We start from the raw sequence: 72,089 nt of genomic DNA on the forward strand, positions 1-72,089 counted from the left end.
ATCCTTAGACCTATGCTTATTACAGAAAGAGAAATGATAAAAAATATTATATTTCCCTCCATAAAGACACCTCTGTGTCAAACTGAAAGTGTTACAGGGCCAGCCCATCATTTTTACACCATGGAAAAATCAAACACGAGTACAGCTCCAGCACAGTGTCTTAGAGCACCAGTTAGATTCCCTAGACAAGATTATTAGTTAGAGTTAACCTATAAATTTTAAATAGCATCTCACCTCACAACACAGAGGTAGGTTTTTCCCCCCCTCTCTAAGAGGGATAGCATCTACATGCTCAGATATCAGACCACAAACGTTAGAAACCAGGCTAACATACAAGCTGAATCATGGTCACTACCAGAAAGCAGAGTTTTAAGAGACCACTTTTCCATTTTCAGTACTTGACTTGCATCATTGCTGTCAAGGAGGTGAAGGAAATTACCTTCTCAGGCCTTTGCTGAAGAACTGGCAGGTTCTCCTGTTTGCTTAATGAAATCTAAGATGTACTCAATCACCATAGTAACAACAGCAACCAAATATGCTCAGAAAGGGATAGACAATCTATCACCACATTAATCAGATTCAGTTTATAATATATCTACATTGTAGACACATTTTAATGCATACTGCCATTTTCTCAAGTTTCCATCTTTCTTCTTAGAGCTTAACATCTGTTCAGGGGTTTTTCCACCAAACATTAAAACATCTCTGCATCTCAGCTACACATTTTCACCTGGCTTCCAAGTAGGCTACCTAATTCATGTCATAGTCAGACTTTAGTCATTCTCTGCCAGCTACCCTGCTTACTATGATGAGTATCAGTCAAAACAGTTTTCTTACCCAAGACAGCCTGCTGCCTTCCTAACACACAAACTCTTGATACTTTGCAAGTCCAAGGAGGTTCCCATTGGATCTCCTACCAGAAATTCCTAGAGGTTGCCAAGAAATCTTAATATCTTATCTGCCAGTACCAGCATGCTCTTTTTGTGGAAATATTTGCCTGCTGATACTGTGTTCACAGCAGGGAAGACTCCTGTCATCAGGTAGCAGACAGACACTAGATATGAGCTTGCAATCCTCATCAAGAGGCTTCTAATGCCATCCTAAATTGTTTCTAAGAATATCATCTTTCAAGTCACATCGCTCTATATCCAAAAGAAGGGTCATCCTAAGTTCTATAAGCTGGCTAGGGTAAGCCAGACAAGAAGCATTAGCCATTAAGTTATGGAAATTCCCCAACAGTTCTCTGAAAGACATTGAGAACAGGCCACTAAACCATTACCCAAACCAAAAGCTTGCAGCAATTATCATTCTGAAAAGCAGCAGGGTGCCAGAATAAGCGCTGAAGCTGCCAAACAGAAGTTGCACGTACAAGTTTAGAAGAGTCACTGCATACTACACTGATCCTGAAGATCAAATCTATTTGAAACTGGGGGGTGAAGAGACCTTCTCTGCTACTTCACAGGAGGACTTTACAACAGACTCTCTAAAGATATGTAAGCAGCAGCAGCCATATCATAAGCTTTGTTTATTAAAGATAAAGTTTTATACTCTAGCCAGTTTAACAAAAAACAAGGGCAGACAACCATTAAAATACTAGTACTGTTTTTATGGACAGTTATATCTTAATATATTTTACATATACCATGTCCCATATGACTGGTGAGACTAGATACTCAACAGGACTCTGCAGGACTATTTTAAGATATTAATTTAACTACATATAACAAGAAAAATATAGTAGCGTTTTCCTGTCTAGAGAAGGACATACCATCAACAAGATGACTACTGGCCGGTCTGTACATACTGTAAGTGATGCATAAGTAAGCAAAAGTATGCACCCATTGCTTCTGTCCCACATTCTCAGAGGATGCCATGTGCATCTCTTGTCTAATAAGTTTCACCTTAGAGTATAGATGAAATGGAGGCAAGAAGAGAAGTCTAAATTACACACTGCAGCCTTGACTGTAGAGGCCCAGGACCACCCAGTCAGGATACAAGCCACATGACCTCTTTTCATCAAATGCACATTTAGAGTATAATTTTAAGGAAACAAAAATACCTTAATCGTTTTTAGTCTGCAGTACTACTCCTCAAGTGGTAGCCTCTTACACCTGCTCAATTTCCCCTGTTGCCATTAAAACATGTTTTCATAAGTTCAAGATAAATAAAAAAGCCAAGTCACATACAGAAGAAAACACTTTTCAAAAACAAATAAACAAACAAAAAAACCCCACCCACGCTCACCTATGCTGACCTAAAAGCTAAGCTCTTTCCACAAACAAAGAAAACAAATCTAGAAGAGACCAGCTTTTAAAGACCATCAGGCTTTCTTCTAACCGCAGCTTTCAAGCATCATAACTACATCAGATACTCACATGCCTAAAAACCACTTCACAAAACACTGAACCAAAACCTAATGAAAACACAGTTTAAAAATACAGCTTAAACTAATTCCAAAACTCTCATCGGTCTGCTGTTTTTGTTTTGTTTCTAACTACTGTCTCAGAGTTTACATAGCTGTACTGATGACTAACATTATATTGAAACTTCAAATAAGCAGAAAAAAACAAGGCATCACCTGACCTCAGAATTAAGGGAAAGTAATTGGGGTCTGTTCATGGACTTCAAGGCCTGTAGATAAGCAAGAGTCTGAGTAATACTTACAGATTCTTTAATTAGCAGCAGTATGTTCTTCAGGTGAATTCACTTGAAAGTCATCATTTTCATAGTTAACACTTGTGCAGTGAGGGTTCCTAAATCCAACTGGTTGTCATTGATCCTTCATTAAGGTAAAACGTGTTGGAGTTAAAAGGGAGGTAGGGAAGACATGGGGTAAATAAAAACAAACAAAAACCAACAACAAAAAATGCTGGAACAGATTTTAGTTTTAACTTGAGTGTTTCTTCAGGAGAAAACAAACAAGCAAAAAAAAAAAAAGCAATCAGTGATAAGTCTGTCTTTTTCACTTGCAAACAGGTCATATCACAAGTTTATGTGCCCTGGGAAAATCCTGTTGTCTTCTTTCTTTGTGCTCCACTAATAAAATGCATATAATAGTACTGCCTTGACTCATTAGCTTATGGATAATTCTACTTCCAAATGTAGACAGGTTGTGAAGCTTTGTTCATAGGCTTTAAGACAAAATGCTACAGCTTTTGTTTGGAGCTGAGAGAATTAGAAGCAAGGTAGTAAAACAAAACAAAACAAAGACACCTCTGGCATCTTAAATAGCTAACAACAGGCCCTCTGACCAGATGATCTCCTCGGACTTGGTTACATAACGATGCAGAACCAAGTGAACAGAGGCAGATTATGACAGGCACACAATAAACGTGACTGAACTCCAGGCACTCAGTGATGTCAGTGTTAAACTGAATTTAGAAAGAAATATAAGTGGAAAAAAACCACAAACATGTAGACAGTGAAGCGTGGCTGCAACAGACCCATTCACCTCTTTGCCCATGCCTGCAGCATGGCACAGCAGGCAACCCTTGGTGAAAGCAAGGTGTGTTGCAGCCCCAGGGCACAGAATTCCAAACACAGAAATGATTAAAGTGAGGCTACCAGAGATGTTGGCATGGATAACTCTGCCAATCCAAGGTGATTTTATTCAAACTATGTATTACTTAGATTGATGCAATCAAATAATATTCAGTGATGGAAGTGTGTTAGAATTTTTTCAGAAGTACAAAATCTTCACTGGAAGCCTAGAACTTCATCATGAGCTGAAGGGGAAAATTGTTTGTAATCTGAGTTGCACATTGCATTTCCAAAGTGGGCAGCTTCTTTATCCCAGTTTTCTTGCATTTAAACTCATTTGCAGTCAGAACTGGTTTAGCATTACTGACAGGCCTGTCACTCGTGACCTTTGCTCCTTCCTTTATCCAAACAAGCATAGATTTGATGCATGAGCACTTGCGGTTTATTTATAGGAAACAAAGTGACAGATAGAGCTGATGGAGGACAGACCATTCATTCCCTTCAAGTTGTCCAGATAGGTGAAGCAAAAAAAAAAAAACTCATATAAAATTGCTGCGCCTGGGAAGAGGAAAAGATGGTGTGGAATTTTGTGTGTGGAATAGTGGCATTTTCTCAGGCCACTAGAGGATACCATGGCATTTCCAGAGCAGTGGCCAAACGCAAGTGTCCACATGTTCATCCTGCTTGACAAAAGTCATTAGAAAACACCAGGAGGGCAGAAACATGCTCCTCCTGGCACTACAGATACTGCATAGAGTTAGGCTGATCATCTGCTAGTGCAAATTGTCAAATCTTCAGAGGTAAGTGAGCTAGTTTATATTATCTGATGCCTGCTTCCCACTGAGTGGAAAGTAAAATTAAATAGTAATCTTTCATCCACTTGGGACTCATTTCAGAAGGAGCATTTAAAACATTCTGCCTCTGACTTGCATGTTAGGAATTGCTGATGCAAACCAGAGTGCTGGGGCTGAGCTTCACCCCCTACTGGATATATTCATTTTTTTGTCCTGCCCCTCATATGCTATGGAAGCCACATCCATAATGAAACAGCAATGAACAAAGCAGGATTCAAGAAGGGACTGTACACCAGCAGGGTTGTTGTTTGTTTTTTTTCAGTTCAACAATCCAGGTAACTGGAGAACGATTTTGAAGCAATTCCATTGTATCAGCCCAGTAAAGTCTTATGAGAAGTATTACAGCCCCCCACCAACTGTGCACAGACATTTCCATGTGCATCTGGCTGCCCAAGATTAAAGTATAAGTAAAGAAGCACAAAAGACTCTATGCCATTTCATAATCCAGAGACTGCCATCCTGTGAGGGCACCCTGGGAGCTGGATGCAGTCCAGAGCAGACAGCAAGTGCTGTGCATGTAAACCACACCAAGGAGCAGTGATACAGAGGGAATACAAACCAGAAAATCTGAGCTGCTGCAATGTTACTCTTGCATGCCCATCTATTTACTCACAACAAAATGCAGGTGAAAGACCAAAGAGGGGAATGTTTAAGAAAGCACATAATTTTTATGCTGAATATCACTCTTTTTACTGGCCTCTGAGACACTGTTTACTCATTGTCCCACATCTTTCTAATGAAAAAGGCAATAGACCCATATCAATTGTGACATGCCCCTCTACCTGTATCCACTCTGATACTATTTGAGCCAGAGAAGAGAAACCCACACCTCCAAAGCCAATCTGAGTGCTCAGCCACTGCCATTGCTGGTCCACATTTAGGAACACCCATTTAGGAACAGGACCATCACCAATAGCACCTGCCCCAGGTCCTGCTCCTGCAGCAGTTCATGCCACCTTCCTCTAGCTCACCCCATTCCCATCTCTGTCCCCTACCTCCAAAGCTCCACTATGGGTCCTCTGACACCACCATCGCTGCCCAGGCTGCAGCTTGTCCAACATGATGATGCCCCTGGCTGAGTAGGCAGGCATCCGTTGGGGCCACACATCTGTGACCACACAATGTCCCTAAGGCTGAAATCAACTCCTACATCAGGAGACGTGGGCAGTGGCATGCCTATAGCACTGCCCAGGCCAGGCTCATGGGCAGAAGAGGTGCCAGGTGAAGCTAGTCAGAGTTATCAAGGGCTTCATGGTGCCATAAGAGAAGCTGTACTCCTTTGCTTCCTCCCTGAGGGAGAACAACCCCAGATGGCCCTCTCACTGAAGCCATTTCATGGAGATATAGAGCCAAAAAGGGGATTGGCTGAAAAGCTCCACATGTGATGTAACTTAGGCCAGACCTGGGCGCCTAGGCCAGAGCCACAATGGAGCCTATCTCCCAGTGGGCATGGCCAGCAGAGGCCCCATTGAGGTGTCTCAGGGCAGAGACAGGATGCAACTGGCCTTGTGGTGTCCTCAGGGGCCCAGGGTGGGCACAAGTGCTCCTCAGGAAACCTAGATGAGAAGCAGAGGCACCATGCAAAAAGGGATGTGCAGTGGCAGGGAGACGGAATCAAACATTGAGGGAGAAGGCTGGGAAATGAACCACAGAGAGGTAACTGGCTTAACCAACCTCGTACAGGGCATCCATAACATAACTGGAAGCAAGACCTGAATGTCACAGCCTGATTCTAACAACACCCTACCTCATGGGACAGTCACCTTGAAAAGAGCGGGGACAGCCTTTGCTGTCTGCAGATGGTCAACTTATTTGGCTGGCAATCATCTCCACCAGAAGAGCTACTGTGTGTTAACACCTAGTGTATTGTACAATAAAATACACTCAGAGATCTTTTGGCACAAATCAAGCACCTTTTATATGGTTCATTCAGAATTTGAATATAATGAAAAGCAATCATCATATTATCACTTGGAACATTCAAGGTTCATAAAAGCTATATATATATATATACATGGATTTTTTTTGATGTTTCTCGAACATTTTACTATCAGTTTAGAAAACTTATAATTTACCTTCAGAACGGATAAATACGTTCCTCTGGTTCTTATTTAAAAAGAAAGTTGACAATGTACCTTTTAAATTGAATGGTTCTGGGCAAACGAATCAACACAACTATAGCCAAACAACTACAACAACCACCAGACTCCCAATTCTGAAGTCCTGTTTCCTATCTTATGTCTGATTCACTGGCAAATTACTTCAGAGAATGGGAACTTAATTTCTGCTCACATGAAGTCATACCTATTCCTGAAGGAATGCCTTTATTCCTGTCGCCCATTTGAAAAGTCAGAATGTACTGCACTGCATAAAAACGATCTATACTTGCAGCTTAAGAAAACAGTTTTTGAAATAGATCTAAATTAGGTTTAACCATCCTTCACACATCCCAGCCTGAAGGAGCACCCTAGCAACAACCTTAAGCATTTTGCAAACATTTGCTACTAATTATGGGTTCTTAGAACAATAATACATGGCTCCATGCTTTAAGGAAAGAGGCCAAAAGCAGCCTCAAAAGTAAGCCTTAGCTTTTAATTTAAACCAGTGCCATACAAATTCTCAAGTATACATTGCAGAATCTTCCCAAAACACTGCTCTGATTAATGGCTCTGAAAACTTGTAAAAGCTCAGCTGTCAAGCATTAAAATGTAGGCTGAGAAGAAGCTCATGTAGGGAAGCTAAATAAAAATCCTTTGAAACAGCTTTTCCTTGTACCTTAAAGAACAGCGGCACACAACAAAATTCACAAGAGCCATAGGGCTCACACGATACTAATACAAGGGCTCCCATACCTGTTTCTAGCAAATGACTCAGGCCACACAACAGGCCACTCTGCCTTTATCTCTGAAAAATTGTTAAGCCTTTCATAACCCATCTGTCCCCACACAATTACTCCCCTATTACTGCTTGAGCTTCTTTAACCTCTAAGTGCTCCTGCATTCCCTCTGACCCTAAGCAGGAGACACAATGAAGCAGGTGCAGAAGAATCACTATCCTTTCCTGATTCCTGTTGCTTTCCTTCTCAGATTTTCTTATCTTAACAAGCAGCCAAGCTATTCTGCAGCTCATCTGCCTTAGGTGATGCTGCTTGAGTAGGCAGATTGGATAAGATGACATCCAGAGGTCCCTTCCAACCTCAACCATTCTGTGATTGTGTGTCACATCAGCTGTGTACTTACAACAGAAATTTAGCACAGATTGCCCTTTTCTGAGAAGAAGGGCCAGGAGTCTTCATCTATAACCCCTGTGAAGATCAACTGGAACACTTCTAGCAACAGACTCTGCAAGATGCAACATCTGCCAAGAAAAACCATAAGCTAATAGGAAGGTCCCTAGCTGAAAAATGCTGAAAAGTGGTATTCTGTAGGGGTATTTTTTTTTCCCAGTTCCTGCTCCTATCATCCTGTAATATTCAACATTTCCTAGATTATTTTTAGTGACTCAAATCTATGCTGATAATCTCTGTGATACGTTTTCAGTCTTCTTGAGGAAGAAGTTAAGGCAGGCATTACAGAAGTGTTTTGTCTTCAATGCGAGAATTAGAAATAAGGCAAGGCTTAGAAAACTTCAAACCTAATAGCAAAGGAGAATGATGGAAAATGATGGAAATGAGTAAAGACACCAGGTTATGGGCACAGGCTCTTGAATATTTCAATGATTTCCATGATGGCAGATTTTTTTTTTACTCATAGAAAGTGAGAATATGAGAATTGTCAAGGAAGTAAAAAAGCTCTATTGTTTGCTGAGGCTGGAGCCTGCTTCCATGGGATTAACCATGGATTCCAGCATCACAGGCATTCTAGTTCTCTGTGTGTTAAAAGCAAAAAAAAAAGAAAAAAGAAATAGTGGACTTTTAACCATATAATGTGCTGGAAAAGGAATATTCCCTTTAGGGAACCAGCTCCTATGTCCTCTGCCATGAGAATGAAGCCTGTTCATACTACTGCAAAACTATTACTATAATAGACAAAACTAAACTACCACTGAGCTTCCCTGAGTCTGGTAGTCTGGTGGCTGTTTTACTGCTGGACATCCAGCATGTCTCAAGCAATTTCCATCAGTCAATGTTGACTTGTCAAACCACAGCACTTCTAATAGCCTATGGAATGGGGGGATTAAGTCCTTTATCTCCGAGTACAAAGTACCACGTGGGGCAGAATTTACCCCCTCTCCCCCTTCTCTCCCCCCCTTTAAAAAGTTTACTGAAAATCCATCAAGTGCATGAAGGGCAGATAGGTAGAGGAAAAGGAAGGAGGACTTAGAGACAGATCTTCTCCCAGGAGAAACAAAAACTTGGATTTGAGTCTTTTGGAGCTTTGGGAAAATCTGGACTTCAATCCAAGTGCTGCTGTTTTGGCTAGCTCTCACCTAAAGCTAACATTAACCTTCAATCCCCTGAGGTCTGTGCTATCATGAGATCACATGGATACTGAATTAAAAACTGATGGGTTTAAATAATGTCATAGTGATAGCAAAAAAATTATTTTTTCCTGTGCTTCAGAAAAAAAAAAAAAAAAAAAAAAAAAAAAGAGTTCTGAAGAATGCAGGCTTCTACCCTGCATCTAAAGATTACATTAAATTACAGGCTTTGTTTTATGAAACAAAAAGTGGTATACAACAGAATATTGCACAGATATTATACAACAGAAGTTTCTTGCTGTAGTGTTTGGAAATGATTGGTATGTCTAACCATTTGAAAAAATGATATTGATAAACTATTCAGTCATGATCTTTGTGGCAGACAGAGAACTGGCCTTTTTAACCAAGATTTTAATAAATGTCAGCAACAAATGTACTGTGTGCAATTATTGTATCATTAGGTGAAGATTAGTGCCTGATAGCACTAATTCGTGGATATGTGCTAGTATTTCTTTTAAATTTTGGCTTTATTGGTTTTTGTTTTTTTTTTTTTTTTTTTTTTTGCTAAAGCAAAAGCGGAGCTTCTGCTACACCGTCTACTCTGTTTATGCATTTGGCAACTTCCAATTTACAAAGAACTGTTTCCCCCTCTGACATTCGTCACCCTCTGTTTAAGAAAATATTACTTCCAAACAGTCCTGGTCAATATTCAAGCTGTGATGTTTCCTGTTATTTGCAGCTCTTTGTAAGTCTCTACCAGCATTTCCAGGGAAGGTTATGTTAATTAACCAAATCCCAAGCCTCAGTCAGCAATAAGAACCAGCATGTGTTTTCTAGGTATAATTCATGTGTGATCAGTTTTGCAGATGATAGAAACACTGGAAATACAGACATCCATAAGCTTGAAGGCAACTGCAAAGCAGGCAAGTGCCTTTAAAGTAGTGGGAGCACAGAGTCAATAGAGATGGGATACTAATGGCTGCAACATTCCCCCCAGGAGGGAAATAAAACAGCTCTGATACACAATAGATGGGAGAGCAAAAAAGTAAACAAACAAATAAAATGTACTAAATGCTTTAAAATGAATTGATTTCTAACATGTCTCCTTCTTACTTTCTTAGGTTTGGGATTACTTAATTATATTTTTTTCCTGTATTTTTTTCATCCCAGAGGTAATGGTGATCCTCTTACTGTAATGTAGATGATGAAGATTGAGAGGAGATATTCTTCTGCTTGAAGTAACTAACTGCTCTTTTCTCCTGCAGAAAGCAAGATGGGTTAGAATACAGATCAGGAGTAATACATGTTTTCTGGGACAAGCAACAGTTTAAATCTCATTCAATTTATAGAATAGGTTGAATTTCACCTCCTTGTACAAATCAAGTGGTATTGTGCTAACGAGTCATATTGTTATGAGCTTGAGAACCAGCATGAAACAACAGCATTCACTACCTATTGCTGGGTCTAATTACCACTCATTACCATGTTCTTTTTATTTTCTTTTGTAAAAGTTTATACCTTAAGAAGAAACAGCAGGGTCAGCAAATGACTCACGTAAATGCTCTGCAGTAAAGCGTATGGCATGTCTTGAAGCCTTTAAATGTCAAAAGCTCTAATGTTTTATTTATAAAGCAGTTTTAATAAGTATTATAGAACTCTGTGGAAGCACTGTATCAAAGCAAGGTCATCTTTCCTAGTTTTAGTATCCACACAGTAGGCACATTCTATATGCCCTAAAAAATTAAATGGGATCCACATCCTCATCAGTGTGACCCACTCAAGGCATTATAATGTTTTGTGGTTCAATGTGCATAGTTGGCTCTGCAAGTCAACTATTATGTATTTTGAAAATGAAATAATTTGAGGAAGTGGTTTTAAAAAAAAATAAATAAAAGCGAATCTCCCAGAAATTCAATACTAGCAGTCAACAATTAGGTAAGAATGAAAAACACTCAGATCTTCGTGAGAATATGCAGAGGAACATATTTTCTCCACTTTTTTGATGTTGTGCATTCTACTCCATATCTCAGACTGTTTTTACATTTCAGGTAATACCTACCTGTGGCTGAATAATGTTTAACCAGTAGATGAAGATTTGAAGATACTGTGAGCAAAGCCTCCCAGTGAGTATGAGAATAAATGCATCAAGCCTACACTGATTTTTTTTTTCTTCTGGGAGAATGTTAGCTGTAAATAAACATTATTTTGGTCAGAATTTTCCCTAGGGAAAATATATTTGCACACAATTATTCTCCCAGGGGCGGGGAGAGGAATATTTTTTTCAACATCTTTCTCATCTTTCAAGGGAAGCAAATGAGTCGGTTAAGAAATTTTCTTAAACAATTGTTATAGTTTTATTAGTTGGAATATCTTTGTGTATATATATATATGTATATATATATATGTATATATATAAACTTATTTTACATACCAACATTGAAAGGATATAAGGAAAGATCTCACTGTTATTAATTTCCCTGAGGTTATTGAAGAAACTTTGTTTCGGTTAAGTTTACATTAAAAAAAAAATTTTAAAAAAAATGTGTTTTTCTTTTTCTGTCTGTTGGAGAGCTTCAGATATCAATACTTTTAGGAGTTTATATAAATTGATCTTACCAAGGCATAGTGCTGCATTCCAAGTGAACTATGAGTTTCAAGCATTGTGATATTTCATTTCAGGCTATAGTAATCTACATGTTTAAAAAAAATAAATAATAATAATAGAAAAGACAGAAATATTTTAATTTCCAGAAATTGACCTCATTTCAAAGCTAGAATGAATTTAATGAAAACAGGATGAAGATTTGACTATAATTCCTATCTTAAAAAAAAATAAAATAAAATAAAAAATTCAAAGCTGCATATAGCAAAGTATAAACATTAATTCTTTGAAGACTTCCTCTAATAACATTTCAACTATGACACACTGTTAAGAGGTGGGTCAGCTTATCTCTGCTCCTTCAGTATTTCTGCATAGCCCATCTCCAGGAGAATCCATTGCCCCCCTTGACCTCCCAATGAACTTGAACCCAACGCAAGGTTTCCGAAGTGGAAACGAGTATCACTGTGGAGAGTCCAGGATCCAGAGGTAGTCTGGGACCTATGGACACAAAGGCAGCTATAATTTTACAACTGCTCAAAGCCCTTAGTCAAACCAGGGTTATATAACCCCAGAGATGCTCATTTTGATTTTCGGTTCCTCATCTGATTCCATCTTTTCCTGATGGTATTTAGTACACAATTCCCTATATGGAGTTCTACATCTTATTATTAACTTGCTTTTCTTCATATATCACAAATCATTTAAACAATTCACACTATCAGATTCCTTAATAAATAAACTATTAGCACTGCTTACAGATTTTAGAGATGAATTTCAAATAAATGATAATATAAAAGCTTACAGGTAAAATTAATCTTCTGTAGTTTTCCCTCCAGTTCCAACTGCAGCTATAAAGCTGCATTTGTTCTACTGAGAGGTACTGCATGAAACTGTAAATCTGAAACACTCTCAGGCTGCTCACTTGGGGAGTCAACTAATTTGTTGACATGAGTGGGAGGCTTCCATTAGCTTCAGCCCCATGACTCAAAGAATCCTCTGGAGTCTCTCTGACAACTTTTTCTAAGCAGGATATAAAGGAAAGCTGAATACAGAAGATAAAGTTTTTGCAATATAAATAAGGTGAATATGCTTGAGTACTTTTTCAAAATAGTGAGATAGGTGAAGAGAAGATATGTGGTTTTTGTTGTTGTTTTTGTTGTTTTTTTTTTCGGCATGTCCCCAGTGTCAGGGATGTTGGACTTTTCTTCTCTTTATTTTCTTTGGGACATTGTATTTAGACTTACAGAATAAGACAAGACAGATTATGTTATGTTAACACCAAGATCTCTTTGGTGTTAACTTCTCGTGCCTCTTTGTTTCAGTGACTGTCATGCAGAGCTCTGGCTTGATCCGTTGCAACAGTGGCCAGATGTTGTTTGTATCTGTATCCCCAGAACAGCGCATTAAACAAGTACAACAAAAATTCAGCTTTATTAAAAAAGGCCTGAAGAAACATCTTTACAGAATGGCTATCACTCACCCATTTGTATTTTCTTCAAGTCTCAATTAGCAAGCCTAAGCAAATGGAATGTTGTCGTGTAGAAGAATATTAAACAAAAAAAAACACAGAGGAAAGCTTCCTGCAGCACAGTCCTCCAAGGGTTCCTGCTTCCAGCATTTCTCAACCCACATGCTACATCTTACTTTCTTAATGAAGGATTGCCACTTTCCTGGGGCCACCAGAATCAAGAACTTATGGAGCTCAGACATCTCCAGCACGCAAGAGGAACCTAGAGGAAACAGAACATCAGAAGATAAGATAGCGATCAATCTGAGAAAATTTACCTAACATACAAAAAGATGACAAAACACAGAAGCTAACTTATACATTCCATGAATTTGCGAAGTGAGACAGCAAAAATGTCAATGCAGTTTCAGTGTTTGGTGCTTTGGCAATAAGGTATAGAGTGAGGAGGCCATTTTTCATGGTGGTTCCCTTTTTCCAGTAAGCTCCAGCCAAGTGGGCTGCTCTTTGGGGCAGGACTACAGGCACATGCAAGGATATGCCTCCATAGACTTAGTTGTAAATTTTTTTTGAAACATTTGTTTTATTTTGTTTTATCGTTTTGTTTTGTGGTTTGTGTTGGTTTTTTTTTTGGTTTTTTTTTTGGGGGGGAGGGGAACATAGCCAGTCTTGGTGCAAACTGTTCAGTTCCAAAAACCTCAGTTCCTAAGCAGAAATAAGCTAAATAAAGAGAGTTCAGAGAAAATAACAGTAACTGTGTATTTATATTCAAGGTACGTAATGGTAAAAATAAAGTAAAAAAAAAAAAAAGAAATCGAGGAACAGAGGAACAGATTGGCAGAGATGGGCATTGCCACATCTTCAGAGAGGTGAGAGAGCTAAGAGAATTCATTCAAGATAAATACCTTTCCTGATATAATACCAAAGTAATTCAAAGCAGATCTGGCAAAACACAAGGTCAGTACAAAAAGAACTGAAAAATAAAATAAGGTCCAAAGTGGGAGAGAAGTTTAAAGTTAAAAGAGAGGAGAATGTGATGAACAATGATGTGACTGTAGGAATAGGTGCTAAAGGTTGAATCTAGTTCCTTAAAATTAGAATGGATGAAGAATAATTTCACATGCACAGTGTCACAGACTGGAAGAAAAATAAAGTCTTTTCTTCATAATTTCTCTGAACTGCTCAGAATCTCTCTGGGGTTGGGGAATAACGCTGATCCATGACAGCTATGAAAAGAGTAAGTCACAGAACAGGTCTTCCTCACAGTGACAACGACAGAGCAACTAGACAGCAGGACCTGTTACACAGCACTGTCTAATGAGTGGAAGGAGCTATTAATTGATTAAAAATAAAAATCACTTTAATGCCAGTGGTGAAAGGGGGAAAAAATGAATAAAGATGAGGTAAGGATAAATAGAAGGAAGTAGAATCGGTAGATTCAAAAAAATAAAAGTGATGTAATCTTGTTGTGAAAAAGAAAAAATGTTCAATGGCTTTACATACTTGAGCATGTTAGAAAAGAACTGAGTTATGCTTCTAAAAAAACAGTATTTCCCCTCCTTCAGCCCTGGTGTCCCAATGGTGAAATATTTAAAACAGTGGTAAACTGCGATACTTTTGAGCCATGTGTTGTCATTCCTGCAAAAACGCACTAATAACTTAAAATTCTCTTTAAACAAGTTTTTATAGAGCTACTAACACCAAGTACAAATCATAAAATGAGCAAAGATTAAATAAAACATCTGCAAATGTCTTTCTGTGCCGCAATGCCTTTTCAAGAAGTGTCCAGGCTAGAAAGAAGAGCAATGTGATAACATTCATCTAGAGACATGTCAAACTTCTCAGCACACATCTGAGCCCAAGCTTTCCCAGAATTTAAGGGGATTCAGTCCTGAAGCAACCTCAGATGGGTGCTGGCCCATCATTGTGTTTTATTCTGTCTCACATAAACATCAGGCAATTAAGTAACTACTTTATCTTAAGTTTAACACACATGGAAAATACAGAAGAAAACTGCAACAGCTTGAAAAAACTATAATCAGCTGCAAGCAGCTGAGGGTTTGGATTACGGGAAACATCAAACTGGAACAGGTTGATTCCAATGAAACTCTTTACAGTTGAGAAGTTCTCTGATGTGAAGTTCAGGATTTCAGAGCTGTTGGGCCTAAAGGTGATGGTTGGACCAGAAGCTAATGCAGAGTGTTGTGAAAAGGAAATATAATGACATTTACATGATAAACAGGCACATGTATGGATGGAACAGCTTAACTGAAAGTAATAAAGACTCCAGAGAACACCAGATAAAGATATTTGTGGGAGTATCAAAATGAAATCTCATCTTGTTTGCCTACTGATTTTTTTCCATGGGAAAAATAAATAAACAAACAAACAAATAAATAAATAAAACTGTAACTGCTCTAGTATTACCTTTTCTCCTTTAATCCTCCATTATCACACATGCACTTTTTCCCCCTGGATTTCCTCTGGGGCTTGACCAAAGCACCTGAAATACTTTTATGAATCTGGCTGTAGTTAGTGATATTTACTTACGGAGTTCATATTTTAGGAATAAGACAACCATCAAAATCCATTAGAAATAAACATACCCCCCCAAAAATATATGACATCGAGTGAAAATCTCTTCTAACTTTCTGTGAGTCTTCCAGAAATATCTATTCTTACCCCTTTTCTAGGAGGGGCATTCAGAGAAATCAGACTATCTCAGCATCTACAAAAGTCTTCTTTTGTACCACACTGCAGGTGTAGACTAATGCATTTCCTCATCTCCAACCCAACCTCCCTACCAAGATCCTGAACATATACAGATTGTAATCAGGAAAGGACACATTGTTGGCATCAAGAATATCCATCGCTTGGAACAAAAGAGGAGCCTTGTCATTGCTCTAAGAAAATTAACAATTATTTTATTTTTAAGTTAAAAAGTCCAACTGCCTTTCTTGTACTTATAAATACATCCCCACCAGAATCCTCCCCCACTGTTTTACCTCCTCAAATATTATAGAGCACAAAGGGTGTTTTCCTGTGACATGTCCTAGTGTGAAGATACTGAACACTGGGTTGGAGATGAGAAGATACTGAACACTGGGTTGGAGCTTCAAGAGTTCACCCATTGCTAGCCTGGCTACCTCATTGCTATTTTTCTTCTTCATGTTTCTCAGACATAAGATGGGAAACCACAATCCTAGCCTCACAGTTGATGTGATTAGGGTAATAGGGTTCAGTCCAACTACAAAGACAAAGCCTGACTTTGTGTTGCATGCTGAGCATGCTGAGGATGCTAGGCATCAGTTTTGCTTTCAGCAGAAGGTAAAAAGAAAGAACACGTTGCTGCTGCTGCTGCAGCTGCAGCTACTGGGACTATTACAAAACACCTGCCCAGCCATCAGCAGGACAAGCTGCACCACTTACTCTCCTCATATCAGATTAAGCACATGAGATATGATGTATTTTTGTAATATTAACACAGAACAATACATTACAATAGTATAGCATAAGCTGTATGAGGTATAAAATAGCAACACATATAAATCACCTTCTAACAGGTAATATGATGTATGCCATATTACAGTATATCACTGTATAAGCAATATATATACACTGCATAAATGTATTTTTTTTTAATATTGTAGCTGCATGGATTTTTTAGATCATGATGTTTCAGGAGTTTTTAAATATAAAAAGTATAATATAATTTTTCCATACATTAGGCAGCCTTTACAAGATAATTCTCGTTAAGAAGAAATCTTTGAAATTTGTCATGAAAATATTTGTAGTACTAAGTAATTAACAAAAGCTTGGACAGACTGAAGCATAGGATTGATTTCATTGCACAGCTAAAGCAGAGGTAAACAGCAATCCATAACTGAAAAATATACGCAGGGCTGACAGCAGTGGAGGGGGGTTGGAAAGGAGGTTGTTTGGTTTTCTTTTGCACAGGACATGCATTATTACGTATGAATCCTTAGAAACACATGAGACGTACTTCAATACACCAGGCAGATTTATAAACCAGGTTACTGCATCTGAAATCTAATTTTCACATCTGCTTTACTCTAAATGCTTGCTGAGAGATAAAGCATTGGAATAGTGATTACAGAGAGTTTATGCCAAAAGCAGGTTATACTACTCGTAGGCATCATAAAACTACATACCATGGCTCCTGCTTTAATTCTGGTAAGCGCATCTTTCATTCACTGATGCAGTTTCCAGATGCCATCACTGTCAGTCCATTTGTTATTCCCTCAGTTCCTCCACCCTGGCTCTGTCTGAATGGTTCTTTTTTTAACATTGTCCGGGGATTTCTAGTACTTCAGAAGCATGCACCCCCCACGCACACATCCTGTAGTTGCTACTATACATGAACAGCTGTTCCCAGAGATGTGGAATAGCAGGAGACATGCATGGACTTCCATTTTCTATGGCACTGGCCTCTGCTACCCTGAGCAGCAAAGCCAACAGGATTGTTTCACTCCAGCAATGTCAGGTCAGCTGCTTTTCTCCCTAATGCTGGACAGGGCAGGGAGGCAAGCCAAGCCACTGTAAGACAGAAGCCTACCACATTTCATGAAGGAAATTGTCACCTCCCAGTCCATTAGTCTCATTCTGGAGTCTTGGGAGGTGCTTGTGCAAACGATGGGAAAGTGAAAACAAAAACCAATATTTGAACACAAGCAGGACACTTTGCAAACTCAGGGAAAAAGTACATTTTTGAGTAAATCCAGGTGACCATCTGTAGGCAGGGTCAGCCACAGACCCAGAGCTACGGACACAGGTATGTGCAGCTCACAGCATTACCAAATGGCAACACTTGATCTCTGCTCGCCTTTCTTTCAACCACCAGCTCCTGCCACCGGAACTGCACTGCACTGGTCTCTACCCCTGGTCAAAGTGGCTTCAGGTCCTAAGATTTCATTGAGAAGTTAGGTTTCTAGTATTTATAGTTACCAGAATAAAAATGAAACATATGCAAACCAGAGAAGTCTCTTGCCTAATTTACCTCAGCGCTGAGGAATTCTAAGTCTACTGAGATTATTTATAGACAAATATTCTTTTTTTATTATTCAGCATTTTTGCAATCCAAACTTTCTCTGGTAGTATCCTAGCTTCCAAAATCCTAAATGCCAAACTCAGAACTACATTTCTCGACAAACAGAACTGTGTAATTATGTGCTGGCAGTTATTTCAAAGTATTTTAAGTACCAGAAAATGTGGGAACAACATAAATAACATAATACAAAAGAAAAATAATATGAATCACACAGTGCATTTTTTTTATGTTAGCTATGCAAAAGTGTTCCAGTTTTAAGTTTAGCTGAAACTGTTGCAAAATTTTCATTTAACTGATCTGGAGTACCATCAAGAATAATATGCCTTGTTACAGAACATAAGTCAAGGTGAGACAACTGACGCAAAGTCTTAGATATTATTCCTGTCTGTGACTGTCCATTTCTGCTTTTCATCTTCTGCCTTCTGGATACAAGGGATTTGTTCTGGCCAAGCAGAAGTTGTCTTTTCCTACAGCCTGCACTACTTGGGTGGAAACTACAGTGTCCTTGCCAAGTGGTCTAAAGTCTGAGGACTTGTTCCAAGTGCACCAGAGTTTTCCAAGAGGACATCACGTCACCATGGAGCTGTTTCCAGAGTCCCATAGCAGCGTGACATAGGAGGATCCCTGACAACTGCTCTTTCAGCTTCTAAATATGGTTTGAAACAAGATGGATTTGTACCAGAAGCCAAACCATCTGAATTTAGAATATTATCAGTAGTTTTCTAATAAACTAGTGATTTTGGTCTTTTTTTTTTTTTTTAACAAATGTAAGATACAATAATAATAATAATAATAAAATATCAGTAACTATATTTGGAATTGGTGGAAGAACAAATACTTTAGAGAAAGAGGAAGTTTTCCTAATAGTTAAAGAACTTTTGGCTTTGTATCCTTGTGGTGTAATTGCCTGAAGTAACTAGGAAAATAAAACTAACATTCACATTTTTAAGGAAAAGGTACAGCATTGAAGAGGCTTTCAGGGTAGGGCATAACTGCATTACCTGAGTGTTCCCTAGGCTCCCAACCTTAGATGCTATCGCGCTGGAGAAACTTGGTGTGCTAGCCCTAAGGAACAGCACGGAGCGTAGAGTGGAGTGGAGACACCACGGCTAGGCTCTGTAACCAGGTGGGGACTCGATTGTTCTTGTGCACAAAGCTGCACTTTTTGCCACCCTGAGCCAAAGACCTGTCATGTTTTGACAAATGCTATACCCTAGTGTACTTTTTGCTCATTATAATATCATTATAATACCAAAACACACTTCCATCCCAAAAGCTACCCGCCTCCAAGGTGCAACCACCCCTCATCGAGCATGCGCTCTGAATTTCTCAGAGCCTATTACTTTAAACGGAGACAGGAGAACTTTTCACCAATCATAACTAAGATATGTTTGACTAGAGGCACTCAAGCTCCACCTAAAAGATAGAAAATAATATAAATTGGCCCAAGAGAGAGGGGATGCCAGGGAAGATACCACTGTCAGGGGAGATACCATCCCAAGGAAATACAACATCCTTAGGACCTTCTGACTCCTGGGACCAGTCGACGGGCTGAGCCCCTCTTAACCCCCATTGGGACGCCTTTGTGTGAGATCTGAATACTTGCTTATAAATCTCTATAGAATCTTTGATCCTTTTAACGCGTTTATTTCTAGGCTGTGCACCTGTAACACCTGTAACATCTGAATATTTCACGCATGCTAGCTTGCTTTTGCAGACAGCCACTATCGCCGGCAATCCAAAAGAACCTGATTATCTGTTGCTGTAATAAACCATACTTGATTGCATTGTGATAGCTCTCATTAAGTGCAACTAGGGTAAGGGTGGTTATCTGTGATAGTTCAGTGTTCTGAATCCAACCAGACCCCCAGACGGTTAATGCGATGTTGGTGAATGTCTGAACGGACCCCCAGACGGTTAACGCGTTGTTGGTGAATGTCCGACTGGTTCAGTACCCTGAATATGACCAGGCCCGTAACGGTTAATCAGCTACACCCCTTAACGCGACAATCCTGGCTGTAAATATGACAACAACCCTAATTGTTAATGATGGAGAAAGCTTGAAATCTTGCAAGATGCTCTTCCATATTTTCAACCATGTGAAACCCCTATTCTAAGGCTCGCATATTTCGTTTCTTAATGCACAGCATGCAGCATGGCAATACATGGACCAATATTACACCCTTCCGGACCAATATTACACGCTTCCTTTTTCCACTGTTTCCTCCCCACTTTATCAAAAATAACAAAATCAAACACCATCTCTTGCCGGCCCCAAAACAGGCATGATCTCTTGGGCATTTCGAAACTCAGAACATCTTCCAAAAACAGCGTAGGGAGACTTGAATCATGAGGCAAGGAGATGAAAGAAATCTCCAGGTAACTCAGCTTATCAACATGGCTGATAACAACCACAAAATATCTTAAGTGATGGTCAAAAAATAAGGCAGACAAACCAGAAATCATAGATGAACAGAAGAAAGACAAATAGTATATCCTGGAACCTTTGGTTTACCGTGCAGATATCCAGCCTTAACATTAACTTTGTTCATTTTTTCAGTCTCTGTTGCTATGTGGATCTGGCTTTCTTTCATTTAATTACTTGCAACTACTGCAAACTGAAGAAAACCATCAGATGTCAAAAGACTGAAAGAAAATGACAACAATTTTCTATTCCATTCTGTCCTCCTCTGGCTGCCATGACAATGTTTTATTAACAATATTTTACTAGTGGAAAAAAATTAAAATGAAGAGCTTGTGTCTGCATCTCAGCTGTAGAAGAAAGGGAGAGCAATGGTAGCCTAAGTGGCACCTTCTGCTTCTTTCAAACAGCTTAGAGAAACCCGGAGGGAGCTTCCTCCAACAACAAGGAACATAACTTGTACTATAAGGCTTATAGCTTCTCCTAACCCTCCCACACACACAAGGGGAGCTGGTGAATAGAGGTGAAGCTCAGCGATACCCAGGATTTATTTCCTAGCATCACAATATGTCAGAAGACAGACAGACAGGCTCTTGTGCTTATTACAGTGCCAAATGCCACAGACAAGCTGAGTAAACAGGGACAGGCTAAGAATTTCTGCAGATGAAGACTCCTCTCCCTCAGTTTATAGCATAAGAGCAGAGTCAAACCAGAGCTGCTCTGGCCACCTTAGAACTGCAAAATCTCACACACCTGCTTTTCAGCCACCCATGATGTATCTAACAGGCTGCTTCTCAAAATTCCCAGCACAAGAGAAGCTTCCACAGAACTGCACTTTTCATTAAAATACAAACAGACAGACCTCACCACGTCGTCACAAAACCTGTGACATCTCTGTATCTCTCCTACCTCCAGTATTAGGAAAAGTTCTTATTTTCTCTCTACTCTTTACCTTTCCCTGTCTGAAACATAGAACCTCAGGCAAACATTGAATGCCCTTTGAATTTGGGGGTGAAAAAGATAACTATCTCTCTTCTTTTATATCACTTTGCAGGGAGGAAGGACACAATATACATGTGTTTTTAAATAAATTACTATGGTACAAAAGACAAGGAAGAAAGCTAAATTTTCTAATTTATTTTAATTTGTGAACAAAGTGGGATAAAGACGTAGATATTTTCCAGAGACACCTGCATATATAATAAAATATCAAATGTAAAATATACAGATACAATATCATCTTCAACTGTTGTTTTTTTTTTGTATTATTTTTATTTTATCATTCCCAATACAAACAGTTCTGTGTAGTACTAAAACTTCCCATCTTTGAGAAAAAACGTTGTTTATACAAGGCAGTTACACAACACTAATGTATCCCTTGTTTTTGGCTGTTTGGTTAAAGCTAAAGCACACAAACCTTCATGCTTCAGGTGAGATCTGCATTTTAACTTTCCACAGCTGGGCACTGCTTCATTGGCACATATTTCTGCAGACTCCAAAGAAGAATCTAGTAACACCTGTAACTCTGCAAAAGAGGACACACAGTGCAGACCAAAACACAGAAAGGCACAGATGCAGATGCTTCTGTGTGTGTACATGGCACTAAACAAATGCAAGTCATAAGTAGCTCATTTGGTCTGCTCAGTGCCTTTGAAATAAAAAGCAGCTCTAGATTCAGATTTTGAGTTACAGGCAGGCATTCAAGGATGTTCAGACTGTGGATTAAGTTTAAATCTTTTGCAGAGAAAGTTAGATGGGAAACAGAGTTTCTTGGAAGAAAGGAAATCAGAGTAAATCAAATGCTGAATTAAAGGTCTAAGTTGGGGGGAGCAAGAAAGCACTCTTAAACATTAATATCATGACTGAGTGCTAATCTGAATTATGAATGTCTAAGGAGTACCTGAAATTATGAACAATGTGAGGGATGTGAGGAAAGAATCTTCATGGACAACTGGACAACCCACGATGCAGTCAAAAAATCAGAGCACAGAAGAATTTAACAAAAAAATAAAAACCCTTGAAAGTTGAGACATCATTTTGAACCAAACAACAATATTGCAAACTAGTTCCTGCAGATATGTTTCTGATAAAAGGCAATATTCCAGCATTCCAGCACACTTCTTGTATGATTTATCCCTTTGCTACGTGAGATGCACATAAATGAAGAGAATTCATTTCACGAGACTACAGCCACATACATCTTAGTTGCTTCAAGCCCATGTAAAGACCAGGAAGGAAAAGATCATTAAGGGACAAACTTGCACAGGGCCTTATCTGCAGGGCAGGGTCCAGTCCTCTATAATTAGATGGCATGAGTCACTGTGGGATGGTGTTGGGGACAGGTGTACTCAGGCTCCTTTACCCGCAGGAAGAGTCTGTATGAGCAGGCAAGATGCATGGTGAGGATGTCTGAAAGCAAGGAGGAAGAGCTGCACCATTGTGTCCTGCTAACCTGTGTGGTAATTGAGTGGCATCATTAGCATAAAAAGTCAGTGTATGTAGGACCTTTGTTTTCCTTTTCAGGGCCAGGAGCCAGCTCTCACCCCAGCCAGTAAGCGTAGCTGTCAACTGCAGAAACTGAGCTATAACTGGCTTAAAATAACACCCCTCCTCTCAAGATCTGGTGCAGCATCATTCCCCACTCAAAAGCTGTTCATGAGCTTCATGAAAAGAGCAAAGACTATTTGTATGAACCTTACAAATTTATTTAATGCTTTGCCAGCCTTCCTGAGAAGAAGGGCAGCAGAGTTCTGGAAGTGTTCTGCTATATGTTTCAGGTTGACTTAGCATAAGGAAAAACTCAATTTTCAAGATGTCTCTTCCCTCCTTTTTGTCATGATAGCCATATCAGCTGAAAAAGCAAATTAGGAATGTATGATGGAGCTCCCACAGCTGGGGATGTTCAGATCTGAGATTCTGATTGAGAGTCGTACAGCTAAAGCAAACATGAAAAATCAAGAACTAGGATTGTGCAGCAGGATCCATCACCTAGGGTTATGCTGATCCAGACACTTCTATCTGGGGATAGCTTTCATCTATAATTCTTGGGGAAAAAATGATACAAATAGAGACAAGGCAATCTTCCCCCAATAGAAATCTCTCAACTCCTTGCTTCAATCCTTTATTCAAATCTTACTGCAAGTCCAAACTTTATTTGGGTTTAAAAAAAATAAGAGAAAGAATCAATATATTTCAATATATCTGCCTTTTGCTCTTGCATCTATTCTGTGCTCCACTGAAATGCGTAGAAAATGTGTCAAGATAACACAAAATGACTGTTCTTCCTCCCATGCTCTCAGCAAGACAGGAAACACTGTGGCCCCATGAGAATATTTTTTAAAAAACAACTGTGGCTTATCCTGCAAAGAGCTCCATGGAAACATAAATGGAACTCATTGCTGGACTGCAGCCTAAAGCTGGGGTTTAGCTCAGTTTTTTTGAATTTGTTCCTATTTTGTCCCAAACAGCCTACACATCTCTGGTACAGCTCTGCTGGCCTGTCAGAAGCTAAGCTCAGTTCTCCAACTTCTTTTAAAACAAGATGCCAAACAGCCATGAAATGGTAACGACTTTCAGTATGTGACCCAGTAACCTACAGGAGGAATGCAGGTAAAACTTTGTTGACTGATGTTGCATTATGTAAAGCCAGGATCAGATAAGTGCTGGCATTTTTTCTATGCTTGCCATGATGAATAAAAGCACACAAAGCTTTATTTCAAAATATAAATGAGGTTGGACTGAACAATTCCTGTATTTCTTTTAAAAATTACACAGTTGGAAAAGAATTGTCAATCAGTTTTATAGGGAACAATGAATGCTAAACCTCATTCAAGACTGTTTCTGTACTTGACTGTTTCTTGTACTTGTTTCTGAGCTGGTGGAAGGGGATGGGGAGCAGGATGTGGCCCTCACCATCCACGAAGAACTGGTTGGTGACCTGCTACGGCACTTGGATGTGCGCAAGTCAATGGGGCCAGATGGGATCCACCCAAGGGTACTGAGTGAACTGGCAGAAGAGCTGGCCAAGCCACTATCCATCATTTATCAGCAGTCCTGGCTATCGGGGGAGGTCCCAGTTGACTGGCGGCTAGCAAACGTGACGCCCATCTACAAGACGGGCCGGAGGGCAGACCCGGGAAACTACAGGCCTGTCAGTTTGACCTCAGTGACAGGGAAGCTCATGGAGCAGATTCTCTTGAGAGTCATCATGCAGCACGTGCAGGGCAAGCAGGCGATCAGGCCCAGTCAGCATGGGTTTATGAAAGGCAGATCCTGCTTGACGAACCTGATCTCCTTCTACGACAAAGTGACACACTGGGTGGACGAGGGAAAGGCTGTGGATGTGGTCTACCTTGACTTCAGCAAGGCTTTTGACACCGTCTCCCACAGCATTCTCCTCAAGAAACTGACTGCTCTTGGCTTGGACTGGCGCACGCTATGTTGGGTTAGAAACTGGCTGGATAGCCGGGCCCAAAGAGTCGTGGTGAATGGAGTCAAGTCCAGTTGGAGGCCAGTCACTAGTGGCATTCCCCAGGGCTCGGTGCTGGGGCCAGTCCTCTTTAATATCTTCATCGATGATCTGGACGAGGGCATCAAGTGCACCCTCAGTAAGTTTGCAGATGACACCAAGTTAGGTGCGTGTGTCGATCTGCTTGAGGGTAGGAAAGCTCTGCAGGAGGATCTGGATAGGCTGCACCGATGGGCTGAGGTCAACTGCATGAAGTTCAACAAGGCCAAGTGCCGGGTCCTGCACCTGGGGCGCAATAACCCCAAGCAGAGCTACCGGCTGGCAGATGAGTGGTTGGAGAGCTGCCAGGCAGACAAGGACCTGGGAGTGATGGTGGATAGTCGGCTGAATATGAGCCAGCAGTGTGCTCAGGTGGCCAAGAAGGCCAACGGCATCCTGGCTTGTATCAGGAACAGTGTGACCAGCAGGGCTAGGGAAGTGATCTTTCCACTGTATTCAGCTCTGGTGAGGCCGCACCTTGAGTACTGTGTTCAGTTTTGGGCCCCTTGCTACAAGAAGGACATCGAGGTGCTTGAGCGGGTCCAGAGAAGGGCAACGAAGCTGGTGAGGGGCCTGGAGAACAAGTCCTATGAGGAGCGGCTGAGGGAGCTGGGCTTGTTCAGCCTGGAGAAGAGGAGGCTCAGGGGCGACCTTATTGCTCTTTACAGATACCTTAAAGGAGGCTGTAGTGAGGTGGGGGTTGGTCTGTTCTCCCACGTGCCTGGTGACAGGACAAGGGGGAATGGGCTAAAGTTGCGCCAGGGGAGTTTTAGGTTAGATGTTAGGAAGAACTTCTTTACCGAAAGGGTTGTGAGGCATTGGAACAGGCTGCCCAGGGAAGTGGTGGAGTCACTATCCCTGGAGGTCTTTAAAAGACGTTTAGACGTAGAGCTTAGGGATATGGTTTAGTGGGGATTGTTAGCGTTAGGTAGAGGTTGGACTCGATGATCTTGAGGTCTCTTCCAACCTAGAAATTCTGTGATTCTGTGATTCTGTGGTCTTAGCATGGAGCGCATTATAGTGATTCACATATCAGGTGGTATCTTTATGCCCTGTTTTTTGAATGACTTCATCTTTCATGCACAAAGCCACAAGAGAATCCTGGAAAACCTTTTCAACTTGTTGATCTGAAAGAGTGTTTGAAAATCAGAGAAGCCTAGTTATTTCATATCCTTGACTTCATTATTTTACAAAGTACAGCTACATGTGTTCCATTTTAACCAAGTAGGCCCTGGAAAAGTATAAATATGCCACTCAGTATGCAAGTTTTTTTTTTTCCCTGTCTGCAACAAGATGTTCTGCCAACTGATTCACATTTGCATGACATTGTAATATTTCCATTAACTTGGCTGATAAAAGTTTTGAGTGTCTGAACATGCTGGCAACCTTCACAATTTTTAAAGAAACTTTGGCCTATCTCTTTTTGAGGGGGATGTACAAGGACAAACCACCAACAGAAGTTTAAAGGACTAAAGGCCCAAAACAGATCATCATGACTTAGAAAAATGTTAATTTTAGTTTAGTTAGCCTCATGTTTGCTTTAGGTAGGAGAACAATTTATTTTATTTATTTATTTTTAGCATTCAGCTGCTCTAAATGTTTTGAGGAAATCAACATTACAAATGAAAGGGACATCCTGTAAAAGTTGGGCATAGAACCAGAGGAATCGGTCGCGGTCATATAAATGAATGTAGTACAACCCAGTATTAGCCAATAAGACAAAATTAGAGTCAAACGCTGAAAGCAGCCAAAGGTCAGATGGGCAATATAAAGAAAAGAAAAGAAAAAAAAAAAAAAAAAAGAAAAAAAGAAAAAAGAAAAAGACAATCCCAAACAATTCATACTTTTAAAATTCTAAGAGAAGCTGTAATATCATGTACATAGAAACCTTACCCAATGTGAGCAAACAGGGTCCACCAAAACAAGTCTCAGCCCTCAAATACAAGGTGCCAAAGAGACAGAAATCCATACCATACAGAAATCTATAAACAAGGAAATGGATACTTCATAGCCTAAAGGTAAGCAGGATGCTAAAGACTCTGCTGTTCTGAGCAACAAGGGCCAGAGAAATCACACAGGGTCATCAAAATCAAGAGGAGCAGCACTGTTCTCTTTGTATCCTCAGAGACCCATTTGAAAATCAAGCTCCCCTCCTCTCACCCAAGAAAGGGTCATAAATGCTGGAATTGGGAAATTACATGTAGTTTTTCTCCTTCCAATTAAAATAAAATAAAATAAAATAAAATAAAATAAAATAAAATAAAATAAAAATAAAAATAATTAAAATAATTAAAAAAATACAAATCTTGAGTTATCAGTATGAAGAAAATCGTAAGTTCAGAACAAGAATGTTGAACAAGGACCTGTGCTGAGAAGACCAAGGCCCCCTGCCTTTCTCCTTACTCACAGCTCTGAAGCCCACTGACAGGAAGGGGAAGAATACTTCCTTTAGATTTCCTGCTGTTGTCAGGCAACAGTCCTACATGTTTTAATGCACTGATTAAGGGCCCCACTACTTAACCTTTAATTAGCTCATCACTGTCTCTCAATCAGTAACGTGCAGCATTCACAATTCTAACTCTGCTCTGCACAAAACTGTTCTGCACAGTATTTTGTGCATCAGTATTTGTAAGTGCAGGTTGTTTTCAAAACTAGTAAGTTTCAGAACTATGTGGGAGAGCTGGCTTTTTTTATTCTGCAGGATTATGCTGGAATAACTCTTGTGGCTTCTAGAAATGTTATAGAGATGAGAAATTCAGCCTACCCTGTCTCATAATAGGTTTTCTGTTCGTTTGGCTGGTTGTGTTTTGTTTTGGTTTTTAACATAAGGAACTGAATACCACTGCACATACATAAAAAGTCCTTTATTAAAAGCCCAGGTGCACAGTGCTGCAGGACATTTTTATCTGCAAAGTCTTGCACCCATGCACTGCTCCACGTAACATAACAGAATCTCATCGAGCACGACTGATCTTACCACACAACTGGGTCCTATATAATGCAATTTCTTGGAGCCTGGAACCACATTTTAACTTAAGAAAGAATTTTAATGGTCCGCAAGGTCTGTGGCCTAGAGGAAGAAAGCTTTATTTGACTCTTTTCTACTTGCTCTCCAGAAGAGACCTTGCCCCCACTGTAACTGCAGATTGCACAGAGATCATCCCAGGGATGAATCTGCTGCCACTGCACTAAATCCACCTTGCCTTACTTAAAGAGTAGGAATAAGTGTGTGGCTTTAACTTGGCTTAAAATACCACTGGTAAAACAAATGTTCCAGAGCTCTGATCTGTGATCATGCAAAAGCTCTACTAGGAAGCAGTTCAGAGGCTCATGTTCTTCTCCTCACTTTGGGGCAATATGATGCCCCTGTTAATTTAAGCCACTTTGCCCTTTAGGTTTATGGTTCCTCATGATCTTGCCACTAATTTGTTCTCACTGTTCTTAGAACTGCAAACAAGCCTGTGAGGGACTGTTTCAAATGTCTTTACATTCCCATACCAGTAACTCAGAGCAAGAATAGTTCCAATGTATCTAAGAGCAGTATTTAAAATCTGTAACAGCAGTGGGTGAGAAAGAGCTATGTCTAATGAGCCTCAGCCCACTAGAACATATGTTTGTCAGTAACACAGACTAAGTGCCAGGATTTATTAAGAAAATTATTGTACAGCCATTTATTGAGTCTCCAATACTAATGACTGTGTGAAAGCAGATCATATGCAAAAAAGAAAATCAAGAAAGAAACCACATTGTTCATATCTGACTGTTTTTATTTCTGCCATCTACCATCCGTTCTTTAGCACCAGCCAGACTGTTGCGTGAGATAAACCTTTTAATCTAGGAGTCACTGCCAATGAGGTCCTGTATTTGTGTCTGCAAAAGGGTCTAATAATAGTAAAGACATTTTGGTGCACACTGAAAACCAGAAAGAGAAATAAAAGAACTTCTAACCCAAGAGAGCATCTTACTTTATACCCTTTGGATTCCGCAGGAAAGTATTTTTGCACAGTTCATGGAAGATCCCAACTAGTATTTTTCCAGATGATATATAAATAATCCACCTGGAACACTGTGATATGGCCTGATGTTTCACTGACTGTTCAGAAATCTCATCTTTTCCAGCACAAATTCTGCAACATCTCGGAAGGCTTTGCCAGAAATAAATGGTTAAAAATAAATAGACAGCAGCACTCTTTTCACAGGGATGTAACATCCAACAGGGAAGCAAAGAATGGCAACATGAACCATGGTGTAAAGAACACCTTACAGCACTATAGCTCCATGGTGTGGAGCCCATCCTTCCTGAAGTACCATGGTCAAAATTTAGCATCAGTGAACACCTACAATGAAAACCAGCCTTCATATTGTTTTAGTTTTGTACTGAAAGGCTGCGTATCTGCTGCAAGAAGAGTATCATCTGCCTCATCATTGGTTTAAAATCATTCTAACCACTATTGTAAAGAAGCATTTTTTAAGTTAACAAGTTACCTTTCAAAAACTTCTCTGTTGCAATCTTAAAAATGATTTACAGACAGGTAGTCCCAGCTCCTTATTAACTAATTTCAGGCACTTAACTAGAGTTACCCTGAGTAGCCTAGGAGATAATGAGGCACCTGCTGACAGCAATTGAGATCTTACTGGTATGAACAATTTTTCTCTCTCTACCAACTACAGGGGAGACTTAGGACAATTATGCTCCTAACCAAAGTGCATCAATTACGTACCTAAAGATAGGCAAGACGAATGCAGGCCTACAGAGCTTAACATTTACAGAGAATCAGTGCACCTAAGGTGCTTATGTGGACAGGTCATTCTTGAAAAAGGCTTTTATGCCCCATGTTGGGTCTTTAGGTACCTAATTCCCACCAAATTCACCAGTAGCTGGTGAATAACTACCTTTAAAAGGCCTTTCCCCAAAGCACATTTGAAAGCAGCACCTCTGGTTTTGACCTGTTTTGAGTGGCTGCAAACAGCAACAGAGCAACTGAATACCTAAGGAGAGCAGCTAACAAGTTACAGAGGGAGATGTAGCGGAAGAAGAAAAAAAGCTGCATTACTGTGTCAGATTTTACAGCCCTTCTGAGGGCTCAGAAGAATCCTGCTGGTTTTATGTGATTGACATGATTTATGAAGGTCAAGGAGCTGTGAGCAGCAGCCCTAGGTAGATGCTACAGCTGACAGCGTTCCTCTTCAGTGGGAATGCAGAGGGGCACAAGCCAGTTACAATATGCAAAGTGTACCTTCATGATATGTAACACTTGAGCACTTTCTAAAACCATATTTGATAAGGATTTGAGTATTTATTTGCAAGGCAAATATATCCTTATTTAGACAAAAAGAATCTGCTACAGTCCCAGAAAAACCTTTCTAAAAAATAAATAAAGGCTCAAAGGAGAAAGCTAGAAGCACAGACAAAGTTGGTTATTATTTAGCACACAAAAATCAAGACAGAGTTGAGGATTTACCGTATGAGTCCAGAGGACCTGATAATGTCCCATATGTAGTATTAATAAATAATTTTTAAAAAACTACCAACACCAAAACAAAACAAAACAAAACAAAAAAAAAAAAAAAAAAAAAACATCATAATGAACCTAAGAGAACTCCATTGCTATATGCTATGGGAAGAGGTACAATTCTTCTCTCTCTCCAAAGATGGAAAGCTTAGACCTAAAATATGTCAGTTGGTTTTTCATATATGATTTTTCACAATTATGAGGTATAAAAGAAAAATGTGAGAAATTTAGGCAGACAAAATTAGTAAGGAACATCCACCTCCAAACTTCCTATTGCTTTCACCAAGAAAAGAGGAAAACATCTGTATTGCTGATAGTGGTCCCCTCCTCATTAACTTTCAAAAAGGTATTGTATGAATTTTTGATACATCTCCACCTAATCTTACCCTTAGCTTTAAAATACCCAGTTGTCAAATGCCAGATTTTCACTTCAGATAAGTCTGACAGAAGGGAAGTTTTTCATCAGTACAATCCTCTTTGTATATAATACTACCTGATGCAAACCACAGTCCTTCCCCATGCCATGCCATCTACTTGGTAGATTTTTATTCAACTAGTGGCACGGCCAAGTTGCAGCAGCTCCTCTTCCCAATAGCAAGAAGACATTGTTCTGCTTAGAGAACAGTCTTTCCACCTTGAAGGAGTAGGTGAAAGATTCAATAACAATAGCAAAGATAAGGGTGGACAACATAGTGCAAATATGCTGAAGTCAACAATTTTCTTCTATGCTAGCTGACCATTTTGCTGTCAGGTACTATTCTTTTACCATTGGTACACCTGTCATTGCCTCCTTTTGGTATTTCGTACCCCATCACATCCTTTGCGATTATACAAGTACATACTAAATGATATCTTCTACATGATTTTTTCATCTTAATTGTAGGCCAAGGACATGTACATTCAAAATATCCCATCAGAAACACCAAACATCATGGACAATGAGAGGAAAAAAGAAATTATGATTACTAACATCAGAAACATGCATCGCCTAATCAGATCACCATTGTTACTAACTTTTAAGTAAAACACTGTGCCCATCTAACAAGCTGCTGATCTCACATCTTAGGTGTACACATCTTCTGTATGTGGTACAAGTCTGGTGCTCTACTGGGTAATGTGTCCTAGGATACATTGCAAGGCAAAGTGGAAGGCTGACTTTACAACTTCAGGTAGCCACTGCCAATATTTGTTGGTAAAAGTGGTAGACAGAAGGCTTTCTAAGGAGAAAAGCCAACTTTATAGGAAATAATTTATCACCAATTTGAAAATATTCCATTTCCTGTTAACCAAGACACAGCAAAATATGTTACATTGGATACATTCCTAAATGGGGGGAAAAGATGAAATGGGCATCTCCTTAAGTTACATTTCCGGGTTAGATTTTGATTAATTATGCTTTTTATTATGCCTGAGTCAAATTCCCACATTCATCCATGGAAGATGCTATAGAAGCCTTTTTGATCATACAGTTGCAGTGTTACAGGATCCTGTGATTTGCAAGTGCATGGAATATTGGGAAATGAAGTAAACATGGTTTATTTACAGTGGTGTCAGCAGTCAGGTCTAGAAGAGACAACACTTCAGTGCAAGGCTGTATTAAATATTACTGTATTAAGTAAATACTGAATTTTAAGAGTGTGGTCCATTTTCTTCATTATAACATCTGATATTTGAGCATAGTGAACAAAATTGCTATAAAGAATCTATGGTCCAGAGCAGGTTATTCTTTTACAGAAAGAATTAATAACTAATATTCTGTGCAGCTCTCTTAACTGTTCTGCACCTAATATTTCCCTTCCATAAAGCAGAGATTGTGTGTGTTACTCTTGTAAAGATCACTATGGTGATGAAAAAATATTTCTCATACTTAATCCATCTTCCCAGTGAATATTTTCCTTTAGAAAAAGATTAAAAACCTAATGGATACACAAGCTTGATATAGGCTCAGCAACATTTTCTTTCATTACAGAAGACATAAAACATATGCTCATGTGGGACACAGGTTATGGCATTACCTCTGGTTTCTTTTTGTAAATTTGCACTCTGCTATAAATTAGAGGCCTTTCAGTTCTTTATCGAGGTTTGTGGTGGCCTCTAGTGGTGGTTGTGTGAATGGGACTCACCCAGCTGTTCACAAGCTGAAATATGGCTATGAACAAAACAAAACAAACAAACAAAAACCAAAAGAATGTGTTGCAAGTTGTGGCTCCCTATCTCTCACACAGAAAGTGTGGGAAAGAAAAAAAAACACACAGCAGTTCCTTTGTATAGCTGACACTTTGGGATGACGAAAGTAAGCTTTTTGAAAGTGAAGAAACATGGAGGGAAGAGGGGAACCTGAACAGGCTTGAGAGCTACAACCCAAGCAAACCATGTGAAGTTCAGCAAGGCCTGCACCTAAACTGAGGCAATCCCAAGCACAAATACAAGCTGGGTGATTAGCGGACAGAGAGCAGACGTGGAGAAGGACTTGCATGTACTGGTGGATGAAAAGCTCACAATGAGCTGTCAAGGCGTGTTTGCAGCCCAGAAAGCCAACCATACCCTGGTCTGCATCAAAGCAGCGAGGCCAGCAGGGGAGGGAGGGGATTCTGCCCGTGTGCTCTGCTCTGCGAGGCCTCACCTGGAGCCCTGCATCCAGCCCTGGAGCCCCCAGCACCAGAAGGACATGGACCTGTAGGAGTGGACCCAGAGGAGGCCACGAGGCTGATCAGAGGGCTGGAGCACCTCTCCTCTGGGGACAGGCTGAGGGAGCTGGAGTTGCAGCCTGGAGAAGGGAAGGCTCCGGGGAGACCTTACAGCGGCCTTTCGATACTTAATAGGGGGTTGTAAGAAAGAGATTTTTTACATGGGCATGTAGTGATAGTTTTAATTTAAAAGAGGGAGGATTTAAATTAGATATTAGGAAGAAATTCTTTATGAAGGTGGTGAGGCACAGGAGCATGTTGCCCATAGAAGCTGTGGATGCCCTGGAGGTGTTCAGGGCCACGGCCTTCAGGCAACCTAGTCTAGTGGGAGGTGTCCCTGCCCAAGGCAGGGGGTTGGGCTAGATGATCTTTAAGGTCCTTTCCAACCCAAACCACCCTATGATTCTATGAAACCACTACATTTGTTCTTCAGTTCTTTGCAAACAATCTAATCTAAGACCTTTCCTAATATTTCTTAACATTTCATCTCAGTAACCAAAAATAGGCATTCTTTCCATCAGCTTTCCTTAACGCCTTCAGGGTATAGGGCTTTTAAGGTGAAATTCACTCTGAAAAACAAATCCAAGGATGGCCTTCAGTAGTGGAACACAGTCTGAGCATTCCACCACACAGAGCAGCCACAAACATGTTTTTAGAATTGGATTCTCTTCATAGAATAAATTATTTTGAACTTCATTCTTTACCCTGTCTCCTAAATATCTCTCAGGTTCATTTCAAAAGCATGACACTATCCTCTGTTGCTGGAAGTACACACATTTTCCTCTAGGGAACACCTTTGCATAGACTGTCAGGCCTTAATGGCTTCTTCACCAGGTGCCATTCATTTCTTTCTTACCTACTTTGAAATCTCTTTCATAAAGAGACTTTTGTTATCCAAACCAGGAGTCTCTTTGCTACACCACTGCACAAAATCTTTCAATAGTTTCCCCTCTTCTTTCTCCTCCTCTCTTCTTCCCCACTTCAGACCTAAAGGACAGGCCTCAGTCCCATGAGAGGCCCTAAAACTGGCAGAGTGCTGAGGTGAAGACAGCAGTAACAGCAGCAATTGCTTCAGACACCACATTATCTGTGTTCAGTGGATATGACAAAATCCATTCCTGGCAAGCTTGCTAGCAGAAATCAATCTTTACAGAGTGTTTGTTAGAGATGTTTGAACTAGACATGCTCAGAAAGGACCCAATGAAATACGAATATATTTGTAATTCAGAGAAGTTTCTTCTCATTTCTTCAATGGCTGTTTCAGAACTCTCACTCTACTTATCTGTTTAGTTTTTAATCTCAAATTCAAAACATTTAACTGTCAATTAAAAATAATTACATCCTTTCATTCAGCTTTTCAGCTGTGTTCCCAGAAAAGGCTAATGCCTCAACAGAGGAAGCCACAGAACAGCTTCAAAGTGAGTGCTTATGTGGTCTGGGAAACTGAGGCACAGAGAGAAGATCACACAGATACGATGTGACAAGGTCAGAAATAAAACCCAATTTTCCTAATTTGTAGGACCCTGTCCTAATCCCTGAACACATTCCTTTCCTTGCAAGGGGTATTTCAAAATGAACCATTAAATCCCACCACCGTTCTCATCTTTCTCTGGCCAGATGATATCCCATGTTGCTTTCATTATTGCTTTGTGCTATCCTTTGGCTCTCCTGCTCCACTCCAGCTCTCTTGGCTTGGCCCACAATCTCTTCAAAAGCACAGTGCAAGTATTATTTCTGTTTCATGCAAAGCTCTCCTGAATTTGTGGCAGGGAAAAGGCTGCAGAAAAACTGTATCATGTGACTCCCAAATGAAACCAGCTGCCTATTATTTCCATGCCTGTAACTTTAGACCAAATTATGTGAGCTGGAAAGCTAATCTTTGGCCACCCTTTGACAAAGAGGACCTTTTTTTTTTTTTTTTATATATAATCATTTTTATTTACATTTTGGGTTGGTAGCATAGAAATTTGATCACAAATATGACCTTATTGTTATCTGCTCTTGCTTAGCCAATTTTGCTGCTAAGCTAATTACAATAGTGATATGGAATATTTGCCTTAATATGTCTTTAAACTGTAGCTGCTGAGTCTACTAACAGTAGGCCTATGGTCAGTGACAAACATTAACAGGTCACTGAGATCCAGGTGCTTGTGACAATTGATAGTACTTGCAAAGTTTTCCTGCAGCCTTTACCCTGCTTCCTGACAAGGTGTCACGATTTCACACCAAGCTCCATGGTATTGTAGACTGACCATGTCTGGAAAACACAATCCTAGATCACCTCTAGATTAGGTATTACCTATAGGGGCAAGTGTAGATATAGCGTTAGACTAGAGAAGGATACCGGTGCCATGGGATCACCGAGAGTAGCTGACAGTTACTATTGCTACGAGCCTCTCTATCAAACCAACATTGCATGTATTTTGAAATCAGTTCTCACTCAGTGCAGAAACTGTACTGTGAAACACTACAGCCAGCATTCTGCAAGGTATAAGAGTAGCTGATCATAACTGTTCCTTCAGTTTTTAATATACTTTTCTCTTGAGCCTATATATTAATAACGCAATTGCTCATCTTGCAGTTTCCAGTGCCTTAATTTACTTCACGTCAACCATTTTGGAAGTGAAGATCCTCCTCCATTTTATTTTATTCTCAGTGGGAGGACAGAGCTAGTAAAAACTTTAGTAAAAAATTCATATATTTTTTTCCCTTCATGTTCTGCCTGCCTTACATCCTACACTTTAATTCTCAGTTGTTCTACCTGTTTGGGGTCTTGCAAATGACTATGCCTGCCAGTTACTTGATACTTGTAAGAATATTTTTCAAAGTTAGGCTCTAATGGGTGCGAATGCATGAAAGTAGCCATAACATAGCAGTACTTAGTGGCTGTAACCAAAATCAAAACTTCAATGTATTAGCAATTGAACAGCGTCTCTTCCGCGAGTACACACCAAAAAAATAAAAATAAAAAAACAATGTCATTCATATCTTTGACCATCTGAACTCTTAAATTCAAATGGGTTGTGTCTATGGCATATCAATACTGTCTGATCTGCAAGTGAATACTGTTTGTTGAACTTTTTCTCCCCTCAGCATTTGAAAAGCCATTAAAATGTAAAGGCCCACATATTCAACCCTCAAAAATGTAAAGTGGCTTATGCAGTCTATTGAGAAATAGATAACTATTTTCCTAAATAAAGCAACAGATTTCACAGAGATAAAAGTAATACCTTCTGCCTTTGGAGGAAGTGACGAGGATGTTTCACTGGACTATTGTGCAGTGAAATATTTACCACTGATACTATGGAAAATCTGAAGATCTATAAATAGAAAGTGGTAGAAGCAGCATGTCTCAGTGCCAGCTCTGAATTGTTATGGTCTATTCACAGCCAGCATCTTGAGGCTCAGAATAAATCCTGCAATATACATTCTTCTGAAAGAATTCATGGTCAGGAAGAAAGCTGACTGGTGGTATGAACTAACTGTAAAACAAACACGTGCACAAATCCTTGTACTCTTCTAAGGGTAATGGATTCAAATCTAGTTCCATCCAATTATTTCTTCATTTTCAGAGGGCACGGAGGAATGAAAGTATTCAAGCTTTATCTTAACCCTGCCAGATCTGCATAACAGAAAACGGCTTATAGCTTAAGGCAAAAACATACTTACTTTTAGAATCTTTGGCTTCCTGGCTGCAAATCTCATAGGCTCTGAGGTTCCCACCTCCTTGGCCTGCTTAAGTCTCCACTTCAGCAGATCTTCAGTGTAACACATTAGTGAAAGTGAAAAAACATTGACTAGCTAGCATGGCAGGCATGCAACAAGCCCAGTGTCTCATTTGTAAACCTGGTACTTCAGAGATCTCTCTGACTTTCCAAAAATCATATATATATTTTTTTTTTTTAATGTTGTATTTCTGATTTTTCATTTAGATGCAGAATAACAGCAACAAAACCTAGATCTGAAAATCCTAAATTATATACAAGACTAATCTCACCACATCTGCAGGTTTTCTCTTAGACATGACTCAGAAGAAAGGTCCCAGTTCCTCACAATTCTCACAGACTTTGTTTTCCTCAGTAGTTTTGCAGTAGACAGAGTTTTAGAATTTGGTTAGTAGCACATGAATATCTTGGCAATATTACATAATGTAAGTGTCCCTGTAGTTCTAAATGAATATATGTATACTTGTACATGTTTGTGTGTATATATTTACCTAAATGTCAACATAAGCTGCTAAATATGTAAACAAATCCTGGAGACTGTAAATTACATGTATAGTGTGCATATAGCAGTCAGTTGTAGTTGGGTTTGCCTACTGATTTTCACTTTACAATCTTGCTCTCATACACTTATTACTTATAAAAGACTTCCTTTTATTATTATTGGTAACAATTAATGCTATAGTAGCACTTAAAGACTCAAGCCCTTTCTTTTAGGTATTGTTTGTAATAGACAGGCTGTTCTGTGATTAGTTAAGAAGGGTGTCTCAGCTCTTGATGTGAGTCATGTAATCTGGTTAAGCTGTGCCCCAGTCAACCCTTCCTACCAACTGTGCACCATACAGGGGGCAGAAGTGGGGTGTTGCATTGGCAGGATTTTGGCACCTTAGAGTACCTAGAAGACATGCTACTACATGGTTCGCAAATTATTTTTAAGGCAATTTCCCAAAAGGCTCTACTCTGATCTCTTTCTAGTAGAATTTCTTCAATTATTTAAGTTACTTGGACCTAAAATTAATTCTCTTCATACTATTGTTTAGTTACTGGGGCAGTCCAAAAGACAGCATTTCAGAAATAAAACTTAGCCTGAATTATTTGTGGTCCATCTGCGTTCATGTTAAGCTTTAAGAGCATAGTTAAGCTCTAAGCAGTAATGCTAGACTTGGACCTGCCTTGGGATGTATAGTCTGAAGCCCCAGCTGGCATGAACAGAGTTTACAACAGAGATTTACCACCTGACAGAAGTGTAACAGGAACAAGTAGCAAACACACTGAGAGGAGACTGCAGCCTCAAGGACTTCCCAGAGCATCCTCAGAGGGCAACATTGTGGTTTCTATCACTACAGCAGACTCAATCCAATCTTTTCTTGGTTGACATAGCAGCATGCAGCCATTGTCATTATGTTTCTTGCAGCATTATATTTCATAGAGAAGAAAAGGTTGACAACAGATCTGAAAACTTACACATCTATCTAATCCTACACACCACTGTTGAGTTCACTTGAAACTATCCTGCTTCTCAGAACTTGTCACTAACTTTAGTTAGTGTCTGTCCTAAGCCAACCTCAGTATAGAAACTTACTATAGCCCTTACAAGGCGAATGTCAGTTTTTGTTTTTCCAGTATGCCCAGTTGAACAGAAGAAATTTTGAAACCAGTAGGACTCATTAGAAAGTGTCAGAGTTTTTCCTGTCTTGAAACAAATAAGTGTTAGTTCTAATGCTTTTAGTGTCACTAAGATATGGCAGAACATTTCTAATTTGGGCCTGTTGGTATTGTGACATCTGGGAGTTCTGCTTTGTCATCACCATCATCTGTGAAGACGTCTCTTATGCAAGTACCCAGGAACCTTACAGCCCAGACTCCCAGCTGACACAACTCAACATACCACAGTCATCACAGAGAGGAGAATTTTCTTCAAAATATTTACAAGTGAAAGCCCTACAAGCTAAGTAACATATTAGCTATTGTACTAGTTTTCAGAAGAGAGGAATAACTTTTTCAAGCTACATTTCAAAAAGACTACTGAAGCAAGCTGAAAAATTCCAGTGGATACTGGCACTGCTTTCAAAAAGTTTTGGGTGACTTTATAATACGCTCACTTGGCCATTGCAATATAGACTGTCACAAAGAGACTTTGCTTAGGCTAAAATTACTTTAAGTAGCTGCATTTTTTAATCCCTATTTTTGTACACAACTTGGAAATGGATTTAAATCATCAAGCCACTCTAATTAGTTAAGAAATTCAAGATATTGAAAAGATTAAGGAACACAATTCTTGCTAATTCTAATGCTGTACATATACCAGGGTTATTAATTTCATGCAGTGGCAACAAATTATAGAGGTCATGAAACCTTGCTTCATTGTGATATTTTTGGTCTTTCAGGTTGCAGGAACTGATCCAGTTAATAAGTTAATCATGCAAAGTTAATAAACTTGATTTCTGAGCCTTAACTCAGCTTTGACACATAACAGATTAAGTGTTCGCAAGCACCAAACCATTTCTGGTGTTGTCCTTTGCTGTCCCTCACAGCAGCAGTGGTTATTTTAACTTTCATATCAAACTGCAATGATTACAAAAGGAAACTTCTTAATATGAGTTAGAGGCTGCTGATTCACATGAACTCTCTCCACTGGCAGTCAAAGCCTCTACCTCAACTTGAAATCAAGTCCAACTACATAGGGGATCCACAGGTCTCCTTTGGTCCTGCTCTACAAAGGAGCTAGAGAGAGCCCATATGACATTGCATCACCTGTAGTCAGAAAGGAGAGGAGTACCAGGTCTAACTCCTGCTAGTTTCGGAGGCAGTCTCACTGTGACCTGTTAGAGGCAGCCTTTGACCACACTACTAAACCTGAAAACTGGCCTTGTGCTGAGGATCCCAGCCACAATAATACTCCTGGAGAGACAAACTTTCTTTCAGATTTCTGGCTTGATCTAGTAATGAGATGGAAGTAAGTTGTTGCAATTCCACCCAGAGAAAAGACTCCTTCACTATATAGTCTAGATATTGACTGCTATGGCCATATAGAGATTTCAGCACCATTGTGATGCTGCAGTCTAAGGTGGTGTGGCAGTCTGCAAATCTCTACTACCCCAGAGTGGGCAGATGTGGAAGCAGCATCTGGAAAGACCACCCAGGACTGCCAGGACTCAGCATTTTGAATGTATTTTTCAGCCTGGTATGACAGAATACGACAGTCTCAGCACAGTTCCACATCAACAAAATCTAGGATAACCTGCACAACAATTTATATTGCTAAAACAACACAATATATGATTGCAGCTTATACTGTGGCTAACAAAAGAAATCAAAGTGTATTTCCTGAAGATTTGAAGCATAATAAAAAGAGAAAAAAGCATCATTTAGTGAACTTAGCTGAATGATTTTTCAGAAAGCAGACAGTGTCTATTGTTCCTTGATTACTACAACAGTCAGAAGAGCTTGGGACTCCATGTTGGTCATGACTGGGAAGAATCATTTACCCTGAAAATTGAGACATTGAGTACACATCACCTCTTTAAAATTAAAAATAATATGGACAAAGTCCCTTTTTACAGATACTGCATCACTGTGAGATAAGCTGGGAAGAAAAATAAATAAATAAATAAATAGATAGGTAGATAATGAGGCTTTGGGTGAAACTCCAAGCCACTTGAAGTCTTCTACTGAGCTAATAAGGTCATGTATTGCTTCATTTCCAATTTCTTTTTTATTATTATTATTTTTGTTGTTGTTTCTTGCTTCCCTTTGAGCACACAAAACTAATAAACCTGCTTTTATCTCAGATAAATAAGGTAACACTAGTGAAATCTGCAAGAGCACGTGGGCATAGAAATGCCTTTTTTTTTTTTTTTTTAATAAAGGCTTTAATAAAGATGTATATACAAGCCTTGCAGCTCTTCAATAAAAGCCTGAGCCTGAGTGTTGCTTATAGACCTCAACTTCCCCTGAAGTCAGTGAGCTATTTTACAAGAAACAATCTTGTTGTGGCTCCAAGGCAATGAACAATATTATCTAATATGTCTTTTCCCTCTTGAATCTCTGCAGTTAGGTTTTTAATTACATCTGTTGGAGAATACATATGAACACAAGGGAGCAGATACACAGATCCCAGCTCGTTGCTCTCCTCACTGCAGCAGCACTTGAACTTATGGCTCCATTATAGGAAGACAGCAGACAAGAACTTGATGGCCAGCAGGTCCAATTGCCACCATCTGGGTGCCAGGACTCAGACACTCCACTCTGCAATGGCTGCCAAGTTTTAATTCCCCCATCAAAAGCCATAGCCTACAGGAGGTGGTAGTGTCTGATGCCTTTACTTGCAGTAAGTAATGAGGATGTTTAGAAGGATCATCACAAAAATAATTTTTGAGCTCACTATTCAAAATTTTAAGTAAAAGATAAATAAAATAGATTAATTGTGGTAAAAAATAAAAAAATAAAAAAATCTGTTTCAAAAGGGAAGATCTGATAAATTAGGAGTATCAGTTAATAAAAATGAACAGAACTAGCCAATGAGGCAGAGTAGTCTTGGGATCTGAATGCCTGCTTGCAATTTCTGCAAGTCTGCAGTGCTTGAACTCCAAGTTCACTGAAAGCTTTATAAAACATCAAGCCTGCGGAAGCAGGAACATGAGCTGGTGTGCAAACATGGCAGATTTACCATCCCTCTCATTCTCCAAACCTGCCCTTATGGTCCAGTATCTCAAAGTAGATTCTCAGACCACAAAATCTCAGACGATGATGTACTACTACCAGCCCAGGTAGCTTGGACACAGTTATCTGCAGCACAAGGAGCGGTTCTGGCTTCAAGCCACAGGCAAAGTTGGGAATAAAGTTTGGTCCCCTGTTTCTGACTCTCCCACACAAAACATAACACTACAAGATTCGACTTGCATTGAGTTTTGTTTTTAAGCATCTTAGTTGTGTTTGTAATCAAAGATGTGCTCAGAGTTGATTTACGTTGTAATAAAGAAATATTCCTTTTGCAAGTATTAAAATGACTTAGACATTCCAGTGGGAGCAGATTGCTTTAATGAAAGCAACAACAGTAAGAAATAAAAAATTGTTATTTTCTCTGTCTTTTAAGTTGTGGCACAACTGCTTCAGCCCCTATCCACCTCTATTAACAGTGGAAATAGTTTTACTCAACAAATATTTGTAATAAAAGCTGTAGGTGCTCCCAAGTCTGATGAAATTAACACTTGGAGTTTAATTGCTGATGCTTACAGATGCCTTAAAAATAAAATAAACATGTGATATAGGATGCATCCAGTTAATACAATAGAGCAGACCAATTATTTATCTGGAAAAGGACTGTTTTTTTAATAGTTAAATCACAGTTACACTGCTATAAATATCACAACATACATGCGTTCAGATTTAGGAGGGCCAGCAAAATGTACAAAACTGAAAAAGCAACTCACAGGAGATATAACAGAGACACACACACATGAAGTAAACTCTAGCTGTCATGATTTTTCCTAGCAGTGTCAGACAAGACACGTAGTTTTACTGCCTGCCATTTTCTCAAGCTGCAGGAGCAGTCAGAGGAGCAGAGTTGATAACACATGAGAAAAGCAATGATGAAAATGGGTTCAAGCAGCAAAGCAACTTGGACAACTGCTACTGTGGTCACTCATTTAACACACAGCCATGACAAAAACAATACACACTGATTCAGGTATAACAGAGCCACATAACTCTAGCTAGCTAAAAGCTAAAAATGAGGTATCACTGCTATGGCCTGATTAAGGCATTGACAAAATTAGAGACCTTCATTTCTAAGGCCCAAACACATTACATGCAATACATCTTCTCTGCTTCCTCTCTTTCCATTACTGACAGATAACCAAAACAGCTAAAACTACACTGGGAACACAGACCAGTTTTTACCAGACTCTCTTTCTCCAGCGTGACCTGTTTGTGAAAATCAGACTTAATTCTCTCTTTTTTATCCCTTACGTCATTTTAAATTGAAACTTGGAAAGAGATGCCCTCTTCAGAATAATTAGCAAGAAGGCAGAAGACAAAACAAAGAAGAGGTCTCAGTTCCCTAATTGCTTGATGCAATTCAAAGTCCAATATTCAAAGTTCAAATACACTTCAAATTCCAATAGAAATTCCAAATCAAATTGCAAAGAAAATTAAAAGCATCAAAATAAAAAAGTTGTGGCTAGAAGAAAGCGTACCTTTATTAGGGCACCATACTAAGTAGCCAAAATTATCAGTATGTGAAATGTAAAGAAAAAAATACTTGTGGATGCAAAACTATAACTTATTGATCTTTCTAAAAATCAGGTTGGATGCAGAAAAATTTGCTGATGATAATTCTCAACTGTTAATATTAAATATTCTTTTAATGTTAACCTGTGTTCTCATAAGTCTATTGAAACAGTTGTATGTAACAAAAGTTATACTCAGCTCTTTGGTTTAGGAACAGTGAAGGGAGAACAGCATTAACTAGAAAAGCATCTACCTACCTATTCTATCTTCTCTCAGCTGTACACGAATTAAAAGACTGATATAAGACTGATATACTATCTATCTGATGTAAGTTGAAATAGGTTGTCTGGGATTTTTGCACTAATAGCTTCAAAGGCTCAGCACCTAGGAGATCCAGAAAACACAACATACATATATAACATATGCAAAGGAAAACAAAAAAAAAAGTATATATACATATTTTTTAGTAAGTTTAGCACACAGTATGGAAAAGGTACGGCTGTTTTATAAAATGATTAGGGGACAGTAAAATGAAAAAGTACTTATCTAAACTTACAGGGTTCTGACTATGCTTGCGAGTCTAGCTGATCCTGAGCAGCCCCATCCCCATGCTTAAATGCACAGGAGCATGAAAAAGGCCTCACGTGGGCCTGTTCAGAGGCATTAAGTCTTTTTTGTGCCCATAGCACCCTGAAGTAAATACGTCAGTTAACCATCCCTCTCACCGCTTCGTTTATCCTAAGGTGACTGCAAAGGAACAAGTGATGTATTCCCTCTGATTTCAGAAATACAAAATTTACTCTGTGGTACAGCAGAGGAACCCTTGTGCTGTTCTAGTGTAGGAGTTTACCCGAGCTCCACTGTTAGAAAAGAACGCATTTTTAAATTGTGCTGCATGAAAAAAACACCCATGATACAAGCCAAGTCAGCTCTGGTGACTCACAACTGGGATCATAATTGATGTATATGTTGAGGCAATTTGGATCTTCAGAGCCACAGCAGCCAAATGAATGGAAAGCGATGCCCACTGGAGACTCGGGCCAATAATTAATCTTTGGAAAACATTCAGCATCTCAAGTAAATTCAATCTAGAAAGTGACTGATTTCTCAGGTGCTTTCAGGACCACAGGGACAGAGGAAAATAATAACATGCCAGAAAAGAGGAAAAGTCACTGGCCACTTTGAGCAAGAGGACAACAGAGGGCTGCTTCTCCACACAGCTCGAGTCCACCATGCAAGAACTTGCTCTGTAATGCCCAGGTTTGTCATATGGTCATCTCCCTACTGTTGTTTTTCAAATTATGTATGCCAGAGCCCCTGCCCTTATGAATTTATAACTGGGAGGGAGAAAACAATAGCAACAGGCAAAGAGAGAGAGAGAAAGAAAAGAGCAACTGGGGTATCCAGTTCTGACACTGCTGCTTTTAATTAAACCAGTGGAACAGCTTATGACACAGACAGATTTCCACTGTGGGTAGGAACAGAAGAGAGACTCCATGATCAAAGCATTGGTTTGATGCCATGCAACATACACTTTCTTTTATCTGCATTTCATTACATTGCTAAAAGAAGCAGCGAGTGAGTGCAGGGCAGCAAAGGTGAAGGAGCAAAGCAGATGGGACGACAAAGGAGACAAGCACGACTAACAGGAGAAGGAAACTGGGAGAAGGTGAACAGCCAGGGGGAGAGGATGGTGAAGGGCTGCTGTCGTAAGAGAGCGATATGGCTGATGGAGCAAACTGTGAGTGGAGGTGAAGGAGAGACCAATTCCAAAGGTGAGATGACTGAAAAGCTCTTCCCCGCAGGTTCAGATGCCCTCTTGTGAAATCCTCTACGCAGAATGGTCCTTTGGCTGAAAGACCTCCTTTTTCAGTCATATCTGGGGGAGCTTTCTAAAAGGCTTCTATCTGTGTCAAAGCCATGCATCCCATGGAAAGTAAAGCAAAGTAAGGAGCCACACACAGCTGTGTGGCTGGCCACCATCTGCAGGTAATAACCTGCACAAGGGTCTTCCAATTTGAGCCTGATATTTATATGAAATGATGAAGACAACAGAGAAACATCCTGCTCCTAGACATTAGCAAACCAGACTAATAGTTCACCCAGTGCTTGATGCAATTCCCTAACAATTACAGACATCACCTTCCACAGATTGCTGCTACACAGCAGCACAGAAAACAGATCATTCCATGTTACTTTGCTGCATAATCTTCCCAGCAGTCTGTAATTAAGAGCATTAAGCAGAAGAAAGAATCAAGAGGAAAAAAAGGGTTCTGACAGGTTGAAAATAGCCTATTTTGAGTGGCAAGGAAAAGATTCATATTCCTAGTGAAAGATCTATGAAGGACTCTGATCACAAAGATCATTTAGAATCAGATCCAACCCCTTTGAACAGGTTTAGGGAACTTCCCAGCATGAAAGGAGAATGCTTTGAATGGAAGCAGCTACAAACAGAGCTGTAGTACCACAGATCAAGAGGTCAAGAAAGTTTTACTGGCTTTAGCTAACTGAGAATGATTTGCTATGTCATCTTCCTTACCCACCTACCACACCAACAGTCATGACTTCTGCAAACAGCCAGTCGTCATGATGAGTGGTACAACTGACATTGTCATAATCAGAAATAAAAAAGCACAGATGCTTCTACTCTGTGTGGCTGACTGCAGCTTGAAAAAAAAAAAATGGACATTAAAAAATAATAAAATCATGATAATCACATGCTGGCACATATTATGAGTTTTTACAGGAGTGCTGGAGACAACTGGCATGATTTTCAAGGGACAGATGTCCCATTAGAGGAATCACTCTGAAGTTGACCATTGTAACACAGATTATATAAATATTACTATTCTGTATGCTGTTGGATCAAAGAACTAGATAGCCAAGATATAATAGATTAGCCAAGAGAAATTTGTGATTTATAGTGACAGAGCAAGAATTTTAAAACCAGTAAGACCACCAGAACAATAAGAAGGAAATATAAGAAAAAGACAGTTTCAAAAATGTCCATAAATTAAAAATCCAGAGTCTTTCTTTGTATATTTTCATGTGACTATGAGTTACCTAACCATGGAAAGTGAATGAAATGGAAAATGTAATAATGTATACTACAGGTAAGTTACAACGGCAGAATAATAAACGTCATTTTGATGATGTGGTCGGTATTTTAGAATCACTTGAAAAGGGGTTCCTTTTCCACAACAACACTCTGGTCTCTGATTAACATACCTTACTGTATGTATGTTTTCTAGCCGGTACAATAAACCACTTGGAAGCAGTTAAGTATTTTATACCAGCTCGGTTTCCAATTTGCTTGTACATGTCAAATTAACGATCCATTTTGTTTGCAAATCAGCATACAAGAAATGAATTCCACACAAACTCATTTAGTGTGAAATAAAAGAGGCAGTATAACAAAGCTTTAATGAAACTGCATCTAGCGTTTGGGGAAATTAATTATTTATGGAAAAGACAGACAAGCTTCTTCACAAGAATTCAGCAAAATAACATTTGTAATGCTCTGATAAAACATGAAGAACACTGTAATCTTCCTTCAGCTTACTGGAGCATAAACCAGCAATGTTTCTCAGTCATTGGAATTTCAGCAGTAAGGAGGCTTGGAAGACTTTTTTTTTTTTTTTTTTTTTAAATTGGTGTAAGATGTTAATATCAAAATTGAAGTTTGATGAGGATGCTAGTCTTGATGAAGTTATTAGCTTCACTACCAAGGCAAGATCATATACAAAAAGCCATCAGAGAGCTCCTTGAGTGCCATCCTAGGGTAGTAGCTCTGTAGAAGCAAAATAATCTCAGCCCTGATAGTCCTCAAACATAAAACAGCTCTCCCATTCAGGTATACTGAGTGTCAGGGAGATCAACAAGACACTGAGGAGATATGTCCTATGTTTATTCCATCTATGTTTTTTGTTTGTTTGTTTGTTTTTGCCTCCCCTGAGGTACACATAAAGTGACAAAGCAAATGGCCTCTCTTTCACACAGCCTTTTCCTTTGGAATTCCTGAAGTTAAAGGGAGAGAGATGATTACCCTTTTAATAACAAAAATATACTTTTAAGATGTAATGAATTTAATTCTGTGTAATGTTCAATCTTTGACAGCCACAAACTTTGTTATGCGGGGAGGACACAAAATACAAGCATGAGTAATGGGAATTTCCTTCAATAGTTATAATTTTGTCACTGATTTTTAGAAAAATTATCAGTTGGTACTGGTAGTTACTTCTGCTGGAGAAAAAGGAAATGTGTGTGAATGTTAGAATCAACTGTAACATATTCCTTGTTCTTATTTTAAGTTTATCTTCACAAAGAGATAAAAGTTAGCTAACTCAGTGTAAAACTTCTGTGAAAATTAAAACCTGTACTGTTTTTATGTAAACTATTTAGTTAGGATAAAATCTATAAAGAAGAAGGGAGTTTCTATTGACTCCTTGACTGAAATGAAAGCTAGCATCTGAGCTGCATTAAGATTTTACCACCCAGACATTCTGAAGTTATTTTTTTCATTAGCAAAGACACCGCCAAAGGGTTTTTCTTTCTCTCTGCTCTAATCCACTTTACTTCCTCTCTGCCAAATTTGTCAGACAGTTAATGGTTGGTACATTTACATGTATGCTTTAGTCCAGCTGATCATTGCAACAGGACTGACACCTACTAGCCTTCGGGTTGCTCCCAATTTGAACTAGCTGTTGAAAAAAGACCTGAGTGTACTTTGTTTGAAAGCTGTGCTCTGATAAACTTTGAAGGAATAGCTCTTTCTCCCTCCCTGGCATTTTTTTTTTTCTGACTTGCTTTGGCTTGTTTCAAAAATACAGGCTCTCATAATCTCCTGTAGTAATACAAACTGTCTTTACCTGTTTCAACTTGATTCCATTTGGAGTCCACTTTTCTAATCACCGATGACTTAATCTGTATGTAGTGCTTCAGCTAGACTCACTGTGCTTTGTAATGATGGTATTGTTCCCACAATCTTCAATGAAAATACCTCACCCAACACATCATAGGCTTTATTTCTTCCTTTTAAAGCCAAATTGTATCAGTGACCATAGACCATACCAAGAAAGCGAGCCAGAAGTCTCTAAATTAGCAGAGACCTGAGATGATAAAGTTTAAAATGCTGTTTTGAAGCAAATGTTCATTTATAGAAAAGGTACTGATGCCTAATGAGATTTTTAACACTATTCCTTCCGAAGCTTTCTAAGAAGACAGTTCAAATTGCACTAGGTGGGTTTGCCACATTATGTGCAACAACATAAGTTCCATGATGTAACTCAGCAGCAATACATTTTTGTGCATTAAGAAGGAACAAACTACCACAGAACTGGGATGGTTTGAGCCATGTAACAAGCATCTTTGATGCCACAGTCGGTGAGTGAGTGAAATGCCCATGCCTGATCCAATGCATACTTAACTCAGTGGAAATATTTGCCCCGATTTCCATATGCCTTCATCCAGGCCCACAGAACTATAATTCAGTATCAGATAAGCCAGATAATAATACAATGCAGGTGTTTAGGAGCAGTTGTATTTCAGCTTCAGGTACCTGCAAATCTGATTTTCAAGAAGCATGTCAGGGAACATCTGGATTCTCAAGTTAAACAAAAATGAAAGTTTTGAAAAATATTATTGTAGCTCTGATGAGAAACCCCACTTAAGTCCTTTTTTCATTTGGTAAAGATTTGTATATCCTGATATTATTAAAATTCATAGGCTTGTTGTGCATAAGAGACACCTTACAAGGCATTCAACTTCTCTTTATAAAGATTTACTCTTTCATCTGAAAACACAGTCAGACAATCATTTTGCATTTAAAGAAGAGAAACTCTTCCTTTATTTGCCTCCCTGTCCATCTCTAGAGATTAATAAGGAGCTTGGACTTTCTCTGCACTCAGTTCTTTTCTTTAGAAAGAACCAATATATTTTGATTCAAGACAATGCCTACTTTAATGAGAATTTGACTAAAGCTCTCATCTCTGTTTGCAAAGAACTTCAGAAAGACAATGACTGAGTGATTATCACAAAAACAGCATAAAAGGATCCCCAAAAGAGCTCTGTTTTTATTCCAGGTGTATTGAGTTCCCAAACAAAACAAGGCTGGGCAATACTTTTACCTCTGCTTAGTCGGTTCATTGCAGAGATTTTATCCCAGCATGAACAGGAAGCTCACACTGAGAATGGCTTGATGCATCTAATCTGAAGTTGATGAAAGGACTTCAGGTGTCTAGAGCTTTCAAAGTAATTTCTTTCATCAATAGTAAAAACTGCTTAGGGAAAAAATGGGGGGAGGGCAGGAGAGTTGCAGAAAACTTGTTTCTTTAATATTAAAAGATAAGAAAATTGAAGGCTCCTAGAAATATGGTGAATTATTACCACCATTTGAAAGACAGAAGCTAATCACAGTAACTACACCAAAAGGAAGAAGCAATCCTGCTTTGATTTGGACTTCTTCATTTCTAAAATATACCAGATGATCTCCTTTTTCTTTGTAAAACCATGAGAAGATAGCAAAGCAGCAAAATAAAACTGCTCAAGGACAGACAGAAAGAAGGAAATAAGCTCCAGATCCATAGTAGGAGATCGGGGATGCCAAAATGTACCTCTGCACTCTCTCTTTAGTTACACCTGAGGTACATCAAAACTCAGAGCTATGGATCAGGAGAAGCTAATCTGTCTCCCTTAGCTCTCCACTGACCTTTATGCTTCACAAGAAAAAGGCAACTGTGTGTGCCTGCCCTCCAGAGCGTGTGCAAAGCCTTCAAAATGATCCCCTGTTCCACGCTCTAATGTATAAAGTGTGTATGCACCAAGAAATCTTCAAAAAGCATCACAACTTCCTTGATAAAAGGTCAAGTAACTGATATGATGTCTCTTGCCCTAATAAATATTAATTTGTTATAGTAAAATAAACAGTGGCCAGAATAAGTGACCACATGGAAAACAAATGTCTGAAAGGAGAGGAGAGTATTTGCTTCTTAATGTTGAAAACACTGTGTCATGTTTACTAATAGAAATAAATGCCATTGGATTTTCACTTGAAAGGAAATTTTTTCCTTCCATCACTCTGACCATATGCTGATTTTACAGAAGGCAGGGTCTGGGCTGGAATCTAGCCTTGCTTTGCCTAATTTATAAAATATCAGAACTTCTTTCACTTCTCATTTAGGGAAATGCCATTTTAAAAATGCACTCTCTCAGGCATTTAATTCTGTAAGTTTACCTAGTGGTCATGGCATATTGCACAGGCTCTTTTTGCCATAAACAGATCCAGACTGTTTTCCTAAACCTGCCATTCCTTAGGATGAAACTATTTTCTCTTTCAGGAGCCACCAGTTTTTCAGACAGCAGTTACATCCAGGAAGGAAATCATCTGTCCCTGGATTCTACTGCCTTGCAAGAAGTGACATTAGCTGCATAAAGAACAGAGCCCATATGCAGTGCTGAGTAGCTTACAGAAGAGGGAAAACACTACAGCCAGAGAGTTCTTAACAATGAACAGTCCTTAAAATCAGAGAATGTGGCATTCAAAACTCTGCTCATGTCTTTTGTTTTGCACCTAACAGGCTGAGTCCCAGAGGTACCACTCTCCATCCAGCTCTGGAAATGAACCTCACAGATTAGGAGCTACTCTGTATCGCTATAAACCTTGCAGGCAAGAAATTTGTTAAAAGTCTTGTACCTAAGAGGCTCTGTTAATACTCCCTTTGAAGGCAATAGGGCTTTAAAAACGAGTTTAACAGCCCACGCTGCTGCACATCTGTGCTTACAGCTGCCATTAATAATGCCACGGTTCCGGTGGCAGCAACACCTGTCTTACCATAAGGTTGCCTTCACAGGACCCTTCCCTGTCTATTCTCCTTCATAAACACAAATAAATCTGAAAAATCAACCCTTGTTTCATATGGCAAATCCATTGTAGGATCACCACTCAAAGTACCCAAAACCTTGAAGCTTTTATACATCATTTCTGGTAATAAGAGCTGTGTTGCCTACATAATTAAGTCCCTTGGAGGCAGTATGCTTGAAATGGATTGAAAATTAAGTCCTTTATTTAATTCTGCCTTTCTTCAGCATCCTCTGAAAAACATCAATTTTTATTTAAAAATTCGTATTTATCCTTGTTACTAATTCCACATTTGATGGATGTCAGGTTGCCAAATTTATATGATTCTTTATCAGAGTGCTTATTAAAATAAGTTTTTTATGCAGAAATGAAAGAATCAAAAGCATCAGCAAAAAGAATAAAAATTATCATGTGTGTGTTTTTGTTTTTTTTTTTCCAGCAATACCCATAATCAATTTTTATGTACTAGGATGCATGGGAAAATAAAACTAACACTTCAACCAGATTTCTAAGAATGTTAATAATGAAAGTTAATAATGAAGGAAAATATCATAACATTTTTTAAGCAATAAATTCTTCTAGATACAGAGAAAAGTTCCCCAAGAGGGAAGACAATGCCTATGGCTTCCTTCTTACCACTCTGAGCTTAATGAAGTATTAGTTAACATACTGCTGAAGTGATGACAAGTTCAACCTTCCCCCCCCAAGCTGGGATGCCCTTTAAATAACCTCCTCAGGCTTTATCCAGCCCAGTTGCCAGCTTTCATCACAGGCATTGCTGTGAGTTGCCCCAGCCCAAGCTCCAGCCCCACATTCCCTTTGGATGAGCCCTTCCTGCCAGGCAGAGCAGAAACAGCCAGGCTTGCTGCCCAGGAAGCTGATTCTGCTACAACCTCAGCCCAGCAGGTCAATAAATCTAAAAGGAGCTATTTTATTCCCTTTGTCTTTTATTAGCTTTGTCCTAGATTGTATACAGGCTCTCTTGTGTACTCCCCTTTGTCTACACACAGGGAATGAGGAAGCCTGCAGAATAATTCCCTGATCCTAAGGCCACTGTTACCATATGCTTCATCATTACCATTTCCTCCATGACACTGCCTTGCATGGCATGTCTCTGAGTAATTTCACATCACCATAAGCAAGAGCCCCCGCATATCTCCAGCCTTCTGATCACAGGAGAAAGCCACTATACTGTGCAGAGAGGAGGCAGCTACTCAGAGATCTTTCTCTAAGTTATTCAGACATCACTGGTCTATAAGAAAGCTGCAGATGGGTACATGATAGACTTCAAATCCTTCATTTTTCATTTGTGAAGAGCAGTGCTCCTCTTCCCTACCAATTTATATCACTGAGACTGTGTACCTTCTCATAGATAGAAATCTTGTGGGCTTAGGACACAAAGAACACAAGAAGATTCTCATTTTTATGTTGCTGCAGCTACTGTGATATCCTAACAATATCATCTTTCCAAGTGCATCCACACAATTATTCAAAGTTATAAAAAACTTTCAAATATAATTTATGCTATGATAAGTAACTAGTTTTGAAACTTCTACAATATACAAGTATCAGAAACAGGATGCCATTTTTCTGCTGGTTAGCTGTTCTCACACCAACTTGTAGTTTTAAAGGAATCAATCTTGTTTGATCTTAGACAGGTAAATAATCCTTTGAATGTTACAAATTTTCTTGGGCCTTGCAATATAAACTGAAACACACCATCAAGTGCATCTTCATCCTTATTCAGTAAAGCTCTAAATCACCTCTCCACAGAACACATGCAGCTCTGCACAGAACAGAGACAAACAACTGTTAACCAACCCCACTGCAAAATAAAATAATAAAACAAAACAAAACAAAACAAAACCTATCCCCACCTCCCAGCATTTATTTTGCTATTAAAATCAGTTTGTGCAACTCTATCCCTTGAATGCACCAGCTCGGCTTCCTTTTTTTTTCCCCCCGGTAAGATCAGGACTAACCTCTAAGAGGTCTTCCTACTGTTTATCACCATCAACCACAGCCACACGGAACATAACAAACTGGGCCTTAGCACAATACCCATTTTGCCTCTTGACATCCATATTGACCTTTTCCATCAAGCCAAAGATGACATACAAGCTGATCACTGAAGAATTTTTTTCTTCTTCACAGCCAGAAAACTAATGTGACTTGCTTAAAAAAAAGCTCCTTAAACAGACAGACACAGAGATCAAAATACAAATGCATATCCATTCCTACACAAAGGTTCATCACAAATATCTTACCAATATACAAGTTTGCTGTACAGCTAAACATATTGTAATGCAACCCTTTGAAGGTTGGAATGAAGCCAACCATAAAAAAAAAACAAAAAGAAAAAAAAAAAAAAAAAACAAAAAACAAAAAACTTTGTTTCATTTTTTTAATAAAAGCTGGAGAGAAAAGAAAAAAAGATGCAGAAAAAAAATATTATAGAATGAGATAAGATAGACAGGGACTGAATAGATAGGCACTAGGCTGAAGAAAACATGCTCAGATACTAGACTTGGATGTTGAAATATAAAAGATTACTGCAAATGAAATGGCAAGAGCCTCACTTACTATAATAAATGCTTTTATCTCCTTTTTTTTTCTACCACTAACCTAGCCAGGATCTTGCTGATGATGAATTGTTCCTATAAGTTATCAGAGCAGCAAAACATACGAGGAGAATACAGTGTCTTATGAGCTATGTTACGTGGAGATTTTGCACCATCTGCAGGTCCAGAGAGATATAAAGACACTGCAGTTATCCCATCCTATAATAAAATACAATTGCTGTATGCATAATTTTGAGTTCCAGCAACAGAGATTTTGTGGCATTTTTGAATGCAGTATTTATGGGTGCTGGATGAAAGACTGTTTTCCCCTTGTCAGACCATTCTGAATTTTCTCCATCAAGAATAAAACCATATAAGATATGTATTTCAAAAATACATTTGAGGATCCCCTTATTCTTCAGCTCAGTAGAGAGCACAGTCCCACTAGCTGAATTCAGGGCACTTACTTTTTTGGGGCAGTGTAGCAGTGACCACAAGCCTTCTTTTGATAAACTCCTTAAATTCATTACTTGGGAATACCTGGAGATCTTCAAAAAATGTGTAGAGGAAGTGCTTCGTGACATGGTTTAATGGTGGACTTGGCATTGCTAGGTTAAAGGTTGGACTAGATGATCTTAGAAGTCTTTTCCAACCTAAATGATTCTATGATATAAAACAAGGGTTACACATAACCAAAACCTACAGAGTATTTACCCTTACCTAAATGTAATCCTTTGTACCACAGTATATATTGTTAAAAAGGCTTTCTTCTTACTTTCTTCGTACTTCTTGGCATGAAACATTTTTGACCATGCATTGAAATCCTGAAAAAATAACAGTACAAGAATACAATTTCTTGTAGAGATAAGATGATTTCAGGAAATACACCTTTTCCTAGGATTTTAAGTTCAAAAAAACAAAACAAAACAAAACAATCAAACAACAAAAAAAAAACCATATACTTATTCTAAAAAATGGATCAAGATGGGAAACTAAGCAAATGTATCCATGTAATCATGCAAGAAAAATTCACTGCATAAAAATCATTCAACCTAATACACTAGCACAAACATCGATATAAATTGATATAAGAAATGAAGTCAGTGGGTTTTGAACTTTATTTTTTTGAAAGAGAGTTATCCTTTAAAACATTAAAAGAGAACAATCTTGACTGTGGCTGACAAAAGAGCAAAACAAATAATATGGTATTTAGATTGAAAGTGAGTTTGATGGATTTGGTAATACTGGTTATATATCACAAAGCACCCTTATCTGATACATCTGCCCTACTACATGTTATACTGCAGCAACTATAAACAAAGGCAATGACTGATGATAAAAATTTGTGATGAAAAGACATGTTGGACTAGTATCAAGCATATTCCATGGAAAGACTGTATATCACTTCTGCTGATGACTTCAATGTGTATTTAAAATAGACAGCTGCTTTCAATTGATTTTGAAACCTCCATTGACGTCAATAAGAAAACAATGTCACCAAAAGATCTATGATAAAATATGGTGAGTTTTAAGAGAAACTGTGCTTTTAGTAATTTATTTTTAAAGGATTTTGTTGCTTTTAGTGGGACTCCTATGAAAAAACATTTGTTTAAGAGTACCACCACCATACTTTCTCTACCTCTCTCCTTTATCTCCATCTCTTTTACTGCATTTCTCCTAAGCCTTCTCCTAGTTTCACCACCAGTTATACTTCCACTTTCTTCCCACATAACTAAAGATCAGTTATAATATAATTCTTTTATTATTTTTTATCAGAATTATCAGGCTAAGGAAGAATTAATTCTTCATGGTTTCAAAGTACAGAAAACTTAGAAGATAACATTTAGTAGATGTAAACATTGCAATTTAACTTTTCACAACCAAAAGACCTAGGAATACAAGACTTGTTTTTTTTTTTGTTTGTTTTGTTTTTTAAAGTTCATGGTTGATATCCAGGTAATCCTAAAATGCTATAGGAGCAACATAAATGTATTAGGAAGGTCTGACCACATCTCCAGCTACAGGACTAGCTTTAGGATCAAGAATAAAATAAGCCTAAATTGAGGTTACAATGGCAGAATATCTTGCCAGCAATCAAGAGGATGGTAGGACCTGTTAGCTTCATTCCTTCATACTAGTGAGTTCTTTACACTTTCTAATACTTCTAATATAGAAAAGAAACATAAAGACAGACAAAATAAACAAGTAAAATAATCTCCTTAATGGAAAAAAATACCATTTTTTCCTCTTTCCCTAAAGAATTACAAAGTTGACTTTTCTTCCTAAAACTGGTTAAAAGGTGTGTTCTGCATGATGTCATTGGTAGCATAGTCCAGCTCTATTAATAGTTTGATTTCTTGAAAAAAAGGAAATAAAATTGTCATAGTGCCTATCCTGACTTGCCTCTTGCCAAACTAGGCTGCAAAATTGAAGTTGACAGATGACCTGCAAAGAGTCAGAGGACTGTTCCTCTTTACTATAAATACCAACCATGTTTATGATTCTAGAAAAGTCTGATGTATAAATTTATGATGTCTGTTGACCTAAAAGAAAGGCAAAATTTAGATTGTCTGTACAAGCATAATAAAAGTAAACAACTTTTTACATAAACATGGTTAACTTGTCATTTTAAGTATTCCTCTTGACACAAGTGCTTCTATTTTAATAATTCATTTAAATAAAAGGCGAGAGAGAGAGAGATTTTTAGTTACTAAATGTAAATATCTTCTCAGACAACTTTTTTTGGATCCACCCAGCAATGGGTTTATTCATATAATCATTAAGATTGGAAAAGACCTCCAAGTCCAACCATCACCCTACTACCCAAGCCACCCACTAATCACGTCCCTAAGCACCACGTCCAACCTTTCCTTGAACACCCACAGGGATGGTGACACCACCACCTCCCTGGGCAACCTGTTCCAAAGCCTGACTGATCTTTCTGAGAAGAAATTTCTCCTCATTTTCAACTTGAACCTTCCCTGGCACAACTTGAGGCCATTCCCTCTAGTCCTATCACTGGTTATTTGCGAGAACAGGCTGACCCCCCCGCTCCCCACAACTTCCTTTCAGGTAGCTGTAGAAAGCAATAAGAAATAACTGTGTTAAGCTGAGATGACAGATCTGACAATCACTGTCAATGCTTCAGAGTGCAAAGATCTAGACCACTGCCACACAAGCACATTTCCTCATAAATGGCAACTTTCCAAAACTCTCTTCCATGACCAGGTGCTCCATTCCCTTTGTACTGCTTAGCTTAGGCAATCAGAGCTGTCATGGTACTTATCCAGATCAAAGATGCTGTCTCAGCTTTTTTTCTGAAATGAACTGCAATAACAGAGCTCCAAAATTCACAGGGGGAAAGAAAGAGATGAGGTGCCCTCACAGGGAGGAATACACAGCAGTCACACTACGCAACTGTTGAACTGAAGAAAGCCTTCAAAGGTTTTAATGCAAGGCTCTCCCATTACGCAGTTAAAGCAAACATTTCTGGAGAAACGTGAAATACTCATTTGGCTTTAGATTCAGTGGATCTCAGTGATTCAAGTCCAATGGATTTCTAACCCTGGTCTTCAAGATTTGGTGAAACTTTGCATTTCAGTGTTGGTGAAACTCGTGTCTCACAGGTAACTGAAACTGGTAACCCAAAGGCAGCTTCTTCAAGTAGGAAAAGTTGTTAACTACTGAAAAAAAAATCAATGACATACTGTAAAATTTGTGTTTTGTCCACTGCACTCAATCGAAATAATCAAAACACTTCACTCACATACACAGATTTAATCACTGCTAGTGAGCTGCTTCACCCTGACATTGCCAGATCCATAAGCATGACATGGTGGAAATAAGACCCTTAGAAGTAGTTCTGTCTCAGTAAAAGTAGACATTTCCTGCTATAACTTTTGAGGGGTTGTTTACTTTTGCTTTTAAAGAAAAGCTGAAAAAATACAGCAATTCAAAAATACACCAAAGACTAGGAGTGTCAGAGCATATAATAATACACAGAGCATATAATAATAAACTAATCGTATTATATAGTAATAATAAAATAACTAAAATAAATAAATAAGAGTGCCAGAATTTATAGCAATAAACAAGTCATCATTTGGCTTCGCTGGCTGCCACAAGCATCCTACAGGAAGACCACCTAGAAATCAGCTGCAGGTGAAGGCTGTGCTCTGGAAACCACTGCCACATTTAGCATTCCTGCAGGCAAGCCCCCTCCTGCACTCACATGCTGCAGTTGGAGGATTGGCACAGCTGGGTGCCCCTGGGACCTGCCAGGGCATGGTGGGGCCATGACTCAGCTACAGTGCTGGGGCGGATGCTCCTTGACCTTCACCCATAATGAGCATTGAAAAAAAAAAAGCCTGGAAGGCTTTTAGACTCCCATAAAAACAGGTTTTATTGGGGTGTTTACAACAATATTTATCTTTTTCTATAGAGATAAGGCAATTAAATAAAACAGAAGTATAAAGACTATAAACACAACTGTGTGCAGCTTCCTGCCAGCTCAGTAGCTTTCCAGGTTACTTTCACCCTGCAGCCCATTTTAGCTGCCCCTCCTGGGCAGCCACCAAACCAACATCTGGGACAGTCACCTCCATCTGCCTCCACTCAACTCAGACTCTTCTTAAAACAACAAAACAGATACCCTAAACCACCCAATAAAATAAAATCGTATCTGCATCAAGGGCTGATTTTCTCCAGCTCCCTCTGAACAAATACCAAAAGAGGAGACACTATTTTACATAGGGAGAAGACAGAAAGATCTGCTCACTAGCTATTACTTTCTAGATATTCTCCAGACACCCCAAAATTCATCCTAGGTTGCACTGAGCAGCTGCTCATAGCAAGCCCCCAGAATACACAGAGAACATCTGCTCAGCACCTATTACACCTCCCAAACAGGCGGCATGGCTGGGGAGCAGCAGAAGGGAATGTATGCTCTCCAAGACTATGGCTGTTTCTCCACAGGTTTATTTATTAGTACTGAGGCCACTCTTGGCCAGGACATGCCTAGTCAAGATATTAAACAAGGAGGAGGTAGAAAATTACGTAGGTACATGTATCTTACAGTATCTGTATCTGTGGGAAAGGACTTATCATAAGAAGGAAATGCACAAACAAGTATGATAAAATGCACTAGTTCAGGACAGGGGAGCGTTAAACTTTGACCCACATGTGTGGGTGAAAAGTTCACAGCAGTGAAAAGTTGATAGGTTCACCAACTCAGCTTCTCTCAATGAACGAGGTTGTTGCAAACAAATGCATCTGCTGGTTCCTTTCTGTTTTGGGGCCTAGGACCCAGGTATCCCCTAGCAGTCTTCTTTCTCCCAGGCAAACCCTTAGGTGCAGCCTGTGCTATGAACACCCTCCCAGGGAGAAGGTCCTGCAGTTTATTTACCCTGTAGATCTGAAACAAATGGTCCAACCTCCTCCTATTCCCAGACTACTTTGGCGTGTGCTTGCTGCAGGCAAAGTCTACACAAGTGCTGGCATTCAGATCAGGAAGGTACCTGTGAGGTGATTCAAGTGACCACCACCATTACCCATGCCTCATCTCCTACTGCCATGGAGCAGCCTTGCCATGCACAAATTGGATCCCTACAGCTGAAATGAAACACAAGGTTACCTGCAACAGGCTCCTGCTATACAGTACTGTTTCTTAGCACAGCCATAACATAAGCCCACATTAAATGGGCACCAAACATAGTCAAGAGATTGTACAGGCAAATAAGAGGCAGTTAAAAAAGAAAAAAAAAAAAAAAAAAAAGAAACAAACAAACAAAAAAAGCACTGACAGCCTTGACTACTTCTACAGATCTCTAGGCCTGATCAGCACTTGGCCTTTCACATGCATGAAAAGGCTTTGCTTCAGATTTTGAAAGATAGGGAAAAATTTCATTCCTGCCACCCATGTATCAGAAGGGATGGCTAAAATAGTTGAAAAGTGGGTGTAATCCAAAAGCAAAACTAAGCAGGAGCCCAGAGACTTCAAGCTCCACAGTAATGCAATACACTTATGCTACTTTTGTCTGTCAAAACAGGTAGAAAAAGCATTTGAGCTAAAAACAAACAAACAAAAAAGCGCAAACAAAAAACACAGAGCCAGGGAGCCTGAAAACCCAGTGTCAGACTGGGAGCCCATGCAATAGGCCCAAAACCCACCCCAGAGCCAGGTCTCTCAGAACCCACCAAACCAGCAGAAAAGTCGGTTGTCCTTAAGTCTCCCCTTGCTTTGCTACAAACTCAGGAAAGCTGGCAGATCTCCCAGTAACCGTTTCTTTCTGAAAGAAAAAGAAAATAGGTGTCCTTACAAGTTTCAGCACCACACTCCTGTCCTAGAGAGTATTCACAGGCAACGGAGTGTGACTTGATACAGAGTGAGAGGTCCGCGCCCACTCACAACCACACCTTTCTCTTTCTTCAGCTCAGCCATTGCTGAACCGTCAGCATTTCCCTTGGCCTCCCCCAACCAGGAGAGGAGATTTACAGCAGGCAGCTTATTGTCTGCGTAGCAAAAAGTGCTTATCATCTTTAAACGAGCACAAAGCACACACCTGCTGAATTCACAGCTGAACAGCAGCTGCACATGGCTACAGCAGCCATTCTGTGGGAGAATAAACTCAAAACCAGCTGCAGGTGAAGGCTCAGCGAGGTGAGAGCCATGCTTTGGAAACCACTGCCAAGTTTACCGCTCCTGCGGGCCAGCCCCCTCCTGCACCCATATGTAGAAACAGCTGAAGGGAGGGTGCAAAGAAGACAGAGCCAGGCTTTTCTCGGTGGTGCCAAGTGCCAGCACAAGCAGTGGACACAAACACAGGAAGCTCTGTCTGAACATTAGGAAGCACTCCTTTACTATGTGGTTGACAGAACACAGGCACAGGTTGCCCAGAGAAGCTGTGGAGTCTCCTCCTTGGAGATATTCAAAAGCTGCCTGGATGTGGTCCTGTGCAAGTGACTATAGGCGTCCATGCTTGGGCAGAGAGTCAGACCAGATGGCCTCCAAAGGTTCCTTCCAACCTCAGCCGTTTGGTGATTCTGTGGCTGTGCCTCAGTCTGAACCCACAGAGTTCTGCAAGGATGCCCAGAAGGTTTTTAGACTCACAGAAAACATCAGGTTTCATGAAAATATAAATGACGATAATTACCTTCCTACTATTCAGTATTTCATACTTGTAATTTCATTATTGTTGCAACTGATGAGAGCTAGACCACTAAGTTTTGTAGTTTAAGAATGTGCAGCCCTGAATGTCGCTCTTCAGGAAGGACAAGTCAAAATCAAATACCAGTGAACATCCAGTGAGGAGGCAGCAGTGCCTTGAAAGCCATGGCTATGCTTCCCGAGGATACCAATGAGTCAGTTCCTGTGTCTGCACATGCTGATTCATGGGATAACGTGGCAGAGTGCTCCGGGAGAGCTGCCACACTCTGCGGGAAGCAAAGCCACCATGACTCAGCTAAACATTGAGGTAGGAGGGCCTCAGTCTACACCTATTCAGCATCCAGGCTAAATAAATAAATAAATGAATTGTTGGAAAGCTTTTTGACTCCCATAAAGGTAGGATTTACAATGCTGTAAATATGGGAGTTATCTTTTTCCAAACAGATAAAGCAATCAGGTTAAACAGAACAGAAACGCCCAAGCAGAAAAGCTCGGATGTGTAACTGTGCTTTCAGCAGATCTCGCCAGCCAGACACGTGCTGTAGCCTCCTGAGCTGCCAAAATCTCTCCCTTCTCCACTCTGGCCCCCAGGAAGTTCACTCCAAAACCATGAAGGCCTGCAGGCCAGACCAGCTGCAGGCCCCACCTTGCTTCTCTCTTATGGCAATGTCACTGCATGCCCTGCTCTCCAGAGCACCTCTGGGTGCCCCAAAATACTTCCTGGTGCTCAGCTGCTCTTGGGAAGCCCCCAGTCGGGGAAAAGCCCAGCACCTATTACACCTCCCAGGCAGGAGGCATGGCTGGGGAGCAGCAGGAGGGAACAGGACACTCATGTCCACAGCTGCGCTCCCAAGGCTTCCTGTGATGGTAGCAATGAGGCCACTCTTGGCCAGCACACAACTCGCCCAAATGTTAAATCAGTGGGAGATAGAGAGAGAATTACTCAGGTGCCCATATCTCATTGTATACACATATGTGGGCACAGTCTTATCTTAAGAAAAAAGGGCACAAACACGTATGCATTAGCTAAGGAGAGCAGCAAGCTGAACATTGTCCCACAGTCTGTGGGTGAAATGGGGCTCATGGCTGTGAGACATCCATGGAAAATTTGAGCACCTCCATGCCTTTCTTGTAATGCAGGGCCAAAAACTGAACACAGTACTCAAGGTGCAGCCTCACCAGAGCTGAATACAGGGAGATAATCACTTCCCTTGACCTGCTGGCCACACAGCTTCTTATGTAAGCCAGGATGCTGTTGGCCTTCTTGGCCACCTGAGCACACTGCTGGCTCATATTCAGCTGACTATCCACCATCACTCCCAGGTCCTTCTCTGCCAGGCAGCTTTCCAAACACTCATCTGCCAGCCTGTATCTCTGCTTGGGGTTGTTGTGCCCCAGGTGCAGGACCCGGCACTTGGCCTTGTTGAAGTTCATACAGTTGGCCTCAGCCCATCGGTGCAGCCTATCCAGATCCTCCTGCAGAGCCTTCCTACCCTCGAGCAGATCAACACACGCACCTAACTTGGTGTCATCTGCAAACTTACTGAGTGTGCACTCGATCCCCTCATCCAGATAATCAATAAAGATATTAAAGAGGACTGGCCCCAGTACTGAGCCCTGAGGGACTCCACTAGTGACCGGCCTCCAACTGGATTTAACTCCATTAACCACGACTCTTTGGGCCCATTTCAAGCAGGTCCACATGCTGGATCCTTTCTTTTTAGAGTGCCTGCAATGCCAGCAATTCTTAATTCTTTGTTTCTCCTCCTTTCTTCAGTAGTCACATTACACAGCAAATTGAATTCACAAATTCATGTACAAACTGTTTCTGATGCTTTTGGGAATGTGATTCTTTATTAAAAGGTGAGGATTGCCATGGCTACCCTCTCCATTCGAGCTTTCTGGGGAAGATCTGGCTGTTGGTGCAGTTGGGCTTGTGACGAAGAATTGATGGGCAGGATCCTTAGGAAATGGCCAGCCTGATGTAAGAATATGCAGCTAGGCAGCAAGCCCCCATAACAACAGGGAGCCCCCCCTCCACTGTGCTGAGGTGGGCTTGTAACATGGAGGTCAACCTCCAAAGTGGATTAAAATGCAAAAAGGCCACCTTGAGAAGGGATGAGAGCCACACAAATTGAAGGTTTGTGATTTGCTACAGTATAATTCCAATCAGTCACAGTTTCAGAGCAAAATACATACACATCTATCATGCAGCTAAAAATTTGATCAAAGAGAAAGCAGAGTTTAGTCTGACAGATAATACTTGAGGAAAATCTGGACATCATCTGTTTCAGCTGATCTTTATGCACTTATGTCAGACTGGCTAAGTGCATAAAAGCTTAGGACATGTTTTCACAGAGGGGGCTGGCTGGAACCTGAAGAGAAACATCCAAATTACAAATAATTTTGAACTGATCAAAACCAGCCACCACTTCTTAGTTTTGCAGAAGAAAATTATTTTAAAATTGTCAATCTGGAAACCAAAAAAAAAAAAAAAAAAGTCCCTTTATGCCTTTCAGAACAAGAGTTGATGTAGTTAAAGATAAGCTGTAGCTCAATCTCAAATCTTCCAATTTGTTCTTTACATGATTTTAGTGCTGTAGCACCCAAGACTCTTCAATAACTATTTAAGCAATAGGTATATATCATGGGCTGGGTGCAAAAGTTTGTCATTGTCATCAGAGATCAGTGCAGAAGAGTAGAGTGGCTCTTTCTGTCCTTAAAATAGATGATCCATTATTAAATTTATAAAATCTCTGCAGATTTGTTTGTCTTTGTGTAAGTCTTGCTCTCTCTTTTCTGTCAAATTCCTCACCCCTCTTGCATCCTCTCTGCCCCCCTTCCAAGGGTACAACATTTTAACAAATCATTAAAGGCAAAGGGACCCCACCACCACAATTAGCCAGCTCTCTCCTGCTGCAATGTGTGCCACTGGACAGGGACGGATGCAGAGCACTGACAGCCACGGGGGGGTCATGGAGCAAGGAGGGGGCCAGGCAAGTGGCGATGGACCATCAGCACTGCCTGTGCACATCTCATGCTCCGTGTCTGAGACGTGTTGCCTTTTTAATCACCCTAGGACATGATCCCTTTTCTGATTAAAATGTGTCCAGTGTCTGCATCCATATCTAGTTTTGTCATTGCTTGAACTGGGAGTAATAAAATACAAAATAATAATAATTAATTTATTAATTAAAAGAACTTGCACCAAAGAGACATTGGTCTCTGTAATTGTGTCAACATGCTGTGAATAGAAACAGGTGGGAAAATGGAAGGAATTCAATCCATAATATAGAATTGTGGCTGGAAGTGTTTAGAAGACAGAAAAACAAAACAAAACAAAACAAAACAAAACAAAAACAGTTTCAAAGGTGATCAGAAAATCTGTTTTGAGAAATGAGATAACATTATGGTTAAATTAGATGCTGAAAGCCCCTACAGTACAAGAGGCAGGGGCCTCCTGTAGACCTGGGGAGATAAAACCCACAGCAAATTTGGACCAATGCTTTGATGCTTAATATCAGGTCTCTGAACCCGGATTAATGTACATAAGTAAACTGCATCACTCATGGAAGCGGTCAGCACTGATGGCACCTGTTGAAAGGCAGCCAAGTGCCGCCGTGACAAACATAGCACAGGAAACATAAAGCTGGCACCACACAAGCAAGGCCGAATCTGAACCATTCTTGTTGCCCCTGGGCAACCCTCCCATGGGTTTGGTGGTGTGGATTTCACCTTGGCTTCCCAAACTGAAGCCCCTCAGCTTCCTCATTTGAGGCAAATCCTGCCTGGATCTGGCTGCCAGCTGCACAGCCCAGCCCTCCCAGACCCCTGCCTCTTGATGTCTGAGGCACACTAGTCTCACAGAGCTTCCCTCAGCCTTTAGTCATCAGCGCTCTGAAAGCGTTTCATCCCTACATGAAGGCCTTCCGGAGACAGCATGCTAAGTGCTGAGTTCATCGTTAAATCAGCCGTTTTTCGTCTGGCTTGCTCAGTGTAAACTAAACAAGTAAATTAAAAGATCCTCAGCAGCCAACCAAGCCTTGACAACGCCCTGCGCCCTGCGAGAGCCTGGGGAGGCGGAGAGAGAGGTGGAGGCAGAGGCTGGGCCAGGACAGCTTTAAAATGCCTGCGGGCAGCCTAAGGAGACCGGCAGTGACACCATGGCGAGCCCCTGTGTAGAGCTGAGCAACAAGATGAAGATGCCCATCCTGGGGCTGGGCACCTGGCAGGTACCGGGGCAGGGGCCATGGTTCCTGTGGGTAAAAAAAATCAAGATGCGGGGGCTGCTGTGGAAGGTGTCCGTGGGTTGGTGTCAGTGTCTGCTTGCAGCACTTGTATAACCAGGCAGCTGGAAGGGGGGGAGTAAAGGAAGAAGGCAACAAGTATAACAGAAGGAAGAAGGGAAAATAAAAGCAGGAGCAAAAGAATAAAGTAGATTGCAAAAGGCTTTCTCACCCCCTGGCACTTGCAGCTCACCCCCGTGGGATGGGGGGTCACTTGATGGGAGCATTGTGCCACCAACCTGCTTTTGTGGGGAAGGGTTTGGGGAAGGTAAAGTGGCAAAGCTGCTTGGGTGATGCTGGGGGCACATAAAGGGAAGTGAAACCCCTAGAAGGAGTAGGGTCAAAATGTCCCGCGGAAACTAACTGCTTTCTGCTCCAGTCCCAGGATTTCAGTCCTTTCCCTACAGCAATGGGAAGTTAAAATTAAATTTAAATGCAGCTGACGAGGAGACACCAGCAGCTGCTGGTAGGGGAGACTTGGTGCAGCTATCACAGCAGTGAATGCTGGCAGAAGGTGATGGAAGAGCTCATAGTTTGGTTGTCTGCTTTCAGGCTTCTCCAGGAAAGGTGGAAGAGGTGGTGAAGCACGCTATTGATGCAGGCTACCGGCACCTCGACTGTGCCTATTTCTACCAAAATGAACATGAAATAGGGAATGCAGTCCAGCAGAAGATCAAGGAGGGAGCTGTGAGGCGGGAAGATCTCTTCATTGTCACTAAGGTATGAGGATGCAGGAATGTTGGTGCATTTGGCTTTTCTTGCAGAGAAACCCTTGTTTCATCCCTAAAGTACCCTAAGGACCTATTCCCTTCTTTTATACTCATTTTATGATAACCTTGTTGCAGAGTGTAAATTCCATTCTTTGTTTGCAACTTGGACTGAACCTTACTAGGAACTGTTGAAAACTTAGCTGTTGCTAAACTAATAATTCCATTGCATTTACTGAAGGTTCATATGTGTGCACCCTACAAGGATCAGGAAGAACAGACAAATCAGATGTCTGAATTCAAAGGTGCTGTGCTACTTACTGATGTGCAAGACACTGAAAATGGTGTAATGTAGAAAAAGTAATCCTAAAAGAGAATAGAAATTAAACTATGGGACTTAAGTCTCAAGTATTTTCTGTGTATGTACTCCATTCCCTCATCTTATCCACTTGTCTCAGCAATGCTCGTTACCAAAAAGTGAAAATATTTCAATTAATAGACTTATGACTTGAGGTTTTTCATGTGCAAAAACAGAAAATACTGAGCAGAACAAAACTCTTTCACACTCTTATTTTTACTTAAAGAATAGTTCTTAATTTGAATAATACTTGCGAGTTCCTCTACCTAAGCACTTGAATTTTCATTTCAAAAATAATTAAGTAGAATTCAGAATGGTCCTCACAGTGGCCAAGTAGTCAGATAAAAAGTACAGAAAGAGGGTAGTTATGGGGTGCTCAAGACTTGAAATTTAGTCTTTAAAAAAAAAAAAAAAAAAAAGATATACATAAATAATCTCTAACAGTAAAAATATGCTGTATACCTGGCAGAGATTTACATCTTGTTCAGAGAATCTCTTTTCATGAGTAAGAATACTGCTTTTCCACCTTCACTACTAACTCTTCTATCTGTGTATATTTGTCCTACATTAACCATTGAAATCCAACCCCTACAATTCTGTGATTCTGTGTGAATTCTATGAAGTATTAGCATCTTTTTCTCTGGTCTGGACAATGGAACCTGCAGAGTCACAGCTGAGCTTTGTTTCTTCCACAGTTGTGGAACACATTTCATGAGAAGTCCTTGGTAAAGGAAGGGTGCAAAAGAAGCCTTGCTGCACTGCAGCTGGACTACCTTGACCTCTACCTGATACATTTCCCTACGGGATTTAAGGTAGTTCTTCTTTACATTCCTCTTTTCTCCTTACCTGGTTAAAAACATAGTGTGTTTTCTCATCTGTGCTGTGTCCATCTTCATTATACATCAAGGATATGCTATGGTTCCTTTGTCTCTTCCCTGAACCTGGAAGAAGCCAGCATTTGGTCAGTAACTAGGCAGTAGTATTTTTAGGGTGTGCATCTGGCCTTCCATGTGTATTAGACTGAGATAGCTGTGGTTATGAGTATTGCTAATGAACACCCTGGGTCTTCAGGGAAAGTGTAACCAATGGATGATGGAGTTTGGTATCATGGCCTTGTGCTGGGCCAGACTGGTGTGATCATATCATCTTTTCGAGATGTGGGCTTGATCTGGAGAAACCAACTGTGAGAAGTGAAACACAGTACAGAAAGAACTTGCTTCTAGTCCCCCTCCCCCCGCACCAGTGTAAAATAAACAAAAACTCTAGAATAAAAGTATGGGAGTGTCTGTTCCCTTCTCTCCAGACCTGCCTAAATTACTCAAATATTTACTACTAATCCCCATCTCTTTGTATGCAATGATTGATTTGTAGAAGTATGGCCCTTGTCCAAGAGAATACCGAGGAACATGAATAATTTTTAGTGATATGTTTAAACAAACTACTAACTTACTACCTGTAATTCCCAGTCAGAAATCGTAATATACAGTAGGAAATGCAACTTTTAAGTCCCTGTGATTCTGCCTTGAAATAACAGGCTGGTGAAGATCTGATGCCTACAGATGACAAGGGTATGGCAATCCCCAGTGATACAGATTTTCTGGACACATGGGAGGTAAGTTAATGTTTGGTCTTTTGTGCATGTGTCAGCACTAAAAATGGAGCAGAAATGTGCATGTACAATGAAATTAAGGGATGGGTTTGGGTACAGGTTTGGGTAGTTGCACAAAATTACATTTCATGACCAGAAAGAGCTGCTGCTTTCTCTTGTTTTCAGGAGCTGAAAGGGTATGTCTTCTCTATGAATAAAGAGGACAAACCTATGAGCACTGTAGGTGCTGTCCCTAAAACAATATTTGAACATGTACAATGGTAGAACTGAGGCATGTATTAATGCAGGCGTGGCTGTTAATTTACTGGGAGTTTCATACAGATAAGGAATTCTCATACTTTTCAGCATGGGGCATCAGCATCTCAGGCCATCCTTCAATCCTCATTTCCTTGTGGACTGGGAGGATTCAGTGTCTGTTCCTGCTACCTGCACCACTGTGGTGCTGCAGCTCTGGGAATACATAGTTTTCTCTACAATGGCAGATTACAGCCACAAGAAAGTATGCGGAGATAACTAGGTTTAGTCTAACATCTTCCCTACTGCATTCTGCCAACTCAGAGGTAGTATGCTGGCTTAGGACAAGGTGGGGGGATCTCCCCTGCTTTTTCAGCTCTAGTAAAATGACTCCCAGAGAAGCCTAAGCAAAATATTTCCATCCCATTACAAAAGGGTTGGCCTACCCTTTTTATGTTACTTTGCCATCTGCAACAGGACATAAAGCACACAGATAATACAAGGTGCAAAGATATATATTTTCTTAAAATTGAAGATACTGTCATTTAATCTACTATGGGATGTTTCTTGGTTTGTCACAAGCTTTAATGAAATAAAATACTGTACATGACAGTTAATACCACCTCATAAATACACATTTGTTGTCCTCATTCATTAGGCTATGGAAGAGCTGGTGGACTGTGGCATGGTAAAAGCCATTGGAGTTTCCAATTTTAACCATGAGCAGATTGAAAGAATCTTGAACAAGCCAGGACTAAAGTACAAGCCTGTAAATAACCAGGTAAGACTTTTATCTCCACTGATGTCAGCTGATCTTGGAATATGCCTAAATATATTTGAGTTATACTTCAGCTGTTAAAGCTGACTTATGCCACGACCTTTAAAATAGTTTCAGTGCCATGGAAAGATCTCACAAAACACTAGGTATCTCTTTGTATGTAAAAGACATGTTCGGCCTGGCTCAGGTCATTTTTGGGAAAACAGATTTTGACTCTTTCCTTTTGATTCTTCACCTGCAACCGTAACTGTTCTCATTTTGCACAGCCCTTCTGACTGAAACAGTTCTAAACTAGAAACAATGATTATATAGCTGTAGCATTCAGCCAATGCTAGGGATTTACTATAGCCCTGATCTGATAGATACCTTAAACTAGGTCATTGTCATGCTGCTGTTACAATCCAATATGCAGGGTGACTAAACCCTCAACAGTGTTTTCCAGCTGCAATAACATGTGGTGCTTTTGACAGAAGGGGATGCTCCTTTCTATACTGCATTCATTTTTATGTCATCTTGCTGTATTTAAATAACTTAAATGAAGTAACTTAACATGAAATTCAAAATTATTTCCTTCTCTGGAAAAAAACACCACCACAACAAAAAACAACTAGATAGTAGCACTACACAGATGTATTATTTTTAAAGCACTGGCTTCACACTGAAGAAAACAGGAAAACTTATACACATGTAAAATATTATTAAACTTTATATCATGCTTCTTCTGTAAGAAAGAAGAATCAAGATCTTGCCTGTGTATTTGAGTAGGGATTTCAGCAGCCAAAGCACAGATTGAAGCAACTTTTTCTGAAGGTCAGGGAGCCTGCAGCAACCAGGACTCAGGCTTCTTTGTCTATTCATATACCATCTCCTCAGGGGAGGGATGGGGAGGATGTCCAGAAGGGCTAAGCTGAGGAAGCTCATTTCCCTCACCTTCTTTGGGAATCAAGGAGACTCCCTGAGGTTGCATGACTCAGAGCAGAAACCAAACTCCAGGTATTCTGAGCAGCCCCTCTGAAGATGCAGTTATGCTCTCCTGACTAGTCCAGGAAGACTGATTTCCTAATTTTTGCCACAGATCCTGCACTTTCAGTCTTCCCATCAATTTCTTACCATGTTTGTGTAGTATGTGGCATGAGGGAGACTTATTATCTGTATTAAGCTTCTAGATATTGCTGTGACATTAATAATTTTAATAACATTTTTAAAAGATAGATTTTAATCATGATCCTGGGAACCTTTTCTTCACATTGTCCGTGACCCAAGAGGATTTCAAACCTTATGCTCTGGAGCCCCATGCAGTCTGCCTCCATGCCAACCAACAGGTTTCTGTGTTTACAGATTGAATGCCATCCATACCTGACCCAGGAGAAGCTGATCAAGTACTGTCAATCCAAAGGGATCGCTGTGACAGCATACAGTCCCCTGGGTTCTCCAAACCGGCCATGGTAAGAAACCACAGCAGCCTTTCTCTACAAAGACGACTGGATTTGCAACTTGAATCTTTGTGGCAGAGTATGCAAATAATGCAGCTACAATGAGAGAAATGCTCTTGCTTTGTTGCAGGGAAGCTAATACCTTCCTACCACCAGTATGGTAGCTAATACCTGGTTTTTGCTTTTATTAGGGCCAAGCCAGGGGAACCCCTGCTGCTGGAAGATCCTAAGATTAAAGAGATTGCAGCTAGATATAATAAAACCCCTGCCCAGGTAAGTGGGGATGTCAGACCAAACTCTTCCTCCTACTCAGACATTTATAGGAGTCAATGGCCAGTCTTTGCGGATGCTGCCTTCCCTAAGGATACAGTACAATGGGGTTGAACTACTCTTGACTCTTCGTACTGCCCCTGTTCTTAACAGCATTCATGTCTCTTAGAAAACATCTGGTAATTCATGTTGAGTATTGAGCTTGAAGGAGCTAATCAGTATGGGTATGAGCTTACCTCAAGTGTCCCCCTTCCTAGGGAGATTTATTCTGCTCCCAGAGAGAAGTGCTCCCTCTCTGAAAATCACTTTCCTATGAGATTTACTTACAAATCATCAAACCAACACATTATTCCTTTCTCCAGCTAAGTTAGCAAGTTACTCTTCAGAGAAGCAGAAGTAATTTGCAGAGCTATCTGATTGCTTGCTGTTTGCTCACCTTCACAGAGAGTCTTTGAAAGCTGCTTGATTAGTCAAGGTGAAATGTTTTTCTCTATGGTTTGCTAGACTCACTAAAGAGATCTTCTTGCCCATAGTGGACAGGAATTGCATTTCAAACAAATCCACGTGTTCACAGGCAATTAACCATAGTCACATTTTAAAATGGGCAGAGCAGGCAAAAAATGTATGCAACAATCCTTTGTTGATGGAAAAAACTTCAGAAATCTTTTTTTCTATTTAAAGCATTCTGAAAGCTTAAGTTAGGTGAGGTACTTACCTATGAGTATGAGGTGAGGTACTTACCTATGACCTAATTTGGTCTGAGCACCCATGTAATACAAGCCAGAAGCATCATCATTTTTCTCTCCCTCCACCCCCCCAAAAAAAAAAAAAAATCATTAAGAAGCCAAGATATAGAAACAATTGATAGTTTTTCAGTAGACTGCCAGCAAATGCTGGAACATCAAAACTCCTCTGTGCAGTCTTGTATTTTTCCAAAGAGTGAATGTGGTTGTAGAAAGAGGAATGGGTTTGTGGGAAGAAAAAAAAAGTAAGAGAAAATGCACAAAATGCATTTGAAGATTTTTTTTGCACCCCTATGCTCATAATTCTCCCTGTCCTTATTTAGGTCCTGATCCGGTTTAACATCCAAAGGAACGTGGCTGTCATTCCCAAGTCTGACAAAGTGCAGCGCATTAAGGAAAACATAAAGGTGAAGTTTCCATCAGGACTGCAGCCACCTATTTACATGGCATAGGCACCCACACCCTAATCCCCTCTGTGTTTCCAGGCAGCACCCAGGAGTCAGTGAAAGGGGAGCACAGAGATATACAGATCAGGGCTCAGTAGTACCTACCCACCACACCTTTTTCTGTGGGGAGAAGGATCTTGTTATCTCCAATAGACAAATGGGTTACACCAGGGTGGGTGCTGGAAGTGGAATCACAGTTTGGGGTTTCCCTTCTGGGAGATGCTTAATGAGCCCTGCTTTGGGGCATAAAGGAACAAACTGCAAACACCACGCTCATTAGCAATTTGTCTCATTTTGAGGCTGTGGTTTTCCTTGGCAGGGAGAGTCAGCCGGATGCTTGGTTTGATGACATGGCATCTTAGATGGTTGCTCTGTTACTTTCAGTTCATGCTGCTATATTTTGGAGTCATTTCTTTTATTAACCACTAGCAACAATTCTTAGATGACATCAACTGTGAGACAATAATTTGCAGTTGGTATCCAGGAAGTCCTTACACACTGAGCAATCAGCCCTTAGCACCTACGTTCGCTGTCAGTGCATTACAACACAAACAGAAGTGGTGTTTGCATTCAAGTACCTGCAGCTGAGCTACTGCTATGAACAGCGCCTCAGAGAGAAACGAACTAATTGGTAAATTGACATCTGGCTGAGAAATAAGATGATTTCTTAACTA

General features: G+C 40.0%; 1 protein-coding gene and 1 long non-coding RNA gene across 3 annotated transcripts in view; one reads left to right on the plus strand and one right to left on the minus strand.

Annotated features, from left to right (window-relative positions):
• Positions 1-12,592: 12,592 nt before the first annotated feature.
• LOC309876951 lies at positions 12,593-59,873 on the minus strand. The gene is made up of 3 exons (XR_014317292.1): positions 59,801-59,873; positions 59,582-59,673; positions 12,593-13,085 (listed from the first exon to the last, which is right to left on the minus strand). It is a non-coding gene; the product is annotated as an uncharacterized lncRNA (long non-coding RNA).
• A 4,804-nt stretch (positions 59,874-64,677) lies between these two features.
• The window catches only part of LOC309884489 (aldo-keto reductase family 1 member B10-like), a gene marked incomplete at its 3' end in the record, with an annotated part of 8,457 nt that continues 1,045 nt past the window's right edge, over positions 64,678-72,089 (plus strand). For both annotated transcript variants that reach the window (XM_082773512.1, XM_082773511.1), the window contains exons 1-8: positions 64,678-64,783; positions 65,390-65,557; positions 66,598-66,714; positions 67,437-67,514; positions 68,404-68,526; positions 69,862-69,968; positions 70,148-70,229; positions 71,293-71,376. In XM_082773512.1, the coding sequence (XP_082629638.1) occupies positions 64,715-64,783; positions 65,390-65,557; positions 66,598-66,714; positions 67,437-67,514; positions 68,404-68,526; positions 69,862-69,968; positions 70,148-70,229; positions 71,293-71,376 (828 nt within the window). In that variant the 5' untranslated portion in view covers positions 64,678-64,714. The remainder of the gene's footprint in view (positions 64,784-65,389; positions 65,558-66,597; positions 66,715-67,436; positions 67,515-68,403; positions 68,527-69,861; positions 69,969-70,147; positions 70,230-71,292; positions 71,377-72,089) is intronic.

Source organism: Aythya marila, assembly GCF_965140915.1.
Source record: "Aythya marila genome assembly, chromosome: 1".
Lineage (NCBI taxonomy): Eukaryota > Metazoa > Chordata > Aves > Anseriformes > Anatidae > Aythya > Aythya marila.